Genomic DNA, 72,089 nt, shown 5'->3' with positions numbered 1-72,089 from the left:
AAAGTCTTCACACGTCGGCTGTCTTTCTTGAGTTTTAATAAGCATTCATGAATGGAGACACTCAAACATACAACCGCATGAACAGTCAGTTAGTAAGAGCACTTAGCAAGTCCTCTTGCCCTACTATCTTTATAGTTCCCATAACACATGCACATCAACAGTCAAAATATATGGCGCCTTGACATTCCTAAAACACAACATCTCTCGAGACTAACAAGGACACTTGTTGTCCTCCCTGGCTCATAATCTTGGTGTCTGAGCCTACCTGGCTCTTGACCTTGGTGCTGTCACAGTAGGGATTAAATGAGCAACACATATCATTAGGCTAGAAGTTCAGTTTCATCAAAACAAGTAACCTTATACAACACATTATAGGTTAAATATGTTTAAATACCCAAATTTTCCATCACAGGCCAGAAAAAGTGACCCAGATTGGAGTGACCTGCTGCATGCTTCACAACATCGCCAAGTAACACATGCTGGAGCATTATGCCATGCCGGAGGAGAATGCTGACATTTTGCGCTTTCTCTCCAAACTCGCCATGATGCAAACCATGAAACACGCAAAACTCTTTTTTAAATAGGGTGTCTCCAACACGTTTGCACCTGTTGTCATTTATGCAGTCACTCTTAGTACACGCATCTTAGTAGATCCGGCCCTTACTGTAAGTACTAATGAGCACAATGCACTACATTTATTTTGACTTGACTTGATTTACTTCTAACCTTGTATTTTACACAACCTTTAATACAACAATATACTGTGAAACTTTTAACTGTTAATATTGCTGCTAATACATTTTTTCCCTTTTACTTGAGCTGGAATATTTTTGCATTTTTGTTAAGCACTGCCAGGTGTCTGTTGTTTACTGATTTAGTTGACCACGACACACTGTGTTGTTCTGCCATGGCACACTGTCTTGGGGTGACTGAAAGAAGGCCATCAGGTCATTCTGTATAGCATTATACAACAGTTAGTTCCGACCGAGTAATTTGATTGGATGAGAGGCATTAGTTAGGCATTAGGATGAGTGCTGATATAAAGTATAACATCACTGGGACATGTAACAGTAAAATCACTCCGCTCACAGGTGTTATAAATATAAATACAGCCGTTAATTAACCAACTGTCACACTTGCTACATTGACGCAAATTGACTCTATAGCGTTACACCAAGAAGATTCATTCTCCCCATAATTACATTTGAATTAAATTATGAGTGGTCGTCAGGAGAGGACGAGGAAAAGGAAAGCCGGGACTCTTCTGTGCAGACCTCCAGGTGTGTTTGTGTAACATTAGCCGACCTCGACAAACTGGAGAGGAGCAAAAATGAAGCGAAAATGGTCAGGAATTATCAATGATCATCTGATGAGGTACTGATGAGGATGAGGGAGAGTGGAAGCTGAATCTGGCCGTGCCAACATCCAGGTTTGCCAACGTTTCATTAGCCGAACTGGACGAAGTTACACAGTTGCAGATCAATGTAAATACAAAGCAGCTTGTGAGCTCCTGGCGTGTGTGCTGCATTGGCTGGCAACAGACTGGTGGAACTGTTTTTTTTTCGCAGGCTACATAACATACTTAAATCATTTATTTCATCACCTTTTGTTAACATTTCCCTACTCAGCATTGCTGTTTAAGCTGTTGTTGAACTGTTGTATAAAAGCAATATAACACTCGAGGTCGTGACGTTGCACTGTATATCGTCACAGCTGTAGTTATCTTCGGCCTACGACCGAATCACAGCCGTGACGATATACAGTACAACATCACTCCCTCTCGTGTGATATTGCTTAAATGACAGCTCCGGTGGAAGGGCACCTTGACAGGTACAGAGGATCTAGAGGTTTCAACACATTTGTGTCCACTACCACTACTCTGCACCACTCGCCTAGCAGAGGTACCCCTGTAGTGTCAGAGTCAGCAAAATTAGCAGGGATGTATCTGTTCACAGTTGTGTTGACCTCATCTGTGTAGGCCAGGAAGTTGTGTAGAGCAATGCAAGCTTTCACAATGTTCACTGCTTTGTCAGGCTGAAATTCCAGTGGTCGACCGTGAATCCTCCACCGTGCCACCAAAATGCCAAAAATGTTCTCAATCACCCGTCTAGATCTGGAGTGACGATAGTTGTAGATCTGCTTCTCCATGGGCATATTCCTCCCTATTTATGAACAAATAAAGAATACAAGGTACTAATCAATAGGAAATCATTATGTGGTATTATTAGTACATACATGGACAATATATACAGTACAGGCCAAAAGTTTGGACACACCTTCTCGTTCAATGCGTTTTTGTCCTGTTGAAAAATAAATGATCGTCCAACTAAACACAAACCGGATGGGATGGCATGTCGCTGCAGGATGCTGTGGTAGCCATGCTGGTTCAGTGTGCCTTCAATTTTGAATAAATCCCCAACAGTGTCACCAGCAAAACACCCCCACACCATCACACCTCCTCCTCCATGCTTCACAGTGGGAACCAGGCATGTGGAATCCACACACCTCCAGGCTGTGTAAGGGCTATTTGACCAAGAAGGAGAGTAATGGAGTGCTGCGGCAGATGACCTGGCCTCCACAGTCACCGGACCTGAACCCAATCGAGATGGTTTGGGGTGAGCTGGACCGCAGAGTGAAGGCAAAGGGGCCAACAAGTGCTAAACACCTCTGGGAACTCCTTCAAGACTGTTGGAAAACCATTTCAGGTGACTACCTCTTGAAGCTCATGGAGAGAATGCCAAGAGTGTGCAAAGCAGTAATCAGAGCAAAGGGTGGCTATTTTGAAGAAACTAGAATATAAAACATGTTTTCAGTTATTTCACCTTTTTTTGTTAAGTACATAACTCCACATGTGTTCATTCATAGTTTTGATGCCTTCAGTGAGAATCTACAATGTAAATAGTCATGAAAATAAAGAAAAAGCATTGAATGAGAAGGTGTGTCCAAACTTTTGGCCTGTACTGTACACGCAAGCAGAATTATACATACATACATACATATACAGTATATATATATATGTATATATATATACATACATATGTACACATACATATGTATATCTTACTCTATAATGTCTGTCCGTGTGTCTGTTCCACATTTTTCTCCTCACTGACTTGATCAATCCATGTGAAATTTGGCACAGTGGTAGAGGGTCATGGGAGGATGCGAATGAAGCAATATTACATCAATTGGCCAAATGGGGGCGCTATAGCAACCGACTGAAATTGCAAACTTTGAATGGGCATATTTCATGCCCCATATGTCGTAGAGACATGAAACTTTGCACAGAGATGCCTCTCCTCATGAGGAACAAATTTGCCTCAGATAGCACACATACATCTGGCCGACGTCGGCTTGAGGACGACACATCAGCCCTGAATTTGTAACATCTGACAAGCATCGGCCGCATGGGCGGATATCTTTAAATTTAATACTCTTTTGTCCCAGCTCATCAAATGTCTCTGTTACATTGGCTTTGGGTCGGCCCAGTGCCGTAGAATATACCTGCCCACATACGGAAGTCACCACAGAAGGCGGAATTTCATCTCTGCGGTCTTTGTTTGGAACTGAGTTCGCAGGACACGCATCTCATCACAGGTGGTTTCAGGTAAGCTCTTTGGAATAAACTGGCAGAAAATAGCTATGCTGTTTATTCTGTGACTGTTAAAAGAGGTTCCTGGTGAGTGGCGAGGCACGACTGGGTGTATATAGCACATGTCCCCACCAGTTAACGTTATCTTTCGTTAGCTGATAGCTAGTTTAGCTCATGTTAGCTAACAGACTACAACTGTGGTGTTTTCATTTTATTTTCCCTAGTTGACGTTATCTGCTCATCTGGTTATCGTGAGCACCCGTTTTGGGTTAAGTGGACGTGCCCGAAGCTGCCACCCGTAGTAGTCTAGTAGGAAGGGGGGGGTCCTCATGGTCACGGTGGATTTCTAAATGAAACCTATATTTTTGGAATCGTGAAGGTCTGTAGATAATGAATTTTGATGTTCCCATCGCGAAAAAGGGTAGTCCTCGGAATTCTGGCAGAATTTCGAATTCCGTCAATCGGAATATATGGAAAAAATTAAAAATCAAATGTATCCACAACTTTTGAACCATATATTGTACAGAGACAAATAAACCATCTTTTTTGCATAAATTAAGCCTGAGAAATCAATTAAAATGGTTATTTTAATGATTTAAAATGTATGTCTATGCGTAATTGGCTTTTCTTTGCAAAATTTAGCAAAAAACCATATGAAAAAAGCTATAACCTATAGGAAATCTTCCCAATTTGTCGGTATTTGGTGAGAAACATCAGCTTTTTAATAGCTATAGAAAACTGCCCAGCACTCTAAGCTTTCATTTGATTGGTTACATGTTGCTGTAACTAAAAAAATGAAGTCTGGGAGACTGTTAGAGCTATGTATACTCCCAAATTTGTGACAGACAGGTCAAAATGAGGGATAACCATAACTCTTGAATCATACATCATACATATATAAATGAACCAACTTTTTTAACGTAATTTTTTATTTTACAAATTGATTATGGTGTTCTCTTGATGACTGAAGTAGTTTTTATGTATTTAGTCCAAATAGTAGGGTGAATATGGGTAAATTGGGATACTTTCTGAAAATTTACCTTCAACATAATTTCTAGTTATGAACCAAATGTCTTAGCCCATCATATCATACCATTCTAAATAGCTTGTGATCTCTACTATACTATGTGGAAGAAAAAAACAAAGAAACATTAAACACAGGATGGATGACCCTTCACCAAAAACACACTGACCCACAACCAAAATTTCCAGGCGCTATTGGTAAAGTGGGACACCATATATTGGTGAACTGGGACTCTTGCAACATCATTAATATCATCACTGGTACTCTAAGTGCGCAACATAATAATGTAAAAGACATAAGTCTTAGCTTTCACCCACACAAAAATGAATGTTCTAGCTACTATAGTTTTTGTTTTAGATCAATTTAAACAGGAGTATGCAAAACGTTTGGGGTGGCAGGGCAAGAGCTAGCTAGCTAGCATAAGCATCACGATTATTATTGTCATTACAAGCTACCTTAATTTGTGCAATTTAAGTAAATTTGTTGATATATCTAGCTAGCTAGATAACTACATTTATGAGGGATGAATAAAAAGGAAACTTATTTCCACCTTTATATTGACTTGAATGGTTGTCCCAGTTTGCCAATAACACAGTGGGACAGCAACAAAATGGCATTTAAAAAAAAAATAAGATTCACATGGATGTGATTTTTGAAAATTATGAATCACCATTACACCCCTTAACAAAATATATCACAATTACAAACTATCCACCAGTTTTCTTATTTCTAGAACACTAACATCTTTCACCTCAAAACGCTATGTCATTTTATTTCACTGCAGAGGGAGTTGAATATGGTGAGCCATGCCCCCAGATAAATTTTCAGAAAGTGTCCCAGTGTACCCATATTCACCCTTCTATTTGGACTAAATACATAAAAACTACTTCAGTCATCAAGAGAACACTATAATCAATTTGTAAAATAAAAAATTACATTAAAAAAGTTGGTTCATTTATATATGTATGATGTATGATTCAAGAGTTATGGTTATCCCTCATTTTGACCTGTCTGTCACAAATTTGGGAGTATACATAGCTCTAACAGTCTCCCAGACTTCATTTTTTAGTTACAGCAACATGTAACCAATCAAATGAAAGCTTAGAGTGCTGGGCAGTTTTCTATAGCTATTAAAAAGCTGATGTTTCTCACCAAATACCGACAAATTGGGAAGATTTCCTATAGGTCATAGCTTTTTTCATATTGTTTTTTGCTAAATTTTGCAAAGAAAAGCCAATTACGCATAGACATACATTTTAAATCATTAAAATAACCATTTTAATTGATTTCTCAGGCTTAATTTATGCAAAAAAGATGGTTTATTTGTCTCTGTACAATATATGGTTCAAAAGTTGTGGATACATTTGATTTTTAATTTTTTCCATATATTCCGATTGATGGAATTCGAAATTCTGCCGGAATTCCGAGGACTACCCTTTTTCGCGATGGGAACATCAAAATTCATTATCTACAGACCTTCACGATTCCAAAAATATAGGTTTCATTTAGAAATCCACCGTGACCATGAGGACCCCCCCCCTTCCTATAGTCCCGAGCAGGGCTCGAGACTTGGGATACACTGACCTATGGTCCCGCCCGGCCTGACCTCCGCGGCCCCCTGGCCTGACCTCCACGGCCTTGGACGGATGCTCAAGTGTGGGTGAGAGGAGCGGAGAGGAGCACGGAGGTCAGGCCGGGAGGGCCTACACTGTGTATCCCAGAATGGGTGCTCAAGTATGGGTGAGAGGAGCAGAGAGGAGCGCAGAGGTCAAATTGTGAAGTTTAAGGATGCCTTCGGCATGTTGTTTATGTGATTTTATGGGCAATTCATCAGTCGAGGTCTCCTCCTTTGTAAAGCAAACTGACCCGGTGGCTTCAGGTAATAGCACAGTTTTGAAACCACTGTTTTTCCGAGATGAAGGACTGATTGTTGAGCTGATGTTAACAGTTAACGGAGTTAGTGATGGACCCAAAGCCTTCAATCTGGCTAAAAGACAGCTGAAATGCTAAACAAAAAAAAATACAGTGGTGAAGTTTGGATTTGTTTCTTGAAGTTATGCGCTTATCGTCTTTTCTGTCTCTTGCAGGCTGCCAGGAGAAGCGGACTGGCCATCAGATATTGTTTGTGGAAATTTGAAAATAAAGTTTCTCAAATTGACTTTTGTCTCTTCATTGTGCACACTTACACATGAAATATGGTAACAGTCAGCTATTTTTGAATGTTAGCATTGACTTCTCACATTGAATGGTGAAAAAGTATTTGTAGTTTGAAAGGTCCGACCTTAATGAATAAAGGTTGTAATTAACGAAGCATATGAATATTAATGAAGGAGCGCCCACTGAGTGCAGCTTCTTTTAATGATCATTTGAATGTCGCATGGTGGTCATTTTTGATTAAAGGCCGACGTCTCAGTGACGTATTGGCAATGAGCAAACGCTCTCCCTGCTATGTCTTAACGATCTAAACTTGATACATTGGACCGATGTCAGCCAGATGTATGTGTGCTATCTGGGAAGAACCCATAACTTCCAGTTATATATATATATATAGATTTTCCGCTATTTTGAATTTTTTGAAAAACACTTAAAATCGATCTCTTCCTAGGAAGTTTGACCGATCTGCATGAAACTCGGTGAACATAATCTAGGGACCAATATCTAAAGTTCCCTTTTGGCAAAAGTTGGAAAACTTACTAAAACAGAGCTTCTATAAGGCAATGAATATTGCGGAGGGCATGGCTCATCGCATAAAGGTGTATAACATCTCGAAGGTTTCACCAATCACCACGCAACTTTGTAGGCATATGACCACACATAATCTGAGGGGACCCCTCCATTATTGACCCAATCAAACAAATGGGGGCACTAGAGAGCTAATTTCTTATTTGGCCTAACCGCCATATCGATTTTTACTAAACTTGGTAGATATGTAGAACAGAACGCCTCAAGGTGACTGGACAAATTTAACTCTAACTGGCAACTGGGTGGCGCTACAACAACAGAAAAATGCTTAAAAATGGCTAAAATGCGACTGATCACTGTGGCTCCCCCTGTGGCCAAATGTTTGTTTTGTTTTTTTTTTCTAATTTTTGGTATGACTAAGTCATGGTATGGTATGCTGTATAAAATAACGGAAACTGTCAGTGTGTCATTCTGTCAGTCAGTCATTCTATCTGTCCCACGTTTTTCTACTCACTGACATGGTCAATCTATGTGAAACTGCACATAGGCATTGAGGATTGGCATAGGTAGATGGTGACAAAACTACCAATGTATATATATATATATATATATATATATACATAAACAAAGCACAATTACACAAAATTATTTTTTTATTTAATTTAATGTCTGTGACATACCTGGAAAGGGACGCATGAGATTGTTGTGTAGGGGGGAAAGCAGCATCACCAACAATTACATGCAGGATTTGAATTCCTGTTCCAAAAAGATTGGCTGGTAGGGTCAGGTTAAGCTTTTGTTCAAGCAACATAGAACCAAATCTGCTCTCCCTGAAGATGCCACCATCACTTTCCCATCCATATCCACCAACATCCACCGTGATAAATCAATATCTGGCATGGCAGGTAGCCATCATGACAATGGAGTGTGCGCCCTTGTAGTTAAAGTAGTCACTCCCATCATGCGGCGGTGTCTTGATGTTCACATGTTTGCCATCTATGTAGCCAGCACAGTTTGGAAAGTTCCACAGTCGCCAAAAATCAGCTGTAATAGCTTCCCATTCGGCAACTGAAGGGCAGGGAAGGAACTCTGGCTGCAATGCTTTCCACAAAGCTTTACAGACCTCTGAAATTATGGACAAAACTGTGCTCAATGCCAGTTTGTGGCTAGCTGCTACAGCCACTTGGCTTCCACCTGAAGCTAAAACATGAAGGGTGACTGCCAGTCTCTGTCTAATATCTATAGGCATGTTGTGCGTTGATTCATGGGAGATAAGTGGTTGCAATCGATGAACCAAATCATCAAATCTGCCTACCAACATCCTGAAGTGCGTGAAATGCATTTCCTCATCCATGTCTCTCAGTGGCCGGACAAGCCCAGAAAATTATATTTATCTTCTGCGAGGGTCCAAGAAAGAGGGAAGTCATATGCTGTAAAGCCCTCTGCGGCAATTTATGATTTGTGATACTGGGATTTTATAAATAAAATTGAATTGAAATGAATTTAATTTAATTGAATTGTTCTAATTTTGCATATCAAAGGATTCTAGTCTCTTTGTCCTCACAGAGTGCCAGCTTGGCACTAACTCAGCTTTGTTCTCCTTTAATTGGAAAATAAACTTGTAAACTTTGTGTCTGATGAAGGTGCCAACCTATCTGGTCTCTCCTAACATTTAGCAGAGTTCAGTGTGGTTGTTTGTGAAGGCCTCATTCAGAGCAGAGAGTCTTTTCTACTGTGAGCATGCAGTAAGGTGAGAAAAAGCAGGGGAGGGTGTAACAGCTTGAGCTCCTGAGCTGGGGGGCTCAGGAGAAAAAGAGAGAAGAGCAGCAGATCCTTCTTTTTTTCTTAGTTTAAGGCTAGTTCACTCGTCGTAGCAGAATATCTGCCGACTCACTCCTGACCCAAGGTCCTTTCAAGATCCTCTGCGACGTCCAAATCGCAGTGAAAATCGTGTAATGTGAACTAGGCTTAAGTGACATTGCAGGGGGTCATCACACTGAGGTTCACACCGTTCACTCGTGTGTGCTTCTTCCCTGCCTGCCTGTGGACCTGCCTGCCCGTTGCCTGCTCTCCTGTGTTTCCCCTCAGTGTGAGTACGCTCGAGAGACGGACCCAACTGCGCCGTGCCGCAGCACCGCCATTACCACGTAGCAGACGCCACATAGAGACACTCTCACTCTCCCCCTCACTGGTGACTTCACAAGCCACGCCTGGATCCCGGGACTACGCACCACCCCTCCCCCTTGCACTTGTTATTCACTGTTAAATCTGTTGTTTGAGTCGTGCATTTGGGTCCAGGCTCTGTACAAACCGTAACAATTCCAGTGTTGCAGCTGTCAAGAAGAGAAAGAGTCAGATTAAAGCCTCAGTTATACCTTCGCCTAGCTCCATTCGTGTATTGCGCACGCACCTCAACAGTTCGCGAAGGCATTTATACTTAGCACATTCTCCGTTGAAGTAATCGCCACAAAGACAGGGGGCGGTAGAGAACAAAGTACTATCAGAAGTAGTAGAAGCAGGCAAAAACAATAGAAGTAGAAGCAGGCAAAAAACAGTAGAAGCAGAAGCAAGTGGAAAACAATGTAAACAGCAATGATGGTGATATGAAAAGTATGGATTGCAGAAGAGGAGGAATTGTTATGTTTATGGCTTTTGACCAGACAAAAGCGCTGCAAAAGAAGATGATCTGTCCACCTGTTACATGTAGCGACATATCTGACTGGGGAACACAACCAGCTTGTGAAGCCAATGCGGGTTGTAGATGAAGATATCCACTTCAGCTAGTCTTCCCTCAAATTCATCCATTTTGAACTGAGCGATACTAGCGCGGCTTGCGAAAAGTTTGAGAATCCTGGACGTGCGCAACCTCGTGAAGTGCCAGCGCGTGTGGCTGTCGCCAGGTGTGCAATTACGTCATTTATGGTGCGTGAATCTCGCGCACTCGCGACTGTGTTTATGGTTTTGTATTACCTCTTGCACACTCAGATTTCCGTATACAATTCTTTTCCTGTCAAATGAAGCATCATTAAATGGGATCCTCACCCAACAGTAGAAGACCGCCTGGACATTCATTCATTCTTTTATTCAAGCGAATTAAAAACAGGTCTTCACCCACACCCAGTCGAGTGGCTAATTGTTGATCAGGATAGTCGCTATACAAGTAAAAACCTTGATCTCACCTGGATAATCAGATTGTGGAACACACCCCTTGGTCACAGCACTGCATATGCCATCTGTTTGTCATCTGGATAAAGAAAATCTCCGCTCGCCGGCGCTGGCTCATGCATGCCAGGAGGTCCTGGCCAGTGTATCATGTTTTCAGGGGCGAAAATCCCATTTCAAAGTTGGGGGGGACAATAAACAGTAAAATTTTAGAGAATAATTCCAGGGGGGGACAAGGAAAAAAAGTTGTAACCTGTCTTTTATACAGCATCTTTTACCACAATTTGACGCTTTAATCTTCTCTCTATCTCTCCAACAGGCAGGCATAAGACCTTTCTTAGCACTGGCTGAGTCCACCTGCACATGTCCAGATTTAAAACAAAATGACTGAAAGCAAATTAACATGTACACATCGACAACAGTCAGGTGCGCAGTGTTGTCCAAGGTGCTGAGTGTGTCTGGAGCAGAGCAGGTCTCTGTCTCCCCGGGCGCAGCAGTGTGAATATTTATGCTATTAAGTAAACAGAGAAAACATGTCTCTGATTGTTTAATAGCAGCAAAACAATAAGGCTCATTCATCAAAGACAGAAACTCGATCTCTCTCCTTCTCTCCCTCTTTTTTCTCTGGCTCAGGGGTGTGAAATGGATCCTTCGTCTCTGGCTGGCTGCAGGAGCAAACCGTTTTTTTTCCCCATTCTTTTTACCGGCAGTGAAATCATAACTTTAAAAAATGTTTGAAAGAGAAGTAACCAAAGAAAATGTGTAATACTGAATGTTTCGTTTGTTTACAAGGTATTTTGAATTTTGAAACCTGTTTTATTGACCTGTTCGTAATAAATTACTTTTTTTGGACTTTAAACATTTATCTCAGCATCGCAAGTTAAGACTCAAGCCAGCAACAGCCACATGTAGAAAAGTGGACATACAGTGAATGTCTATACTTATGAGAAATGGCTTAACAACTAAACATTTCCTGCAATTAAACTGGTAAACTGGTTTATAAACAGTGTGCTGTGAGATCTGCCGCTGCGCACCTCACAACCGTGCAAAATAGTCATGCGTAAAAACCGCTCCTCGTTGGTTAAACTGCATGTCTTTCATGTTGAAAGGCTCTCCACCTGTCTCACTGACAGGTGGAGAGCCTACAGACAGGTACCCATTAGCTATGAGCCGCTCCGCCACTGACTGCTCTTGTCCTGTCCTCTCCCTCTTCTTTCTCTCCTGTCCTCTCTGACTATCACTAAACTCTGGCTTTTGAACAATGCAGGAGAAATGTTGCAGACAGTTTATATTATCAGCCTGCGCGATGTGGGCAGCCGGGTCCAGCCTAGCCCTGCCCGTTGGAAAGAGTGTGGGATATACCACTACTAGGAATGGGAGGGGGGGGGACTAAATATTTTAAGATTTAAATAGCACATTATTGCGCGATTATAATGAGCACCGCTTACATTGTACTTTTAATAAATACTACTGCATTGTTCAAAAATTATTAATTGTGTCTCAAATTATTCTAGGGGGGGTACAGCTTTACTTGAGAGGGGGTCATGTCCCCCCTGTCCCCCCCGGGATTTCCGCCCCTGCATGTTTGGATTGTTTGATTGAAATGGCATTGCTCTGTGCGGCAGTGGGCTGCTTTAAGGATTGTGGTGTGTCGGATTCAAGTCCTTGATGATACTGACTGTCTGTGGATTAATGCAAAATGAAATGAAGACATTATTTCACAATGATCATTATGTGACTGAGTTGTATATGGATGCACCGAAAGGGTGTATGCTGTTTGCAGGCCCGCAACACAGCACAGCACAGCATTTGGGTTTAAGCAACAGTAGACATAGCTGAAAATTAATGAAATGCAAAATCTTGTAGGAACTGTGTCCACCGGTGCGCAAAGTGATGTCACTGGAAAAAGCAGAGTAAAACCTACATTTAAAGGAATCACCATATTAATTGAACGGCATCAAAGGGAATTGAGTGGCATTTTCAAAAAGACAAATAAATTAAAGGAAAAAAATCACTGCTCTCTTAACTTCCAAGAAAAACATCATAGTGGTCAATCAAGATCTAAAAGGGTTTAAAGGTCTGTGTCAAAATGCATTTGAAGTCCATAACTTATTACTCACTGAGTTTCCTCTTCTTGAGGAGGAGAAGAGAGAGCATGAAGCATGGTTTCATTCAAAAAAAGCTGACAATGATACTTTTTTGAGGAAACAGCTACATGGCTGAGGGTAAATGGAGTTTCATATGAAGAAAATATAAATGATGACAAGGAATGCATATGTAAAGGAATGACTCTGGTCCTGGAGACAGTGTGTCTAATGTGTCTAGCAAAAGGTCAAGCAGACGAAGTCATGCTAAATCAAATGTTTCTACAGTTTCATCTGCATGCATAAAGGCAAAGGCTGAGAGAGCAGCTCTAATGGAGCAAGCTGCTGCTCTGCAAAGGAGACATGAACTAGAGACACAAGAGGAGAAACTCAGACAAGAAACAGAAAAACTGAGGAAACTAAAGGAGCAACTGGAGCTCGACGCACAAATAGCTGCCGCTGCTGCAAGACTTTCTGTGCTGGAAGGCAGTGATGTCACAGGAAAGGCACATTCAGATGGGATGAACTCCTATGTGAGCCAAGGACTTAAAGGAGCAAGGACTGGAATTCAGTCCACTTGCAAAAGAGTTTGTGCCGAAACTGAACACCTTGACTTCAGCTCAAACCTCAAAAGCGCCACCTGATGTGCGACCAAAGACAATTATACAAACACATACAGGACTAAGTACAGCATCATGGAACCCCACAGGCTAAGGGTAACACTCTCAGGCTGCAAACACAACCAAATATTGAGTCTAATCCAACTATTGTAAGGAAGCAGGCTCAAAATGTTTTCACATCTTCAACAGCTGCATCTTTCGGGTCAGTGGCTGCTCAGGAACAACAACTACACAGGCCTAAATCTGCACAGAGTACAGTTTAACAGGATGCGATTTGTGGAATCACGCAAAAGCAGAATGAAATCACTACAATGCTTGTGCAACAACAAATGTCAGCTGCTTTACCACAAAGAGACATAACTGTGTTTGATGGTGACCCATTGCAATGTATTTCCTTCCTGAGGGCTTTTGAACATTGTGTTGAAGAGAGAACCAGCAGCTATCTAGACTGTTTGTATTTTCTGGAGCAGTACACCAGGGGGCAGCCTCAAGAGCTGGTGCGAAGCTGCCTGCATATGATGCAACAACAAGGATACCTAAGAGCAAAGGGTCTTTTGAAAGAACACTTTGGCAATGAACACAGGATAGCAATAGCCTATATGGACAAAGCATTTGGATGGCATGTTGTTAAGTCAGAGGATGTTCAGGCGTCTCTCTGCAGGCAGGTGGTTGTACTGGGGCTGGGGACCAAGACTGCACCTTTTCCATTGTACCTGTACAGTTGAAATCTAGGAAAGGAGGTAAGGTGCTAAAGACCTATGCTTTCTTGGATCCTGGGAGTACTGCAACCTTCTGTACCAACTGTTTCATGAAGAAGCTGAATCTACAGGGCACAAAGACCAACATTTTGTTGCGCACTATGGGCCAGGAAAGGGTTGCTGAAAGTCAAATCCTGACAGGGCTGGAGGTGTCCAAGCTGGATGATAACCAATTTGTGGAGCTCCCAGAGATTTTTACACAGGAAACAATCCCTGTTTCAAAGAGCAACATCCCTACTCAGCAAGATATTGAAAAATGGGAATATCTGAAGGATATCAAGATCCCAGAATTGGACACTGAGGTTGAAGTTTTGATTGGGACTAATGCACCAAAGCTCATGGAACCCTGGGAAATAATCAATAGCCAAGGTGATGGACCTTATGCTGTGAGGACCCTATTGGGGTGGGTCATCAACAGTCCTTTGAGGGGCAATAGCAGTGGTCAGAGAAGCTGTTCAACCATATATGCCAATAGGATATCCATCGTTAGATTGGAGGAGCTGTTGGTCTCTCAATATAATCAGGAGTTCAATGAGAAGTCACTGGAAGAAAAGCAGGAGATGTCAAGGGAGGACCTGAGATTTATGGAGATCTTGGAGAAGTCTACATGCATGCAGGATGGACATTACTGCATGGACTTACCCTTTAAAGTGGATGACATCACAATGCCAAACAACCGGTGCATAGTTGAACAGCGCATTCAGAGTCTCAAAAGGAAGTTTGAAAGGAATAAGGCCTATCAGAAGGAGTATACAGCTTTTCTTACTGGAATGATTGATAGTGGATACGCGGAAGTCATGCCTCAGGACAAGTTGGACTGCAAAGATGGTGATGTGTGGTATCTTCCTCATCATGGAGTGTACCACCCTAAGAAGAAAACCCTGAGAGTGGTCTTTGATTGTGGAGCAGGGTTTAAAGGAACCTCCTTGAACTGTAAACTTTTGCAAGGTCCTGACCTCACAAACTCTCTCTTTGGTGTCTTAACCAGATTCAGGCAGGAGAATGTTGCTGTGATGACCAATGTCCAGGCAATGTTCCATCAAGTAAAGGTGTCCAAAAGGCATGTGGATTTCCTGCGCTTTTTATGGTGGCCTATGGGAGACACATCACAGAGTCCAGTGGAACACAGAATGACAGTGCACATCTTTGGAGCAGTGTCATCACCGAGCTGTGCTAACTACGCTTTGAGGAGGACTGCAGTGGACAATAAGGATGACTTCAAGGTGGAAGTGACTGATACCATCTACAACAACTTTTACGTGGATGATTGTCTGAAATCTTTGCCCACTGAGGAAGAAGCAATGCAGATGGTCGTGGACCTTACTGACATATGCTCAAAGGAGGGATTTCAGCTGTTAAAGTGAACAAACAACAGCCGAGCTGTATTGTCATCTATTCCTGAGGCAAAGCAGTCCAAAACGACTAGGCAGCTGCACTTGGAGCATGACAATCTGCCGATGGAGATGGCGCTTGGATTGAATTGGTGTGCTGAAAGTGACACTTTCACCTTCAAGCCTGCAGTGGAAAGCCGACCATACCCCAGGCAAGGGATTCTTTCAATCATCAGTTCCATCTATGACCCATTAGGATTCTTGTCACCTTTCACCTTGCTGCCAAAATTGCTGTTGCAAGAAATGTGTTGCAAAAACATGGCCTGGGATGATCCTATACCCCAGACATTGTCACAACAATAGACAGGATGGCTGCTGGGCCTAGGGAAAGTGGCAGAACTTAAGGTGGGTCGCTGCATCAAACCGAAGGACTTCAGAGGATCCATACATGCACAGCTGCATCACTTTGCAGATGCTAGCAATCATGGGTATGGCACAGTATCCTATCTGAGGTTGGAGAGCCAGGACAAGAAGGTGCATCTTGCATTTATGTTGGGCAAAGCCAGAGTCGCGCCATTAAAGCAGACAACAATTCCTCGCCTCGAACTTACTGTGGCTGTGCTGGCTGTTAAAGTCGATAAAATGCTGAGGAAGGAACTATCACTTCAGTTGGAGGAGTCGTGCTTCTGTACTGACAGTCAGACCGTGCTGAAGTACATCAATAATGAGACCAAAAGATTCCACACCTTTGTGGCAAATAGGGTGGCTTCTATAAGGGAGGCAACAAATGTTGTTCAGTGGAGGGACATCAGCTCAAAGAACAATCCCGCGGATGAAACCTCCAGAGGTCTGACCACAGATAACTTCCAAGCATGTAGGAGGTGGATTTCAGGCCCAGACTTTCTTCAAAGGCCAGAAGTGGATTGGCCAGGATCCTTTGATCCACAGCCCATTTCCTCAGAAGATCCAGAGGTCAAAAGGGACCTAGTGGTGAATGTCATTAACACAGATTCTGAAAGTGCAACTACCAAACTCCTGACCTACTTTTCTGAGTGGACTAAGCTCAGGATTTCAGTTGCCTGGTTCCTTATGTGGCAAGAGGAGGGTGGGGATGAGTGTGTTGCCAAACAACGCCACCTGGGGAATTTCGCCCCAAGAAGTAGTTACTATTTTTAGGGAGGCTAAAGGTCACACAGGTTTGGATCACCACTGGGCAGGAGACGGTGTTCAAGGTATAAAAATATTCTTTATTACACAGATTATTATTAAAAAGTGTCAGGATTACCAGTCTGTACCATAACAAAATACTGGGCCAAAAGGGGAACGGACAGGGCTGGGGCTTACCGCAGCGGCCCAAAACCAACGAGGGAGGAGAAAAATAAACTAAACTATCACCCATGACACTGCACACACGCACGCTGAGGAGAAGTGAAGAACCCGCCACCAGGGATTGGGGCGCTACTCTGGACCCACAGCACCTGTCTGTAGGGAGAGAGGGAAAATTAAAATGGCCTCACAGTATGACTGGTCTTACAACACACGCGTGCACGCGCGCGCGCACACGCATGCACGCACACACACACATACACCAAAAACAGTAAAGTAATATGGAAAATAACAAACAAAAAGGAATTAAATCTTCAATTAACAAAAACCATAGTCCATGGCCCGGGTAACTTTTGTACTCTGACATAGAGGGCTGCATTGGGACCTGGCGGGACCCAACGCAAATAGTAATAGTCATTTTGATCCACACTCCACCAGTTGGTGGCGGTAATGGGCCAATTTGCTGTTTGCCAACCGCCATTAAACAGTAGAAGAAGAAGAAGAAAAATAATAAGAAGAAGATGTAGCCTAGCGACGGGATGTCAACACAGGAACTTGGTGCTCCATATTTATTCATAAATGGACGAATATTCCCTGAACCAGCTTTCATACCAATTTGCCGCTTGCTCCACCTGTCTGTCTGTCTGTCTGTCAGCTCCATCTGTCATGAGACAAACATGAAAGAAGACGTGCAGTTTATTGTGTTTCACCGGCGACGAGCTCTCATTACGAGCGACTATTACGCACGTCTGCGCGCTCTTTATAACTCACTGTGTGAACCTGTGTTGCATAATAAAGATTTGCCCCCTCGTAATTTTTAACCGCTTCCTCAGTAACTTCATCCTGGCGCCGGGCTTAGCTTAACCTCAATCACTGCGTGATTATATAAAGGTAGAAAAATAGCCTAAATAAATACAGAGGAGGAGAATAGAATATGAAACAGCCTTTATTTCATTAAAAACTAAATGAAAACAATGAAATAGGAGCGCTATTCTTGACCAGTGCGTCAAAAGACATGCAGGCCAGGGGAACGAAACAAACAACCCCATGAATCTCTTTATTAATAGCCTATAATATGACGTGTTTTCTCCTGCGGGATGGGAGAAGACACAAAATCAATACATCTCTATTATTGTGCAGGCATAAATTCTCAGAGTTTTGCGGGAGCGGGCGGGAGTGGACATACACATTGCAGGAGTGGGCGGGAGTGTAACACACACGTTGCGGTTGCGGGCGGTAATGGTCAGAAATTCAGCGGAGCGTGCAGGTGCATGATGAAGAAAACAGTCCCGCGCAGGGCTCTACTCTGACAAACTATTTTATATGAATAAAAACCTAAGTTGTAGCCTATCTGTGTTTTTACGAGCCAAGTCACCACACACCTTCATTCACTCTCACCAACTGCTGCCGATAAAAAAAAAAACTCCCACTGACTGCTGCATATTGATTTGATATTAGTGTGCCTATCAAGTGCATTGTTTACCAATATGTCATGCATGAGCGTCGCGAGCTAACGGCGGGCACCTGCGCTGGCTGCATCTGGGAAAATGAAGAGACAGTCGATAACTGATTTTCTTCAAGTAAACAGAAAAAACAAAATGATCAAATTACTCCAGCTTCCACTGTGGCCTCATCTGTGCGTTTATGTATAAATAGGCTTGGCCTGTTGTGTGTGAATGTTAGAGTGGGATCAGAGGGGTTAATCTGAGCAAGCATGTGTTCGTGTTCATGCGTGTACTGTAGATGTGACTGTGTGGCATCGGAATAAAAAAAGTGCTCCGCAACGTCAGTAATGTTGTCTGTTTCAATGCATATGCCCCCCCAACCCCTCCGCGTGACTTGAAATTATGGCCCCCCCCTTGTTCAGATGCGTTCCGCGGTCCATGACAAAAACAACAAGAGAAATACAAAAGAAATCTAACTGAAATTAATCAATGTTCAAATTAATTAATCAGACATATTAATCATGAATCAACAAAATCAACAGCAGAACCCCAGAAACCCAGGAGACCGGTTTGGCCTCCGCCAGCAGCTTAGTGATGAGCAAGCGTCTGTCAGTGTTACGTGCTGAGGGTTCTGGCCCCCACTTAACCCAGAAAAACCAAAACAACAAAATAATCAAACGTTATTGACACTAAAATAGCAGAACCAAAAAACAATGCCAAAACAATGCCAAACCAATAAAACCAAAACAGCAGTGTCATCCAGGGAGCCATGGCAATGAATTAATATTTAAATGGACCTCACCAGTGCACTGTCACAGCAGGCCAGGCAGCGGAGTTATTTCCACAGCTTCTGCCTGATCCAAACTGTGGCACAGAATATTAACAATTAGCCAGGAGTAGAGCAACGGGTGAGAAGGAAAAGAGAGCAGACAGTGCCAACTTACCACGAGGAGGCACAACCACACCAGGAGGGCTTCCAGCAGGGCAACCTGGCCCCACGGCAACAGTAGTTTGCCACACTGCAGTAAAGAAAAGGACCGTGTCACCAATGCGCATATGGCACACTAAGTGGGAGAAAGAACAGCAGTGCGCATACCTGTTATGCTGTGAGAGGAGATGTGTGCCACGATGGCAAAACACGCCAGACAGTGCTCCGATGCGCTCACGGCCACGCCACAATGGCTCCACCACACCTGCACAGGCTCTGCCACACGGTTACGCTGCGAGAGGAGACGTGCGCCACGATGGCAAAACACGCCAGACAACACTCCAATGCACTCACAGCCATGCCACAATGGCTCCACCACACCTGCACGGCCTCTGCCACGCCACGCCAGGCCACAGCCACCACGGGGGACGAGTGGAACCGGAAGAGAATTTAGGGATGGCAGGTGTGACCGGACCAGTATATAAAAGGTGCGTGGCGCTGCCCAGCAATCAGTGGAACACCAATGAAGCCAGAACCCTGCACTGGGAGGGGTAACGAACAGTGCACCGGCTATACTTAGGCTCAGAACTATTCTTCTGGAGCTAAGAAGAAAGAGAAAGGAAGTGGTTGCTTCTTTAGCTGTTTCCGGTTCCTCCCCACAGCCAGAGAAGGTGGAAAAGGAAATGATGAAGGTTCGAGAAGCAGTTGGTTGTCAATCACTATCTGTAAGTGACCTCTTCAGAGCAGAATCTGCCATTGTCCACCTCAGACAGCAGGCAATATTCAAGGAAGAAATCTCTGCGTTGGAAGGTGGAGCATCTGGTGTAAGGAAAACCAGCGATATCTATAGACTGGATCCTGTGTTGAAGGACGGTTTGTTGAGAGTGGGTGGAAGACTCAGTCGGGCGGCTTTACCTGAGGAGCTGAAACATCCCGTAATACTGTCAAAGGGTCAACATGTATCCAATCTCATTCTGCAACACATTCACCAACAGCTTGGACATGCTGGGAGAAATCATATGCTCTCAAATCTGCCTGTCGAAAGATAATATCTGACTGTGTGGTCTGTCAACGGTATCGAGGACGGCCAAGTGAACAGAAAATGGCTGACATGCTGAAGGAGAGAATCAGTCCAGACTTGCCTCCGTTCACGAATGTAGGAGTGGACTACTATGGGCCCATTGAGGTCAAGAGAGGGTGTGCTATGGCCAAAAGCTATGGAGTAATTTTTACCTGCATGGCTAGCAGAGCTGTACATTTGGAGGTGGCCTATTCTGCAGACTCATATATTAATGCCTTAAGGAGGTTCGTGTGTTGCAGAGGCCAAGTGCGTTGTTTGAGGTCAGATAATGGCACGAACTTTGTTGGAGCAGAGCGAGAGTTAGGAGAGGCCTTAGCTGCCATAGATCACAGCAAGATTCAAAGTGCTCTCCTGCATAAATGCAATGATTGGACTTTCAACCCCCCTGCTGCATCCCATCATGGCGATGTATGGGAGTGACTCATAAGAATGGTCAGGAAGATCCTGTTTTCTGTTTTACAGCAACAAACATTGGGTGATGAAAGCCTTCATACTGTTCTGTGTGAAGTAGAGGCCATTCTCAATGATCGTCCCATAACTAAGGTTTCTGATGATGTCAATGACTTGGAAGCTCTCACTCCAGATCACATTCTGCTGTTCAAGGGGAAACCTCTTCTTGCTCCTGGACTCTTTCAAGAAAATGATCTTTACATCAGGAGATGATGGAGACAGGTTCAGTACCTGTCAGATCTGTTATGGAAGAGGTGGTCAAGGGAGTACTTGCCACTATTGCAGGAATGACAGAGGTGGACAAAGCCTTGGAGAAGCTTCATGACAGGGGACATTGTCGTTGTCATGGATCAAACTGCTCCTCATGGGAAGAATGACAAAGACTTACCCAAGTTCTTACTGCTTCAGGAAGTGGTATAAAGGTTATGACCCAGCGTTGAGTCGTATGCTGGAGCCCTTTATGGCTCCTTTTCTATAATGTAATTGTTCCTACCATCACAATTAGGGGCCGGTGTGTAGGAGCCACTGTTTATGGTTTTGTATTTGTTTATTGTTCGCGTCCCGGTTGCCACAGGTGACCGTGTGGCTGGATGCGTCAGCTGAAGTTTATATTAGGCACAGGTATAGCAGAGCAGGTTATGATGCATGGGTGACGAGGAGATCGCATGGTTTTTACCTGTTGCACACTTAGATTGCCGTATACAACTCTTTTCCTGTCAAATGAAGCATCATTAAATGGGAACCTCACCTCAACAGTGGAAGCCCGCCGGGACATTCATTCATTCTTTTATTCAAGTGAGTTAAAAACAGGTCTTCACCCGCACCCAGCCGAGTGGCTAATCGTTGATCAGGATAGTCGCTTTACACGGCTTAAGACTAAGACTAAACTAGGCATGCAAAAGATACAAAAAATACAAGAAACAGCAATAAATAACAAACACGCCCAGACGTGAACACATCACCCCTGTGCTGTCGTCACTCCACTGGCTTCCAGTTGGTTTTAGGATCGATTTAAAACTTCTGTTGTTTGTTTTTAATGCCATTAATGGCCTGGCTCCTCTCTATTTGTCAGAGATTTTAACTATCCGCGATAGTGGCAGGGCCCTGCGTTTGTCTGGTTAGCTTCTGTTAGAAGTCCCAAGGTCGAGATACAAACAATGGGGTGACCGTTCTTTCGCTGTTGCTGCTCCAAGATTGTGGAACAAGCTCCCCCCTGATATTCACGCCACTACTGATCTCGGCCTTTTTAAATCTAAGCTGAAGACCTACCTTTTTAGAATGGCTTTTAATTTCGACTAGGGCTATCCTTTTTTTTATGTTTATTTATTCTGTTTTAAATTTTGTATTTTATCTATGTTGAAAGGCTTTTAATACCCTGTAGCACTGTCACCGTTTCCATTGTTTTTCTTTTCTGTATTGTCTTATTGGGGTTTTTTTTTTTGTTTGCTTTTTTTGCTACTTCATGTACTTTCATTGTTATTTGACACTGTTGTTAAGCACTTTGGGTACCTCTGGGTTTTGTAAAGGGCTATAAAAATAAATGTTGATTGATTGAAATAATAATAAGCATAAGCAGTGGCCTAAAAGCGAGCATATTTAGGGCAATGACTGTATGTGCAAAAAGACAACAACAAGGGGGGGGGGCACTGGGGCAGTAATGCAGTGTAAAAAAATGTTAATGAATATTGCTGTGTAAAGTGTCCATAGTGTCCATAAATGTCCATGGTGCAGTTTATTGTGAGCAGTGCTGGTTGTGTAGTCTGACAGCAGCAGGGGGAAGGACCTGCGATAGCATTCCTTCACACACTCGAGGCTCTCTAGAGTTTTTGTCACCTCCTGCGGGGGGTGGGAGTCGTTAGTCCTCAGAGAACAAATGAAAACCCCAAATTCAGTATCTCAGAAAATTAGAATATTGTGAAAAAGTTCAATATTGAAGACTCATAGTGTCAGACTCTCATCAGCTAGTTAACTCAAAACACCTGCAAAAGTTTCCTGAGCCTTTATCTGGTCTCTCAGTCTGGTTCAGGAGGCTACACAATCATAGGGAGGACTGCTGACTGGACCGTTGTCCAGAAGATGATCACTGACACCCTGCACAAGGAGGGTAAGACACAAAAGGTTGCTAAAGAAGCTGGCTTTTCACAGAGTGCTATGAGTGAGGATCCAAGTACATTGATGGAAAGTTGAATGGAGGAAAAAATGTGGTAGAAAAAGGCGCACAAGCAACAGGGATAACCGCAGCCTTTAGAAGATTGTGAAACGAAGCCCATTCAAGAATTTGGGAGAGATTCACAAGGAGTGGACTGCAGCTGGAGTTGGTCCTTCAAGAGCTACCATGCACAGACTTATCCAGGACATGGGCTTCAACTGTCGCATTCCTTGTGTCAAGCCACTCTTGAACCAGACACAATGTCAGAGGCGTCTTACTTAAGGATTGGATTGCTCAGTGGTCCAAAGTCCTCCTCTCAGATGAAAGTATGAAATCAAGGTCCCAGAGTCTGGAGGAAGAGAGGAGAGGCACAGACTCTAAGTTGCCTGAGGTCCAGTGTAAAGTTTCCACAGTCAGTGGTTGTTTGGGGAGCCGTGTCATCTGCTGGTGTTGCTCCATTGTGTTTTCTCAGGTCCAGGGTCAGCGTCCAAAGGAGCATTATCGCCATCAAGTGGGATGGATTGTATAATGCTTCAGGGTCAAACGAACGATCAAGCGGAAGTTTACACATAGGTGTGAGGCAGCTGAGAAAATAGTTCCAAAATTGAGATGAATAGCGAAAACACAGATGGAGACCACAGTTTGCTACGATTTTTTTGTCAAAAGATCAATGAACACCATTGACCACTCGGGGAGTTTCACGGCTTTGAAAACAAACGTTTAGGGTGGTTTTAGGACAGATATACACATGGCCATAGGCAGCACTGTTAAGCCAGGCAAGGGAAAGCCAAATTCTCCGAAAATGAGCAATTATCACTATTTTGGTCTTAACCACTCTATTTCATCATATACAAAACAGAAATGGGGCTCAAAGTGCAAAATACCGGACTTCTCCTTTAAGTACAAGTACTGTCAACATTTAGTGAAGGTTCATATAAAAGTATTTATAGATCGAGGGAATTATATTGAGATGTGAATTTATAATGCTTTTACACACTGTTTGCTGGTGACAGGATGTAAGAGCTGGTGGGTGGCAGAGCCTGTTGCTGTATGGTTCCCATTAACCGGAAAAGCAAGGATGTGTAAGATTATTTTGGTGTTTTGATGGACCCCAGCAGTCCCTCTCTTCAGTGTCTGTAAGGCCACCATACTGTGTAAAGACTGTTCTGGTTTTTGGAAAAAGACACACTATTGGCCTCCCTGAGAGTTGGGCCTTGAAAAATTCCGTGTCTGTTGACAAAACATGTCCTCCTCAGCCCCCCTCTGCCAGCCAGACTGCTTAAGCATCCCTCTTCAGAAACACTTTTTCACGTTACACATTTAATTTGTTTTCCAGGCCTCTTAACCACACAAGCAGAGCTGTGACACAATCCCAAATAAACATTGCATCTGAGACAGAGGGATGTATCTAGGACAAAAAGTCATCCTGTCTGTGGGGAACAAATCAAAACAGATTCTTTGCTGTGCAGCTGCAGTTCGCATTCCTAGCATCACATTCCCTCTAACAGATCAGAGCAGAAGGCTACACACTGGGCACTCCCATCAGGTTCCTGCCACACACAGCAGGACTACAGTGTAGTAAAATGCTCATTAAAGATTAGAAGTGCCCTATTTGCCATTCGATTGTAATTATTCAAAAGCAGCCATGAGAGCCCAACTCATTCTCATTGCCAGGTTGTCACATACTGATACTTTGTCATGCATCTCAGCCTCTCATAGCTATGCACAGGGCACCCTTTAGTGTATCTGTGTTATGCACAGCTGTAACACATGGCTGATGTTGTGAAACAGCTGCAGCTAGGTTTGTGAAACAGTCACAGTTAGGTTTAGGAAACAGAATTACATGGTTAAGTTTTTTTTAAAAAAACATCTTGCTTTGGGTTTGAATAAGTACATTTGTAAACGACAATAAATTACGTAAATTATACACATTACAAAAAAAAACAGTGACTTTTTTGGTTCACACAGATTCATAAATTAAGTAATGTTACATTAAAGAACATTTTTGGTTTCACACAAGACACGAACTGTGGTTTCCTGGGTGAGAGAATATCATGAGGGGAGTGACAAAGTGTTGGTATTTGACCACCTGGGAATGAGAATGAGCTGGCGTGACAGCCAATCTTTAACTGTGCATTAATGTATGCATGGTGCCCACCCCATGTATCTTGGTTGGTTATATGCTGCTATTGAAACTCTCCACAGGTTGAATGGTGCACAGGTAAAGATCAGGTGAACAGGTAAGTATGGACTTGGTTCAGATGAGTATGCACAGTCTTAAGTTTTTGAGTTGTGTTGAGTTTGTGGGCAGGCTTAGGTGAGCTCACGTTCACAGGATACAGTTTGTTAATGGATGTGTGAGCAGGCAATGAGCCGGTGAGCAAATTTCACGATTAACAGTTCAGAGTTCAATGGGGTATCCAGGGAATGGGGAGCTGGCAAGAAAGTAAGTGTTTCAGGTAAGTTGTTAACACACTTACAGCTAAGGAATAGGCGGGGCTCGTGGACGATGCATAGGCAGTGTCGGTAACAGGCAGGCTGGCAGTGGAGCAGATAAACGCAGGGAAAACAGGCAGAAGAGTTGTCGTGGACAGGTGGAGGACTGATAAACCAACAGGACAGGAGGAGCCTAAGGCACTCGCACCGCAGAGATGTTTCACTCAGCAGGATGCTTGTCAGGTGGACAGGTGATCTCTCTTGAACAGGCTGGACATCCTAAAAGATTACCTCCATATGCGATAAGCACATGAATAGTTGGTGAAGTATGTCATGACAACAGATAAGCTCAGCAACAGATGCAGCAGAATATTCTGAGGGGAATTCAATTGAGATTTGTCACTGCTGCTCCTTTTTTCAGTGTGACTCCCTTGAGTGTTGTTATGGATAATCGTGTTTTTACTGTTGTCCCTGATCTGCCACCTAATAAATAATTGTTAATTTTCAAGGTACACACAAAGTATGCAAGCAGCTGTGTTTGTGGGTTAATATCTGTTGTTAAAAAGCCAGTATATGACCCTGTCGCGGACCAAGCAGTCAAAGCACAAAAACACAGATTCAGAGTTAAAAAAAGATGGATTTATTTTCCCAAAATAAATAGATTTTACAAAACAAATAACTGAAGGTAATGAAGTCAGAGTTATAGGGTCCTTAAAAGAGGTCAACAAAATATAACTCTATTGAAAAAATGGCAAAGAAAAAACAAAGACTAGACATGAACTCAACTAATAGACCTAACAGAATGAGACACTGGGGCAACATATATACTGGCTGATCAGACCAACTTTAACACATAGGGGGAAAACTATATAAACAACAACTAAAAGTAATACAAAGAAACCCTAATCCCCGCCACGATGTCAGAGCTCACGGTCTGGTCTGTGGGAGAACCTTCAGCATAAAGCCATGCTCCACCCTCAGCCCCATCTTTTGTCTGTCTCCAACTGGGAAATACCACAGCAGCCAGGTAACAAAGAAAAGAGAAATGAATTAATACAAACAAATAGCAAAATGACAAACAATGTAAACTAAATCTAGAAAACAGTGTGTTGTCAAAGTGCTGATAAACCAGTTTTAAACAAAACAAACTGTGTGTCGTATGTAATTTAAGTGACTGCAACTCAAAGTAACTGAACATGTGGTAATGGTGTTTGTGAGTGAGCTTTTGTGTGGGTGTGGGCACAGCCATCAGCCATCTGAGCTGCTTCCTTGTCTCAGGCAGTGTGCAGGACTCAATGGCTCGAATCTTATTCACTTGTGGCTTTATCACCCCATTTCCTATGACAAACCCCAGGTACTCCGTCTCGGCCTTGGCAAAGACACACTTTGATGGATTGATGGTCAGTCCAGCAGAGTGGAGGCGCTTTCCAGATGTACACGGTGTTCCTCCCAGGTGGTGCTGTAAATTACAACGTCATAAAGATAGGCTGCAGCAAATTTTGACAGATCGCACAGTACCTGATCCATCAGCCTCTGGAAGGTTGCTGGGGCACCATTCAGTCAGGACTGTGAATTGGAACAATCCCCATGGTGTCCGGAAGGCTGTTAGCTCTCTGGAGCGTTGAGTGAGTGGTACCCGCCAATAGCCTTTGCAGAAATCAAGGGTGGTTATGTACTTGGCCTTTACCAGGCGCTCAATCAGGTCATCATTCTGAAGTGTAGGATATGAATCAAATCATGAGATTGCATTGAGATAAGTGAAGTCGATGCAAAACCGTATGCTGCCATCCTTCTTTGGAACCAGGACAACTGGGTTGCACCACTCACTCTTTGATGGTTCAACAATCCCCAGAGAGAGCATTGGGTCGATCTCCTCCTTCAGCACGGTCAGCAGACGTTCGGGTATTCTGTAACTCAAGTGTCTCACAGAAGCACCTTCTTTTAACACAATGTCATGTTCAACCAGGTTTGTTCTTCCAGGATTTTCCTGGAATATTTCAGAGTTACATAAAGTTTTCACCTGGAGTTGCTTTTCTTCAGGGAGGCGGCTGAGATCCAGGTCCAGGGAAGCAGCTGCAGGTAAGTACTGCTCCTCCACCTCGTCATCCTCTGGAACCCTCTTGATCAGCAACATCTCTGCTTTCTTATCAGGTCTTATCTGTGAGGGTCCTAAGGACAGAGGGATGTCATATGCTGTAAAGCCCTGTGAGGCAAATTGTGATGTGTGATATTGGGCTTTATAAATAAAATTGAAAATTGAATTGAACTCCTTAAATGGATTCACATGCAGCACCCCACTTGAGTGAAACTGACCTGGGGTTGACACTCTGTAGGTGGTTGGTCCCATTCTCTGCTGGATCTCTACAGGCCAAAACACACCGGCGGTTTCATATGACGGCGGCGTCATTGACACGAGTCAAGTGCCGCCCCCAACACACACAAAAAGCGTCGCGCTGCGGGGCGTCAACCGGATTACTATTGCACACTCAAGTCTGCTAGGGTGGGAAGTACAAAATAGCGCTTTTTCAAGGGCGGCGACGCTGGAAAAATAGGATAATAGCGTAAAGTGCCGCGGCGCGGCACGTCGACATGCGTCGAGCCGTCGCCGGTGTGGGTTTGTAAATAGAAAATAATGGGGACGGCTGTTTTGACGCACATCATACGCCGCGGGTGTGTTTTGGCTTTAAGGGCCCTTGCCATTTTGCCAGCAGCTTACTTTCATCATTGGGGAGGGGTATGAGCACCTTTTGGGCAGGTTTGAAGGACCTCTGTCAGGCTGACCGATCATACCAGGCCTTTTGATGCTGCTGCTGGGCCTCCGCCATGTTGGATTGGGCAAGCTCACTCATCCTTTCCAGTTGGTCTTGCATCTGCACAACATAAACGATGACGTTAACGGCCTACCTCCCTGCCTGATCTCCGTCCCAAATCTCTCTCAGTAAAGAGAGAAGGCCCCTTACTTCATGACCAAAGAGCAATTCAAAGGGAGAGAAACCAGTGGAGGCTTGGGGTACTTCTCTATACGCAAAGAGGAGGTAGGGTAGCCACCCATCCCAGTCACGACCAGTGTCATTTACAAATTTCCGTAACATTTGTTTCAGAGTCTGGTTGAAGCGTTCAGTGAGGCCATCCTTTTGAGGATGGCATGGAGTTGTCCTCAAGCTTCTAATACCCCGCAGCTGGTGAACCTGTTTTGACAAAGTGGACATGAGGAAAGCCAACCCTTGAAAAAACTGCACAAGGCAAAAAGCCACTGATTTTGCCTTTATGGACTTCAAAGGGAAAACTTCAGGGTATTTTGTGGCACAGTCTGTTATTACAAGCATGTAATGGTTGCCAGCTTTACTCCTCTCAACAGGGCCAACAATTTCCATTCCCAATCGCTCAAATGGGGTATTGATAATTGGTAGGGGCTAGAGTGGAGCTCTGAATGGGGTTTATGGTGGAGGTCTTCTGGCACTGAGGGCAACTTTTGCAAAACTGGGCTACATCTTTATGCAAGCCTGACCAATGGAAGTGGTTTTTAATGCAAGCAAAATTTCTGTGCTTTCCAAGATGGCCAGCCGAAGGAACAGAGTACCCCAGAGTCAACACAGTTTCTCTAGCTGCACCAGGAACCACCAGTTGTAGGTCTGCTCTCTGCTGACGATAAAGAATACCACCTTTCAGTATGAAGGCCTTGCTGCTGCAGAAGACTGGGTCCACTACTTGTTCCTTATCCTTAGCTGTCTTCAGAAGAGGTGCCAGTGTAGGGTCACTTTGTTGCATTTCAATGACATTGTTTGGGATTTGGAAACCCAGGTGGCATTTAGGCTCAGGGCTAGGAGGTGGAGTCACAACAGTATGATGGAATTTCTCTGGCCATTTCTGTCAGCATGACTTACGAGAATTCCTGGGTGCTGTCTCCAGGTCCGCTTCAGAGAAAGGAAGGGCACTGAGTGTCTGGGAGGGCTCCTCCAATTTTGTAGCTTGAGCTCTAGTCACTGCCACGTTACATCTGTGGCTGGAATCCAATAGATTAAACAATACAGGCAGGTCTCAACCAAGCACAACAGGAAAAGGCAGATTATCAACAACACCAATGTTCAAGAGGTAAGTCTGCCTTCTACCTTGATGTACATATCTGCCATTGGATAAGGTTTTTCGTCTCCATGTACACAACAAACAGGGATAGTCTCATTAGGGCTGATAACATTTGGCGGTACAAAATGCTTGTGCACCAGTGTCTGGTCACTGCCTGAGTCAATGAGCGCTTGATGACGCCAATGTGATTTAATCTGGTCCCTTATTTAATGATCTGGACTCCAGGTACTTGTAGATTTTTTCCCCGTTAAAGGTTTTTTTTTGGGGAGTTTTTCCTTATCTGCTGTGAGGGTCCTAAGGACAGAGGGATGTCGTATGCAGTAAAGTCCTGTGAGGCAAATTGTGATTTGTGATATTGGGCTTTATAAATAAAATTGATTGATTGATTGATTGATTGAGATCAGCTGTCTTTGGGCTTTAGTATTCACAACCAAAATCTCCCCGTTCATCTGAAGTTTGTTGCAATCAATGTAAGTATATTTTTGTGTAACTCCCCCTTTTTGCAGGTAAGTATATTTACAATGGATCCAACTAGGTTGCAATACTCAAACAAGACCAGTACCAGAATACCTAGGATTTCGCTCTTGGAGTCCAGGGAATGAATACCAATATTGAGACACACACATACAATTTAATTTGCAAAAAAAAACATGTATTTGTATTTTATTTCCCCAAACCAGAAATATGGCTATAAGCCTTCAGTGCAAAACAATGTATAGAAAATAATAAAGGAAAAATAACAACTTGTGCGCACAAGAAAAAAAAAAAAAAGTATCTTCTGTTGTCTGTGTTCAATTTTTATTTATGAGCTCAGTATCAGTTCGTTGGGGCCCTTTAATGTGTGCAAGTGGCCGTGCATCCTACCACACCACAGGTAAGAAAAGGACGTTCCATTCTCTGTTTCTCTCAACCTGGCTCGCCATCTGATTAACTGGAGTTTCTTTTCCACAGGTGATCCTCATGAAGCAGCAATGTTGCTTGCTTCGAATCAGTCATCCAGTGATGTCGGCCTTGATCATGACGTTTTATCTTTTCATCAAATCCTCATCAGATCACCATCCGCTCAAAAAAACTGACCTGTTGAACAGGCCATATTCAAAATGTCAACAAACATTGCTTTGAACAGGCTATAACTTCTCACTTAGTGTAAAATTGTAACACACTTAAAGCCCATATAACTCTACCCATCTCTATTGTTCAGCCAAAAATAATAAACCTTAACGTCTCATCTGATTTAACAGAGTCCACTATACTAGTGGAACATTAATGAATTTTACTCTTAATAACTTCTTGTCTCAAAATAAACTTAAATTAGAAATCACGCCAAAATGACAAGTCAAAATCAAAATGGCCGACTACCTGTTTGGAGTAGACCATTGGTGCAAGAGACTTTTATGTGCGTCTGGACAACATACACATGTGTACCAATTTTCATGTTCCAACTCCAAAAAAAACCCTATGGGGAGGGGTTTTTGAAAATTTAAGGGGCGCTATAGAGACATTTTGTCCCCCCCCCATGGGCAGCGCCCCTATCAGATGCAAGAGCTTACCATTCTTGACCTGTGTATCAATTTTCATGAGAATATGAGATCGTTGAAGCCATCAAAAAGTCAAACGTATTTGCTGGCGAGGGATCGATAGCCACCATGCTGCCACATGGACACCATTAGAAGTAACTTCACAGCGTTCATAAGGTAGCTTCACCAACTTGTTCTGCATGCATTAGAAGTGGAATGAAGTTGATGCGGTCAAGTTTGTGGCATTAGTACATGTTAAAGTAAAAACTGGTCACTTCCTGTTACCACCGGGGGGAGCTATGAGTGAGGTGGGATATTAACATATCGGGGCATTCGGAGCGTCACGGAGAAAATCAATAGAGAAGAACGGGTGTGAATTTGGACGCACTATGCATCGTTCGGGCCCATAAGGTAGGGGGGATCAAAATAAAATCAAAAAATAAAATAAAAATCAACCAGCCACCCTCCTCCACTGACAAGTAAGGAACAGTCCCTAAAGTGCGGTGATGTTTGTGGGCCGTTACTGACACAAAGACAGAAATGTGAATGGCTCATTTCTCCTCTGACATGCCACATACCTGTGTTCCGCCACTGCTTGGTTGTCCTGGTACTACCGGGCAGTCATGACACCAACGAAAGAGGAAATTACTGGACCTGGAGACGGGCTTGTGTGTCACCAGTAAGCCGTTTTCTTGCGTTTGTCAGCTGCTCTCATGTTCCCTCCTTTTGTGGAGGGACCTCGCACTCGCGCCCGTTTCGGCCCCCAGCATATGTTGTCATAGTGAATTATTTAGAAATATCAAACATATTGCCACAAACATCAGAAAATCCTTACTGAGCTGAACGTTTTCATATTTGAATGCTTTCTGTAGCTGTAGGTATGTAGAAGTGATGTCACAGTATGCAAATTAAATGAGTTAATTTACTCCCATCTGATTCCTCTTCCTTTATTTTGAGGATGAGATGACAAAAACAACACAAAACAAAATAAATCTACTGTGTAAATATGTTCAAAATGTTGTTTTACTGAGATTTATGAAATCCAATATGGCTGCCAACTAGTGACGCCACAGTATGCAAATTAGATGAGTTAATTTACTCCCATCACAAACTTTGGGTCATGATGAATAGTTTTGCCATTTACAGTATGCCTTTATCTCTCACCACTTTCAAGCCACAGTCTTTTGAATGTTGAAATGAAAATGGAATATTTTACTCAATTAACTCTGGCACCTAAAGGGTTAAAATGGAGATTGTGCCCCTGTCATGTCTGAAAGTAAGATGTAGACACACACACACATCATGTTTCTGTGAGTTTGTGTGTGACAGTTCTTCCCATTCCCAAACCGCTGATAGAGTTATACAGAAGATCTGTTTCGCAGCAGTTGAGGTGGCATGTGTGTGTCTTTAAAGCCGATACAATGATACAATGGCACCTGAAGGTTTAAAATGGAGATGCTGCCCCTGTCATGTCTGCATGTAAGATTTAGACACACACACATCATGTTTCTGTGTGTTTGTGTGTGACAGCGGTTGCCATGGTGATGAAGTAGGTGCACCTGGCAGAAGAGCAGAGAGAGACAGACAGAACACAGAGAGACCTGTTTTAGTGGAGATTTAATTCCTCGAAGAAGTTCTTCCCATTCCCAAAATGTTGGTCCAATCAGGAAAATAATGTGATGATGAGAGAGATAAAGTTATACATAAGATCTGTTTAGTAGCATTTGAGCTGGCATGTGTGTCTTTAAAGCAGATAAAATAAACGGTGTAGGAGGAGATGTGTTTTTTTAAGAGCATGTCTGAGGTGAAATCTTAAATAGCTCACTTCCTGTTGGAATTAAGTCATGGGTGTCAGCGCGTGATTTGTAAGTCAAACACACCAGTTTTGGTTTGATCTTGATACGACATTCCTACAGGATGTAGTGGCCATTTTAGTGCACCTAGGTGGCGCTAGAGAGCCCCTTTTGGCACTTTAGGGGTTAATAATGTGTATTTGCTGTTTCAAATGAAGATTCTGCTGCTGTAATCTGTGCTTTAAAGATTGTGAAACAGACAGAGAGAGCCGTGTGGCTGTGTCTGTGTGTGCAGCTGTTGTCATGGCAATTAATGACTTGCCTGCACGTGAGGGGCACACAGAGAGCTCATGAGAGAGCAGATCAGCAAAGGCTGTTTAATATGGGTTTGAACTCCTCGAACAAGTTCTTCCCATACCCAAACCATTGGTCCAATCAAGAAAATAAAGTGATGGTGAGAGACAGCCACTTCTCGTGAACGCACGTGTCGTGTTTTATATTTCTACAGTCAAAAATGTGGTCACAGGAGCGAGTTTAAAATGTGTTGCACCTCAGCTCTTTCCAGAAATTTCTCCTCTGAGTTTACATGGGAGTGAATGAGAAAAAAATCGGCGCTCCCTTCGCTTTGGAGCCACTCAACAAAAATGTGTACGTGTGAGAGATTCCATGTCAACATATCTGTGAGCAGGACAAATTTTCCTACGTTTTTTGGTATAAATTGTGTATGTACAGTGAAAATTGTGGCCATGGCAGCGAGTTAAAGACAAAAGTTTTAGACGTTTTTTAGAGCCCTCTCCACTCTAGCTCATGGCATTCCATGCAATACACACCCATTATAAACTGACAATTTCTCCACATTTGCTCATGGTACTTTGAGAGGCACAGATTAAAAACGGTGAAACATATGGAAAAGATGAAAACATGAGTGAATAGATGAGACCTGTGGCAACATTTGAGAGTTGGAATGGAGTCTGTAGCACAAAGTATGGAGATGCTGTAAATGCTAGAAAAAGCCCTAAGATTGGTCACTTTCTCCACCTGCTGCCATTCATTTCCTATGGGACAGCTTTGGAAGATCGTCAGGACTTTTTTCTGACATCTCACCTTATGGAGGCCATAAAATCCAAACCGTACGAGTAATGAAAAAGTTATAAATAAGATCTGATTAGAAGGAGTTGATCTGTCGCGTGATTTTTAGGTCTTCATGAGACAAACACGGCAGTTTTGGTTTCATGTTTCTACGACGTTCCTACAGGCCGTAGCGGCCATTTTTGTGTGCCTATGTGGCGCTAGAGAGCCCATTTTGGCACTTTAGGGGTTAATTTCATGATTTTCTAAAATTTTTCACTGTTTCTGATGTGCGTGCCAATTTTGGTGAGTTTTTGAGCATGTTTAGGGGGTCAAATTCCAGTTCAAAGAGGTGGCGGGAGAAAGAAAGAATAAACACACCAAAAACAATAGGGTTCTCGCCTTTGGCCAGGACTGCTCTGTGAGCAGTCCTCTGCCTCTATGCTCGGTCCCTAATAACCATTAATATCCAAGTAAAGTAGATACAAAGAAAAGTAAGGTAATATCCAGTGACTATAATACAATGACTAATAACTGGGGACCGAGCCCAAAGGCAGAGGACTGCTCACAGAGCAGTCCTCGCTGAAGGCGAAGACCCTATTGTTTTTGGTGCGTTTATTCTTTCTTTCTCCCGCCGCCTCTTTGAACTGGAATTTGACCCCCTAAACATGCTCAAAAACTCACCAAAATTGGCACGCACATCAGAACCGGTGAAAAATTTTAGAAAATCATCAATATAACCCCTAAAGTGCCAAAATGGGCTCTCTAGCGCCACCTAGGCACACAAAAAAGGCCACTACAGCCTGTAGGAACGTCGTAGAAACATGAAACCAAAACTGCCGTGTTTGTCTTATCAAGACCTAAAAATCAAGCGCTGACACCCCTGACCAAATCCAACAGGAAGTGAGCTATTTGTCCTTTCAAAATAAGATTTTGCCTTAAAACTGCCTTTCCTAAAAAATCTTCTTGTGATACACCGTTTATCCTATCGGCTTCAAACTTGCACAGATGACAGATCAACTCCTTCTAATCAGATCTTATTTATAACTTTTTCATTACTCGATTAGTTTGGATTTTGTGGCCTCCATAAGGTGAGATGTCAGAAAAACATCCTGACGATCTTCCAAAGCTGTCCCATAGGAAATGAATGGCAGCAGGGGGGAGAAAGAGACCAATCTTTGGGCTTTTTCTGGCCTTTACAGCGTCTCCATACTTTGAGCTACAGACTCCATTCCAACTCTCAAATGTTGCCACAGGTCTCATCTATTCACTCATGTTTTCATCTTTTTCATATCTTTTACCGTTTTTAATCTGTGCCTCTCAATGTACCATGAGCAAAAGTGGAGAAATTCTCAGTTTACAATGGGTGTGTATTGCATGGAATGCTGTGAGCTAGAGTGGAGAGGCTCTAAAAATCGTCTAAAACTTTTGTCTTTAACTCGCTGCCATGGCCACAATTTTCACTGTACATACACAATTTATACCACAAAACGTAGGAAAATTTGTCCTGCTCACAGATATGTTGACATGGAATCTCTCACACATACACATTTTTGCTGAGTGGCTCCAAAGTGAAGGGAGCGGCGATTTTTTTCTCATTCACTCCCATGTAAACTCAGAGGAGAAATTTCTGGAAACAGCTGGGGTGCAACACATTTTAAACTCGCTCCAGTGACCACATTTTTGACTGTAGAAATATAAAACATGACATGTGCGTTCACGAGAAGTGGCTGTCTCTCACCATCACTTTATTTTCTTGATTGGACCAACGGTTTGGGTATGGGAAGGACTTGTTCGAGGAGTTCAAACCCATATTAAACAGCCTTTGCTGATCTGCTCTCATGAGCTCTGTGTGCCCCTCACGTGCAGGCAAGTCATTAATCGCCATGACAACGGCTGCACACACACACACACACACACACACACACAGCCACAGGGCTCTCTCTGTCTGTGTGTCTCACAATCTTTAAAGGACAGATTACAGCAGCAGAAACTTCATTTGAAACAGCAAATACACATTATTAACCCCTAAAGTGCCAAAAGGGGCTCTCTAGTGCCACCTAGGTGCACTAAAATGGCCACTACAGCCCGTAGGAATGTCGTATCAAGATCAAACCAAAACTGGTGTGTTTGACTTACAAATCACGCGCTGACACCCATGACCTAATTCCAACAGGAAGTGAGCTATTTGACCTTTCAGAGTAAGATTTCACCTCAAACATGCTCTTAAAAAAAACACATCTCCTCCTACACCGTTTATTTTATCGGCTTTAAAGACGCACACGTGCCACCTCAACTGCTACTAAACAGATCTTCTGTATAACTTTATCTCTCTCATCATCACATTATTTTCATGATTGGACTAACAGTCTGGGAATGGGAAGAACTTCTTCGAGGAGTTAAATCTCCACTAAAAGAGCTCTCTTCTCTGTGTTCTGTCTGTCTCTCTCTGCTCTTCTGCCAGGTGCACCTACTTCATCACCATGGCAACCGCTGTCACACACAAACTCACAGAAACATGGTGTGTGTGTGTGTCTTACATGCAGACATGACAGGGGCACAATCTCCATTTTAACCCTTTAGGTGCCAGAGTTTATTGAGGAAAATATTCCATTTTCATTTCAACATTTCAAAAGGCTGTGGCTTGAAAGTGGTGACAGATAAAGGCATACTGTAAATGAGAAAACTATTCATCGTGACCCAAAGTTTGTGATAGGAGTAAATTAACTCATCTAATTTGCATACTGTGGCGTCACTAGGCGGTGGCCATATTGGATTTCATACATCTCAGTAAAACAGTATTTTGAACATATTTACACAGTAGATTTATTTTGTTTTGTGCTGTTTTTGTCATCTCTTCCTCAAAATGAAGGAAGAGGAATCTGATGGGAAGAAATTCGCTCATCTAATTTGCATATTGTGACATCACTTCTACATACCTACAGCTACAGCAAACATTCAAACATCAAAACGTTCAGCTCTGTAAGGATTTTCTGATGTTTGTGGCAATATGTTTGATATTTCTAAATAATTCACAGTGACAACATAAGCTGGGGGCCGAAACGGGCGCGAGTGCGAGGTCCCGCCCAACGTTGCTTGCAGCTTTAATTTCCAGTAATTACTTCATAATTAATGGTATGTAATTTAAAGGATTACCAAAAAACATCTGATGAATCAGAAACAATTGATTTTAAATACTCTTTTTGTTATAATGCAGGTGAATGAGGCAAGTGGACCCAGTTCAGAGGATGACTCCTGTCCTGCAGAGTGTGAGGGGAGCCCCACACTGCTGTCGGAAACATCTGACATATGAACACACAGTACATACAGTACACACACATGCACGCACGCATGCACGTTTTTGTACTTTCGTTTTTTTGTCTTGTATTGTGTTATTCAAAGTGGTTTATTGTTACATATAGTAGAGGACCTTTTTTGTTTTGTTCTTGTATGGCTTTATTTTTAAATTGTTCTAAAAGGTCAAAAAGTTTTTGAATTAAAAGGTTGTTAAACATTTACATGGGTTCGCTGTCAAATTCCATTATGAAGTAAATTGTCAGTGATTCTAGGACCAGTGGTCGGTCAGGAAAGTTTAATCTTGAAATTGAATGGTGATGCCATAATATTTCAATGTTTAAATATTTCAATTTAAAATTATAACACAACGTTTGCAGATTTTTTTTTATTCAAAGCATGTTATACAGCCCTCAAGCAATATCATTCTGGAAACATTAAAAACTGTCAGCTGGAAACCTTTTAAAGAACATTAAGGCATAATGTTATAACAATGTTTTCATTTGTAACATTTTAAGAAGGTTATCACAAAATATTTTTACAGTGTTTTTAGAGAACATTCTGTCAGAACATTTTGGGAACTTAAAGAAAACTTCCCACTAAAAACATTACAAGAACATTCTAGGTAACATGGTCAGAATGTTTTCAGAACAAGAAATTGCTAGCTGGGAAGTCTTTAAAAACTCTCCAGCTAATTCAGAATGCAGCAGCACGTGTACTAACAGGAACTAAGAAACGAGATCATATTTCTCCTGTTTTAGCTTCTCTGCACTGGCTCCCTGTAAAATCCAGAATTGAATTTTAAATCCTACTGTTAACTTATAAAACTCTAAATGGTCAAGCTCCGTCATATCTTAGAGAGCTCATAGTGCCATATTATCCCACCAGAACACTGCGCTCTGAGAATGCAGGGTTGCTCGTGGTCCCTAAAGTCTCCAAAAGTAGATCAGGAGCCAGAGCCTTCAGCTTTGTTTATTTTGTTTTGTTTGTTTGCTCATTTAGTTTGTTTCACTGTTGATCCAGTAGTTCTATATTTGAATTATTACCAGTATTATTTTGCCTTTTATGATATTAGGTGGTTTCTGTTAATTTCTTTTGTCCTGTGTTATGTTAGTCCTCCGGGGCCTTGATTGATTTCCTCCAAGAGACTTTTAATAGATTCTTGCAGCAGTCTTATGTGTTTTTAACACATTTCTTGTTTGTCTTGCTTGTTCTGAGTGCTGCAGGACTGGTGATAGCGTGGCCGCCCGGATGGTGGAGGGACTGGTGTTCAGAGTTCCTCACCCCAGCTTCACACCCCCTTAAATGTGTGTGTGTGTAGTGGTAATTTTGCACGTCCTTCACACTTTATAGTTTTCCCTTGTAGTTTGGTTATTTTGCTGTGTGTGTGTGTGTGTGTGTGTGTGCGCATGTGTTGGGCAGGGAGCGTGGTGAGTACTCTGTCCCCATTTAACTTTCCCCTCCCCGACTACGGCTACGCCCGCTGTCCTGTGCTCCTGGCTGTACTTTAAACCGTTTAGATTAATTAAAGTTTGGTTTATTTTAAATGTGCTGCTTAGTGCAATAAAGACTGTAATCTTGGGGGAAGCCCTTTGTCTCTGACCATTATTTGACTGTCATCTGTATCATTTTGGGGGGATCTGTGGCCTTTTAGATCGTTTAAGCGAGCCTTATAATTGAAGTAACTTCAAAGTAACTAACCAAACCTAATTCTGAGCCCTGATACGGCTCTGGCCACATTTGTTAATACCTTGGTGACAGCTGGGGCAGTGATCTTATGCAAAGGGATGGCCTCAGGAAAACAAGTGGACACACACATTACAGTTAACAAAAACTGATTGCCGGACTTTGTTCTCAACTCAACTTTATTTATAGAGCACTTTAAAAACAACCACAACTGGAACAAAGTGCTGTACAAAAATAAAAACATAAGACAAACAATAAAAACAATAAAACAGTAAAACAACAGCAGAGTCTCACGCTGGGTTAAAAGCCAAGGAGTAAAACGGACAGTGAGGGGGCCAGTCTAATGTGGAGAGGTAAATCATTCCACAATCTGAGAGCCGCTACAGAAAAGGCTCTATCCCCTCTGAGCTTCCGCTTAGACCTCGGTACATTAAGGAGCAGCTGATCAGCTGACCTGAGGCACTGAGCAGGAGCTTGCACTAACTCTAGCACATGCTGACGGCATCCTGCAGGCACCACTATCTGGTAAATATTACCCCAGTCCTCCTCTGCATCACCTGACTGTGACACCCACCTACGCATCAACACATCATCATCCACAAAAAATGACTGCTTGTCAGTACACTTACTAACATTAGTAGCAGCAGCAAAACACTTTGCTAAGGACTGGTCAACTTTTTGGGCGCTGATTAGTGACTCACGGGTTAACGACAATGACACTGCAGGAGCAGCACCAGACTCTGGCACAGCCTCAGGCTCCTTCACAGCGCAGCTCACTGAACCACCACCAGGGGGCAACCTGTCATCAGCCAACACAGAGGAGAACAAAGAGTCAGACAAAGTGACATCCTCTGCCTGCTTACGGGCCTGAGTTCGGGTCAGTACACAAGCAGTAAACACGTTTGGATGAGATTTGGCAAGGTTAGCATGGTCAGGCTCTGAAACTGGGACATCTACAACCTCAGCAACAGGATACATCTTACCACCAGCGATGTCATTACCCATGATGAAGTCGACACCGTCGATGGGAAAACATGCACGAACAGCTACTGGGAAGAAACCAGTTACCAGCTTTGATTGCACATGATCACTGTGAAGAGGTGCAGGCACGAAACCCATTTCAGTACCTCTCACCACTGTGCTCGCCTGGCAGGCAGACTCCTTATTCAATACCAGGACACTGGAGAGGATGAGAGATTGAGAGCACGCTGTATCTCGCAACACAGTGACCGGACGTTGATCCTCAGCTTTCCCTGAGAGAGACACAAAGCCGTTAAAAATGAAAGGTTTGAAACATTCATCTGGCTCTCTTGGAGCTGGGAACAGACTGCTGGGAGCAACAGTCTTAATCAAACCCACACCCTTAGGCTGTTTAAGACCCGCCCCCTGTTGCTTTTTCTTCAAGGCTATACATTTGGCAACAAGATGACCAGGCTTACAACAGAAAAAAACACAGCTTTTTCATTCTTACCAGGAGATGGCACAAGAGGAGCACTTGTGACAGGCATTTCATCAGTTTTTAAACTGCGAGCAGGGAAATCACACCTCAACGTGGCCTTATGGGTGAGCGCAAACTCATCTGCTAAAGCAGCGGCCTGTTGCAGATTGCTTACCTTCTGTTCATTTAAATAAACAACAATGTGCTCAGACAAGCAGTTTTTAAACTCCTCCAACAACATCAACTCACGTAGCGAGGACCAATCTTCAGCCCTGCATGCTGCACACCATCTGTCAAATAAAACGCTTTTCTCTCTGGCAAAATCAGCATATGTCTGATCTGACATTTTTCTGAGGCCATGGAAACGCTGCCGATATGCCTTGGGGACCAGCTCATACACACGCAAAATGGCACCTTTAACCTTGTCATAATTTAAGCTGTCCTCCACCGACACAGAAGCACAAGCCTCCTGAGCCTTACCTGCCAACTTGCATTGCAAAAGAATTGCCCACACATCTCTTGGCAAATGCAAAGCCACGGCAATACATTCAAATGCACTAAAATACGACTCAACCTCTGCCTCGTGGAACACAGGGACCAAAGAAATGTTTTTACTCACATCAAACGCAGATGATCCTGACGGTGACTGTGTGCCAGTTGCAGCACAAACTGAGCTGGCCTGGATCTCCAGTTGGCGCATTCTGATGGCTGTCTCTGCCTCCAGCTTTTTGAGCTCCAACTCCCTCCGAAGTTGGAATTCACGCTCACGTTTGTCTTTCTCCATCTGAAGACGAGCTAGGCGGACCTTTCACCGGGCATCTACCCTGGAGCAAGGAGATGACTCTGCAGAGTAAGACATGAACTGCAGCAGTGTGAGCGGCTTTTCCTCCACCATCCCGCACAGCAGGTGTGGTACCGACAGGCTGATGCTCGGCTTCCTCCATCACCGGAGATTCAGAGCGATCAACCGCTGCCCCCCCGAACCCCTTTATCAATTAAGCCATTTAAGACCACCGCTTTAAGCTCTGCCTTCAACAGGGAACTCACAACAGATACACCATAATGTTCAGCGATCTCACATAGATCACTCTTCCTACACATGTCGAGCTGACCAAGTGTAGGGTTTACAATAAACTCATCAATGTTGAAGGCTGCCATACTCACCACGATAAACAGCACAACAACACAATCCGACACCGCTGTTACCACGAAGCTAAGCTGTTATATAGCTACACTTAATGCTACGGCTAACCACTAGCCTAGCTGCACACTAATGTTACTTACCTAACGTTTAAGCACTCGCTCACCTCTACCAGGAACACAGTAAGCCCAATGCCGGATGCCACACAGTTAAAGTACAGAGCCAAACATTTAAACAACAAACTTCCGCAGTACCTACTTAGCAAAAACTTTACCTACCTATCTTCTGGAGCGTACCGGGCTCGAGGCAACTTTAAAGGCTGAACTTCAGCGACCAAAGCCCTGAAATGCCTACCCCCGACAGAGAAGTTTATCTCCGCCCAGAATTACTCCGAAAATAAAAAAGGCAAAATAATAAATGAGTGTCCGAAAGGTTGGACAACCCAGCTGAACACTCACCTAACTAGCTGGAGAAGCCGCCATACACTTTATAAAGGCTGGACACTGGGCAACACTCTGACACCACACTTACCACGACAACTACAGAGACAATACACAACACTACGGCCCAAACAACAACCATTTCCCGGTTACCTTCTTCCAAAAAACAATCCCGGACAAGCCCCCAAATATGTTATGTCTCCGTTTGAGCCCAGGGGATGGGGGGAGTAGCACATAAAATGTTTCCCAGGTGTTTTTGGAAGAAGGAGAGAGGAGAGCAGGTTAACTTTAACTGGACAATTATTTATTTACAAAAAAATAGAATATAATGCAAACCTAAAGCGAGCTGCTCCAAATGAGCAGCCGGACCACCTATAAAACACGCGCAAAAGAAACGTAAATCTGGGCCAACAAAGCAGCAACTACAAAACAACACCCTCCCTTCCACACCAAGGGAGTACTCACTGCTCGTTTAACGCGAAAATGCTTCTAGGCTACCTGACAACACACGCTACACACAGCTCTGCTGCCACGGTCCACTGAACAACCACGTCGCAGCCAGTTCTTTCACTTTTTATGGTTCCCCCATTACAAGTGGCTTCACGTGTGCTGATCCACCAGTAATGAGGGAGAGGCGGGACCTGGAGAAAAAAAAGGAAGGGGACACAAAGAAAAACATCACACAGGCCAGCAGCCGTAACAACATTACTGGACTGCTTGATGAAGTTTTCTGAAACTGTCAAGGCTATTGCTCGTCTCAAGTGTTATGCTACGCAAATCAAGGGTCTCAAACCTAAAAATAAGTGAAGCCACAAGTGTTGAAGAAAGACAGGAAGCAGAGCTAATCAAGTTGGCCCAAACGGAAGCATTCCACAGTGAAATCAATGATACAAAGGAATACAATGAAGTAAAACCGAAAGACAAGGCAAACAAGCTACACAAATTAAGTCTATTTGTAGATGAGTATGGTGTGCTCACAGTTGGAGGACGTTTGACAAGATCTGGCCTTCACCCAACATCAAGCACCCTGCCATTCTACCAAAGACAAGTCATTTGTCTTCTTTACTTAAGCTCTACCAGGAGAAGGCGTATCACCAAGGAAGAGGAATAACTGTAAATGAGTTACAATCCAATGGAACACGGGTCATAGGATGCAGCAGCACAGTTAGCTCACACATTTACAAGTGCACAACATGACAGACACCTCCATTCACCTATTGTGGCATAGATTGCTTCAGACCGTTTTGTGTGAAGGAAGCACAAAAAGAATTGAAGACGTATGATCTTCTTTTCATCTGTTTGTGTTCTAGAGCCATACATATCAAAATGCGTGATAATCTTACCACAGATGTCTTCATCAGTGCACTGCGTGCCTCCTCCTGGCCAGTTTGTGTGCCAGGATCTGTACCTATGCCCAGTGCAATTATTAGCAAGTGAATTTTGAACAATGTGGAATAAGGAGTATCTCTTTAATCGTCAACGGAGACAAATTTGGCAAAATTACAAAGGTTAATGACATTGTCATCCTTCAAGAGGACAATACTCCACGAAATCAGTGGAGATTGGCAAGAGTAACAGAGGTGTACCCCAGCACTGACGGAAGAATCAGAAAAGTAAAAGTAAGTAAAATTAATTCTAGATTCAACCTTTGACAACAAAGGAAAACGCAGCACTAAGCCAGTCTATCTTGATAGGTCTGTGCAAAAAACTTGCAATGAAAATGTGACATAAAAGGGGAAATTGTGAAGTGAAATCACAATTATTGTTTAACTGCCATAAATATTATTTGTCATTATTTAATATGTTTTGTTTACATACGTATTTTTTACATTATTTATTTTCATGAATATTGTTAGGTACTATGTTGCACAGGGGACACTTTAAGTTGCTGCAACCCTCCTCCAAGAAGACACGTGCAGCAGAAAGTATTATGCTCTCCTTAAAAGTTTAAAAAGGTATGTTACATTGTGTAAGTTACATAGGCAAATTAAGCAAGGCCTCTGCCTCCCCCTCGTGCAGTGTGTGTGTGAGTGTTTACAGCTTCAATGACAGGATGAAACAGACCTATCCTTTTGGTTACGAAAGGTGAAAAAACACCATGAGAGAGACTTGGAGGAACAGCAGTCAGGTAAACTGGGTTCTTTCATCTCCAACTTTGATGTCAGCAAATTACAGTAATGTTAAGCTGATGTGTTTAAGCTTGCAGTGCATCTCTCTTTCTGCTGTGCCAACAGCGCAATGACTTTCTCAGTTTGTCTGTGTATCTTTCTTGTTTGCCTCTCACTTTCAGGGCTGTGTTCTGTGACTTTGTGCCTGTCTGCCTGACAAAAATGAGAGGAAAATACAACTACTTACTACATCTGATAAACACCAACGGGCAACAGTGTTTATAAACTGCAGCTTGGTTCATACGACTGCATTGTGTGTGAACATGCGTTTATATGTGCATACACACTCACACCCACTAAAGTTAACAACCTCTGCGAAACTAATATGAGGGTGATGACACTCCTCGCAGGCACAATTAATTTCAAAACAAGTCAATGATTATCTAGACTCTTAGTCAAGGTTTACTTAAAACTCTGGAATAATGCAGTATGGAAAGCAAAGGATTGTATCAGAGTGGACACTTTTTACCTGTCATACATGCCATTCCCTCAGTTAACCCAGTAAATTTCCACTGACCCTTCCTCTCCACCACACCCACCTGCCAGCCTATCACTTGTCCACACATCTCCCACTCCTGCCAGTCCACCACACCCACCTCATCAAGCCAGCTGCTCTCACCTGTGGATCATTACCTCCTGCCAGTATAAAGACTCCTGCTTCACAGACTCTCCTTGCCAGATTTTTCTTTGTCATTCCATGCAAGACTTTCCAGCATTTCTTCCTGGACTGCTTCCCTGTTGCCGACCTCACCTGTCTCTGACTTTTCTGCTTTGCTTGCTCCCTGGTAAACCATTCAGTAGTGATGGTGAGATGAAGCTTCATGAAACATTGAAGCTTTCCAGCAAATTGGTTCAGAAAAGGGTTCATTGTTGGGAATGACTATAAATAATAATAATATATAATAATAATAATATATAATAAAATATGATTAAAAAATGTATACCATATAACTTCTTTTTATCAATATAGTGTATTTTCTAGTGCGCATATTATGACTATACTGTATCACTTACATGTATAATAAACTGTGATTGTTTTGTGAATGCATCCTGTGTGTGTAAACCAATCATTTGGGCAAAAATTGTATTGTGGGGTAGTCTCATATAATATAATAATGGCAGGAGGGGTAATATTCGTGTTCTGTCTCACGTCTGTGCAAACCTCGCGCCAAGATCTGAACCACTTCCCAAACTAGTCACGTGGTAGAGCCAGGCAGCGAGGCTTCGGATGTCATCAATGATGAAACAATACAAGCCTCGATATGCGCATCGTGGAAACACTTCCTGGATTACTTGACACACGCTTTAAAGCATTGGCACAGCACATAACATCACTACCACTCAGCCTTCTGTCCCCTACAAAGAGCTCTGCTTCTACGTTCCTTGTTTCTGTTTGCCTGTTCCCCATGGCTGTGTAGAGGGACTGCCAGTCAGCTTTCCATTGATCCACTAAATATATTTTGAATTGATGAACTATTCTCTATCTGATCAACTAAACTAAGTGACGTATTACGTCTGTGTGTCCCTCTATCTGTCTATCCCTTCGTTTCAGTGCCGCATCTACACAGAACAACCAGCACTGTCCATGGTTCAAAAACAACAGCGAAGATAGTCCCATGTATCTGGCTGGTAATTTTGTTATTTTTGCTATTTTTCTACAGATAATGCATAAAAAGAGAGGGAGAAAGCACCAGCCATGCTGAGGGGGCTGTTCAAGATTGACCAACTGGATCTGGATGAGCCATTTGAATTTGATGACCGCCCGTATTTATTTGAACACGGAGTACACGGATGTACATGGATGCAGAGCTCATTGAAATAGAAGAGTGGACGAGGAGAGAGAGGGAGCAGTGTTACTTAGGTAGCACATATACTAAAATTGCAACAGGCAGAGGAACATGTCCGAATCCACTGTCAGTAAACACAGATGTTCATTTCTCCTTTCCGTTATGTTGTCGGATAATTATACTAACAATCCGAGCCTATCTGTGTGGAAAAAAATGCACTTTTCGTGGACGTATTTTGACGTTGTTTGACGCTGTCTGAGTGCGCTATTATTTAATACAGTGCACGCTCACGGGCTGCATGCAGGTCAGCCCAAGCTTCATACTGGAGCAATGTCAAATATTGAACATCCTATCACTCATTTAGACAAAGGTAGATCAGAAAATAGGGCCCAGGTTGAAAAAAAACATTAATCCCCTTTAAGACTTTACTTTTTGATAAAGCTTACAGTTAGGGCTGTCTCAGGCTTGTCTTGGAACAGCCCCTAGTTAGGCTGACATAGGCCTAGTCTGCCGGAGGACCTCCTACAATACACCGAGTCCCTTCCCTCCTTCACTATCTCTCCTCAGTTTCTATAAAGTTGGTTCTTCTTCATTTGCTAACATTCCCATCCTATTCCTGCATACCGCTAACTCGGCTTTACTGCATGTCACTAACTTGACTTCTTCTCTGGAGCCTTTGTGCTCCACTGTCTCGCAGGTTCCCTCGTATCGCAGCTATGCCTGGATCGTGTGTCGTGATTATACTGCTGCCATGGTCCTGCCTGATGCCTCCTACTATTGCTGTTATTATTAGGGACCTCGGCCGAAGGACGAAGTCCCTCTTGTTTCTGGCGCATTTATTAGGGCCCGAGCGACGACGAACTCGTCCGTGAGGACCCTATTGTAATTGCGCTGTTTATTATTATTTATTATTAGGGCCCGAGCGATGACGAAGTCATCCGTGAGTACCCTATTGTAATCATGCTGTTTATTATTAGGGCCAGAGCGACGACGAAGTCGTTCGTGAGGACCCTATTGTAATCACGCTGTTTATTGTTATTTATTATTAGGTCCTGAGCGATGACGAAGTCATCCGTGAGTACCCTATTGTAATCATGCTGTTTATTATTATTATTAGGGCCCGAGCGACGACGAAGTCGTCCGAGGACCCTATTGAAATTGTTTTGTTTATTATTAGGGCCTGAGCGATGACGAAGTCATCCGCGGAGGACCCTATTGAAATCGTGCTGTTTATTATTATTATTTATTATTATTAGGGCCCGAGCACCGACCGAAGGCCCGGAAGGCCCTGTTGAAACTGAAGGAATTATTATTAGGGCCCGAGCACCTAGCAGTGCGAGGACCCTATTGAAATGCAAGGATTTTTTATTATTATTAGGGCCCGAGCACCGACCGAAGGCCGGGCGAAGGACCTATTGAAACTGAAGGAATTATTAGGGCCCGAGCGACGACAAAGTCGTCTGTGAGGACCCTATTGTAATTGTGCTGTTTATTATTAGGGCCCGAGCACCTAGCGGTGCGAGGACCCTATTGAAATGCAAGGATTTATTAGGGCCGGAGCGACGACGAAGTCGTCCGAGGACCCTATTGAAATCGTGCTGTTTATTATTAGGGCCCAAGCGAAGACGAAGTCGTCCGTAGGACCCTATTGTAATCGCGCTGTTTATTATTATTATTATTATTATTGTTATTCCGACATTTTGTGTCCCAATTTCGCCCCTTTCCCAAATTTCAAAATGCTTCTAACTTTCCACATTCTTCCAGCCGGATCCGAAATTCGATATTTTTGGGCAGTTGCACATGGTCGACACGAAATGCCGAAATAGCGCTCCCTACAAATTTTCAAAATACCCTCCCCATTGGGGCTGGTTTGTCGTAGGCAAACGAATTTGGTACACATGTATCATACCGAGACGCACAAAAAACGTCTCTTAACGTCATGGTGAAATCCCAACAGGAAGTCAGCCATTTTGTTTTGAATTTTTTCGTTATGGTGATTTCCACAACTTACATTTGAACAAACTCCTCCTAGGGATTTTGTCCAATCGACTTCAAAGTTGGTACAGATCATCCTGAGAACATGCTGATCAAAAGTTATTAAAAGCTTTTATCTATGTCAAGGGGCGTGGCCGCTAGGATGTGACAAATTTTGGCGACTTTTCATTTTCTTGCCATCGAATTTTGAATGGCTCTTCCGCCCACATACTTGATCTCAGCAGCTTCAAACTTGCTGGACATGATGATGGCTCCGCCCTGAATGCCCCGATATGTTAATATCCCACCTTACTCATAGCGCCCCCCAGTGGTAACAGGAAGTGACCAGTTTTTACTTTAACATGTACTGATGCCACAAACTTGACTGCATCAACTTCATTCCACTTCTAATGCATGCAGAACAAGTTGGTGAAGCTACCTTATGAACGCTGTGAAGCTACGTCTAATGGTGTCCATGTGGCGGCATGGCAACTATCGATCCCTCGCCACTAAATACATTTGGCAATTTGATGGCTTCAACGACCTCATCTCCTCATGAAAATTGATACACAGGTCAAGAATAGCGAGTTCTTACATCTGACAGGGGCGTCGCCCATGGGGGGGGGGGACAAAATGCCTCTATAGCGCCCCCTTGAAATTTTCAAAAACCCCTCCCCATTGAGGTTTTTTTTGGAGTTGGAACATGAAAATTGGTACACATGTGTATGTTGTCCAGATGCACATAAAAGTCTCTGGCACCGCCATTCCCAAACTTCAGAACACCAAGGCCCACTTTGAAATGTGAAAAATCTCCGGGGCCCACCCAAACCTTTAATCACAACTGTGATCAACATACAATAATAATAATAATAATAATAATACAAGACTAGAATCAATCACCAAACCTTTAATCACAGCTGTGATCAACATACAATGATAATAATAATAATAATAATAATAATACAAGACTAGAATTAATTACCAAACCTTTAATCACAACTGTGATCAGCATACAGGACTAGAATCAATCAGCAAACCTTTAATCACAGCTGTGATCAGCATACAGGACTAGAATTAATTACCAAACCTTTAATCACAACTGTGATCAGCATACAGGACTAGAATCAATCACCAAACCTTTAATCACAACTGTGATCAGCATACAGGACTAGAATCAATCACCAAACCTTTAATCACAGCTGTGATCAGTATACAGGACTGTAATTAATTACCAAACCTCTAATAACAACTGTGATCAGCATACAGGACTAGAATCAATCACCAAACCTTTTATCACAACTGTGATCAACATACAGGACTCAATCACCAGTCAGGTACAGCTCAACTAGTGGGAGGGGTGATGTTGCTGCATAGCAGCTGTCAGTTTGTGGATGTCTGGCTGAATGGACGTCAGCTTCAGACAGAGATCGGGCTGAACATCCAACTTATTCCTGTACTTAGTCTTTATAGCCACAAGTGCTGAAAATCCAGTTTCACACAGATATGTTGTAGCAAAGGGCATAAGAAACATCAATGCCTTCTTAGACAGAGCAGTATATTCTGAGTACACATGCATCCAGAACTGTCCCAGGTGCTTCTGTGTGAAAATCAGCTTCAAAGCAGTATCACAAGACAACTCCACAAGGCTGTCGTGCTCCTTGGAACTCAGACCTGCAACAGCGTCCTCATTATGGGTGACAAAGGGGTTCTGGATCCAGCTGTGCTCCTCGCTCAGCACAGGGAAGTAGGCCTGGAGCTGCGTTCTCAGGATTTGCAGGTGCGCTCTGATGACACCTGCCACGGTGCTCGGGATCTCCCTCTTCTCTGTGTTGAGAAACTCACACAGGTTGTCAAAGGACTCGTAGTTGTTCTGAGCCACTCTTTTGTCCCACAGCACGAGCTTCTTTATGGTGGCCTCTATTTTGCCGTGGACATAAAACATGGTCACCGTTGGAGCGATAGATTCAATCCATTTAAGTAGCTGAAAATGTCGGCCAAATACGCTAACTTACACAGCCACTCAAAGTCACAGAATCGGTCTGACAGTTCAAACTGGGAGTCCACAAAAAACATCCGGCCTTCATCACGCAGTTCATAAAGTCGAGTGAGCACTTTGCCGCGTGAAAGCCACCGCACCTCAGTGTGCAGGAGAAGCTGTCGGTGGTTGCTCCCCATCTCCGCGCATAATATGGCAAACAAGTGTGACTGTAGTGGGCAACTTTTGATGAAATTTACTGTCCTCACTGCATCATCCAAAACTGTCTTTAAATCTGCCGGCATCGTTTTGGTGGCCAGTGCCTCTCTGTGGATGCAGCAGTGGACAGCTGTAACCAGCGGTGCCACGTCTTTTACCCGTTTCACGACTCCAGAGAGTTTTCCCACCATGGCCTGAGCTCCGTCGGTGCTGAGTCCTACACACTTTGTCCAGTCTATTTCATTTGAAACCATAAATTCATTCAAAGTTTCAAATATTTTCTCCGCTGTGCACTGTGAAGGTAAAGGTTTGCGAAACAGAAAATCTTCATGTATGTCTCCTTCATATTGATATCTCACATAAGCAAGCAAATTTGACAAGCTTGCGATGTTGGTGGACTCGTCAATCTGGAGAGTATAACAGCTGCTTTCACGTATTCTGCTCACTAGCTGCTTCAACACAACTTCGGCCATGTCATCAATACGCCGTTTCACTGTGTTGTCTGACAAAGAAACTGCACTCAGTTGTTTAGCTGCTTTCTCACCGATCACCACACCAACCATCTCTTTGGCAGCAGGCAAAATTAAATCTTCCCCAATGATGTGTGGCTTCCCATTTTTTGCTATCAGTTTTGCAACTCGGTATGATGCCTCCACTGCTTTTATGTTTTCACTCCCAGTGACACAGGTTGATTCAACTGATTTCCTTCAGCTCAGATACTCTCTCAATTTGATCTCAAAAAATTCTCGAGGCCTGGATGAATATTGTCCATGTTTAGTTTCCAGATGGTGGCGCAGCTTACACGGTTTCAGGGCCTCATTTGATAGCACCTCGGAGCATAACACACAGACAGGTTGAGGGTTGTGAATCCAAACGATAGGTACTCACTTGAATACTTTCTACGACACCTTATTTTTGTTTTGACAGATTCGTTTGATTATCGGCGTGGGTTTCACTTGCCGCTTCATTTTCTGTTTTCCTTTTGACACCTGTGAGCCACCGCTCCATCTTGCCCTCCACAACACAAGATGAAGTGTTCCACCAATTATGATCCCCGATTGATGACAAGAGATAAGCTACGTTCCGATATTAATGTGAGGGGTGAACAAAAAGGTTACACCTGTCATATGACAGTAGAATAACACTCAACTGGTTTGTTTTATTACTTCTAAATATTTTTTTTAAAATCATGTCATAAATATTGTACAGTCATTAAAAACATATTTACAAAATCAAGGATTTAACATATTTATTTGTTTATTTTGAATGACCTCTCACAGCCCACTTGCAGTAACACCACGGCCCACCAGGGGGCCGCGGCCCACACTTTGGGAATCACTGGTCTACTCCAAACAGGAAGTCGGCCATTTTGATTTTAATTTTTCATTTTGGCGTGATTTCCAAATGTTGTATTTTAACGAACTAGTCCTAGGGATTTCATCCAATCGACTTCAAATTTTTTACACATCATCCAGAGACCATGCTGATCAAAAGTTGTGCTCTGCATATCTGTAGGTCAAAGGGCGTGGCTGCTATGGTGCTGCCATTTTTGATGCATCGCCATGCATATTCAAGCAGTTCTCTCTCCCACATAATTCATCCAAACTGCTTCAAAATTTCTGTACATGATAAGAGCCCCGCCCTCAACGCCTCCATATGCTCGAAGGCAATCTTGCTCATGGCGCCCCCTTGTAGAAAGAGGAAATGCCATCTTTTACACTGACAAACACCAACCTCAAGCTCCTGACCTGATCAACTCCATTTTGTGGCCACATGACGATCAAGTTGATGAATCTCCACAGTGACACACGTGTCCTGTCATGTTGCAGGCAACTTTTCATCCTTCGCCATGGAACATCAACTTGGTATAAATCCTTCATGCATTGTCCGATTTGCTCGAAATTTCACGTGTGATAAGGGTCCACCCCTGAACGCACCTGGCCACATCTGGTTATACTCGTAGCGTTTTTTCACTCCTGCCAGGTTTTTTCTCCCATCTCGCTTCGCGCCATAGCCCCCACGTGCCTTAGGCCCCCACGGTTGCATGGGGGAGCGAGGGCCAGATCACAGCTTATTATATCCGAGCACCTAGCAGTGCGAGGACCCTATTGAAATGCAAGGATTTTTTATTATTAGGGCCCGAGCACCTAGCGGTGCGAGGACCCTATTGAAATGCAAGGATTTTTTAGGTCCCGAGCACCTAGCATACACCGTTTATCCTATCGACTTCAAACTTGCACAGATGACAGATCAACTCCTTCTAATCAGATCTTATTTATAACTTTTTCATTACTCGATTAGTTTGGATTTTATGGCCTCCTAAAGGTGAGATGTCAGAAAAACATCCTGACAATCTTCGAAAGCTGTCCCATAGGAAATGAATGGCAGCAGAGGGGAGAAAGAGACCAATCTTTGGGCTTGTTCTAGCCTTTACAGCATCTCCATACTTTGTGCTACAGACTCCATTCCAACTCTCAAATGTTGCCACAGGTCTCATCTATTCAGACCTGTTTTCATCTTTTTCATATCTTTTACCGTTTTTAATCTGTGCCTCTAAAAGTACCATGAGCAAAAGTGGAGAAATTGTCAGTTTATAATGGGTGTGTATTGCCGGAATGCTGCGAACTAAAGTGGAGATGTACATGTACATGTACACATCAAGTCTCTGGCATTATCATATCTGGCATCATCTACGTAGATTGTGGCTTGCTCTCTCTCTGACACACACACCATCAAGAAAATTACTGCATCAGTACAGTGGATGTGCACTCTTTAAAAGAAAGGATAAGAGGATAACTGGTTATTTCAGTCCCAGCTCCTAACACACAAACCTCAATCTCACTTCAATTCCAATCATCAGGACATCAAAGCCAGACTGGCACGTAAACAAGAGGCTGGAGATCAACACACAGAGAGGGTGTGTGACGTCATGCTATACTACAAATGAAACCACACCCATAGTTCTTCACATAGCGATTTCTTAAAGGATAACTTCGGTATTTTTCAATCTGGGCTCTATTTCCCCATGTGTATGTGTGCGTATGATTCATGGGTACCACTCGTTCTAAAATTGGTTCAGTATTGAGGGAGGCGGATGCAGCCAGGAGCCGCGAAACGAGCTAAAACAGTAACGGAGGCAAATGCGTCCCATATAAGTTTGTACATTAAAAGTGCTTTTTTTCCGCCACTGACCGGTTCAGATCGCCAGTGCTATCTCTGTAGATAGCATATCGTAGCGGCCCTGGGGCAGTGGTGAGTGTGGTATGAGTGGAGTCAGCTGTCAGTCAGTGTTGGAGCAGAGAGGGGGAGGGCTGCCCCGCTGGGTATTGTAAGTGAGTATGTGTGTATGAAGTGTGTGTGTTATGCTAGAAGAGTCAGAGTCAGAGGACGGAGTCTTTTACGTGCTACCCCCTGGAATGTTACTGGAGTTTTTGGAGTGCTCAAATAAATGGGCCTTTTTCCCGAACACAAGAACAGGATGTCATGCAACACCCCGTACAGCTTTCATAGGCTGCCTTTGTCGGACAGTGAGATGCTGAAGTTGTGGCTAGTTGTGCTACAAATGGATGCTAACACTCCTCTCCAGACACTGCGCCTTGCAGACCATCGGGTCTGCAGTGCTCACTTCTCCCAAGATGACTACTGCCAGCCGAAGAAGAGAAGACACCCAATCCCGAAACACCTCTTCCTCAAGAAAACGGCTGTCCCACGAGTAGAGAGAGCTACAGACACAGTGGAGCAAAGCTTGTGACATCACACAGCCCGGAGGTAAGGGAAAGGCTAGTATGTTATTTACAGAGATAGCACTGGTGATCTGAACCGGTCAGTGGTGAAAAAAAAAAACAGTTTTAATGCGCAAACTTATACGGGACGCATTTGCCCCCATTATCATTTTAGCTCGTTTCGCAGCTCCCAGCTGCATCCGCCTCCCTCAATACTGAACCAATTTTAGAACAAGTGGTACCCATGAATCATACGCACACATACACACGGGGCAATAGAGCCCAGGTTGAAAAATACCGAAGTTGTCCTTTAATGCCTTCAATTTAAAAATGATGAATGATGAATTCCGCTTATTGTCCCTTTAAGAAGTCTTTGCTGGGTCTCAAACAGTTAGTAGAAACCTTACAAAAACAAACTTACGGACAATGACGGGGTATATTCGCAGGTCCGTGAATTATACAGATGAAAAATTGAGCTTTATTTAGAATCAGAGTTCAGGCTACATGTCACTTTTCATGATAAAAAGCCATTTAAATTCACAGTCATTAATTCATTTTTAATGTTGATGAATTACTGTTTCATTTACACTATATGGATAAGAATTCCAACTATTACTTTAAGATACGTTTTCACTTACCCCGGTTGGTGTCCTCAAGAAAGACTGTGTCGTCCACAGTCATGCCATCTGCAATCTCCTTTTGCCGCCATGCAAAGGTTTGCTGCATACGGTCTCGTATGATCTTGGTGTCTGGTTGCATCTTCTGGTACTGGCTGTGCAGAACCTTCGCATGAGCCTCAATGGAGGATGGATCCCCACCAAGAACGCCTGATGCCTTATGAGAATTTTGAGAGAGAGAGAGAGAGAGAGAGAGAGAGAGAAAGAGAAATGCTCACAAATGCACATCTGACTCAAAACAGGAATCATTATGTCAAAATTACAGCTACAACCATGTTAACTGTGTCCTTGCCTTCATGTCTGAGCCACAACCTAGGAGGCTCATACAGTCTACTGAGCAAAGTAAATGAGGCAGGAGTTTTGATTCAGTAGCTTTCTTTTTCACCAAGATATGCACCACTGACCTTGGAAATGTTTCTCTGACTGTTTCTTGCAGTTTCCACAGGTTGCTTTAATGTCTGGTGGCCAAACTTCTCCTTACTACGTCTCACTTCATCATTGTCAACGAGCGGTGCACGATCTAATTTGAATTTACGTCTCAGAGACATGTGCCATGCATGCTAGTTGAGACAGAAACATCAATTAGCAATATCTTGAAAGTGACATACTGATCATGTGTTATGCCTATCTGGACAGGACACAAATAACACTGATTAGCATGTTATTTATTATGGATGTTTAGAATGCACATAATACTGGACACTTGCAATATCTCTAATGTTTAAGATACTATGCATGATTATTTGCACTTTCACTTACATAACCATTTCCCTCAAGATCCTTCAGGAAAGGATATTTTACAATCAGTGTCTTTACAACTTGTACATATTCCCTATTCGTGGGATACCTATAACAAGAAAAGAAATGTAAATCAGTTGGTGGTCATCAGCCCTAAAAGACTCGAGCACCAGGACAAATGCTGCAACTTATTTTTCAATATGAAATTTGTGTCCTAGGGGCATATATGGTTTTCAAAGACTTAAACATATGGTATAGCATTTTAAGACCTCTAAAAATACATTTTTTCCTAGGGAATTTAACAGTTTTCTGTGGTTTGCTAGTCAGATGAACTCATACGGTAGATGCAGTTCGAATGGATGGAAAGGTTAGCTTGGCCTTCCACAAGTAGATAAACTTAACTTTTTATAAACTATTTTTTAGATAGATGGCTGATACATCAGTGATATTTAATTTAATTAGGGATTTAAGTTTTGGTTAATTATGCTTTTGATAAGTTGATACCCTTAACCATAATGACAGCAACATGCCAGTAACAACTCAAACTGAGCTGAAATGAAATAATTACCTTCAACACACTTACATTGTGTATTGTGCCACAGCTTCGTAGAGAACTCTGATTATTGTGTGCCTATCCTTTGAGTTTTTCTGACATGGTTCTTTGTTGTCTAGTTTTGTTTGTAGATGTCTGGGGAATGATGGGATGTCAAAACTAGCAGGCAGTCTCCCACTAGCTCCACTGCTGTAATAAAGCAGATTTTTCTTTTAATTATATGAGCAAATCATCAGCAAAAAATCATACACACACTCACCTTGATGTGGCTGAACTAGTGGATTGCTGCCATTCCTCTGGAGGCACATGCTCTAAAGTCAGAGTTATCACTGGATCCTTTAGCGTGTTCACAAATTGATTGAATTTGACCTGCTTCTTGAAAGATCCTTGAAACAAGTGGGCAACCATAGTCTCTGTGAGGCCACAATACACTGTGTCACCATTCACATCATTATCTGAAAAAAGTAAACAGAGGGAGATGAAATGGCTGCACACTTCAAGTGAAAGCAGTCAAGACAAAACAATACAAACTAAGCTAATTTGGCTAAGGAGATAATATTAGCTTTCTGCCAAAAACACAAAGCATGCCTTACCCATGCTAAATTAATTACAGTAGCATTCAGTGTTTCCTCCATCATATATCTATATCAAAAGTTTAAGAAAACACAACCCATATACGTATAAACAGCTAAATTACCACCACTATGACCCCTTAAAGTTATTTAACTTTCCATGCAAAGCAAACAGTAATTTTATCGCATTTTACATTAGCTGTAGCTGGGTGTAAAATTAACTTTTATGTCAATCAGTCAGTTGTAAATGACCATTTGACCAGCCAATCAATACCATTGTTGCTTCAATCACCACCAAATCTACCAACCACTTGCATCTTAGAATTGGGCTGGTAAATGGTGCTACTTTTGAGCCCTGGATAACAGGGAAAGATTTTTTTTACATGTAGTTTTTACAAACTACACTACCATTTCACAGTGGTTATTCGCGCTATTTATTTATTTTTATTTACTAATTTTAGTTGGCTCATAAGTGGGAAAGAAATTCATGTTAGCAAGGTTAGCTAGCAAGCCGAACTCACTGAGCTCTATGTGCAATTTTACATTAGATTGTACATTTAAAAATAAAGGGTAAGCCATCGAGCTTCAGGCGCCATTTTACAATAGCTTTATCCAACCTTGGTGAGCAGTAACGTTATCTGTGATTTTTCATGAGCTAGGAAAGGAAAACCGTTAGCTGTCAAGCTAAAGCCATTTTACATTAGCTGACTGTGGCAAGATATAGGCGCGATTTGAAATACGTGAGATGAGGAAAAACTCTGGCAGGAAAACTACCGGTGCCTTTTATGTTAGTCAACCTTGGAGAAATAAGTCTTATTAATGTTAGCTAACGTTACCTTAGCAAGCGAGCTACGAGACCCTTTTGCACTACCAAGCACCCTAATGCTAACGTTAATTAATGCTAACGTTTTGTCAACTGACATGTCACTCCGTTTAAATTTAAATGTAGTTAGCCTAAGTTACCTCTGAATCTCTGGGCTTCAACTTCGGTCACCTCTTGCTTCACTTATCTTTTTCAAAAGATCCTCAGTTGAAAGGCCAGCAAGTGCCATGACACGAGCTTCGTCCCCTCCCGCTGCAGGCCAAAAGAGAAAAATGTCCGGGAGACAGTTGGTTTTGTCAATGTTAAGTCCAACAACCAGTCACGGTTGGCGCTACATGTTTGACGCACCAATTAAAAGTAGAGCTGGCTAAAGCATCTCTACAGACAGAGAACAGCTAACATTAGCTAGCTGACACGCAAGTTTGCGAAATCTAAGACTGATGCCCCCCAAACTAATTTTATTGCAAAACGCAAACTCACATTTGAGGCACACACGGTTGTGAACAAACTTACTTTAAGTTAATTCATTCATCCACAAAATGTTGCTCATGAAAAGCAGACTTACCTGAAAATCAAGGTGAGGAACAATACTCAGGAGAAGCAAGCTGCAAGACACTTCCAAAGAGAGAGAGAATGGTGAAAAAATGAAGTTGAGCTGTTGTGTGTCTAAAAGGTCCAGACAACGTAACGTTACAACCAGAGGGAGGCTAGTGATGAACTGAAGCTAAATCTACAACAGATTTAGCTGCCGTTACCTGGAGGTTTTGACCTGCGCTATGTCTGTCAGGTTATAGAAGGCTAATGTTGCTTGAATATTTTACCTGCGCTTTGTCTGCCAGGCTGTAGATAACTGATTTTACTGTGTATGTTTGACCGTGTGTGTGTGTGTGTGTGTGTGTGTGCGCGCGTGCATGTGTGTTGTCTTTAATTTTCTTATAGTCAATGTAGGAGCCAAATGTGTTAAGTGTCATAACATTTGTGTGCTATTCACTGTTTTGAACACGGGGTGGCGCTGTAGTACCAGCCTATGCTCTCACCTACAAAGGTAGGAGGAAATCTGGTGACGTCAGGTGTTGAACCCGGAAGGGCAAATGGTTTTTGACCGCTGTGGCGCGGAGGGATGCGGGTGAAGCTGTGTGTTTGGTCTTCCATAGAGTCAGAGAAGGTTAATGTTCATGTTAGGTGCAAAGGAAAGCAATAAAAGTATTGTCATGCTGCAACAAGAGCTGCCTGTGGATTCTTGAAGAAGAGACACTGTCACGGTATCTCAAAGCGAAGCGCGTCGACCAGGTCACGCCGGGCTAAGGCACCTCAGGAGCTAGCATTAGGTTAGCCCATTCATTCTGTCAAAAACCTGCACCAGTTGGAACCAGTGAGGAAGCCTCAGCACGTTTTGGGCGAGCCAGGAGGCGATCCGGGAGGACGAGGAGAGCTGCTGGGAGCTGTTGGTTTGCTGCCGCGGTTTGGAGCCAGGTTTGCTGCCGTACGGGAGAGACGCGGAGGAGCTAGGTTGCTAATGCTAATGCCGGTTGTGGAGCATCGGACCAACGCACGGCGCCCAACGCAATGCAAGGAGGTATGTGTAGCGCTACACTCTTTGATGGCCATTTAAATTGTGTGCACACATAGATAAAAAACCAATGCATTGGTAACTGGCACGCGTGGATAATAAATTTTGCAATTGACTCTCGTTTCGTTGCGGCGGACTGCTAATTGACTGACTGTTCATTCAATATGGAAATGTGCGATGCGGCGTCGGACATAACCACCAGGACTGATGCACAAACTGCTAGTAGACCCGGTAGTGGGACTAGCGGTGTTGAAACTCAGACTCAAAAACGGGTGGTTAAACTGACGGCTAAAGCGCTTGCCGAGAAATTGGACAGGTTGCAAAATGGCAGAAAGGCCAAACTAAATAAAGCAACTACTCTGAGAAATGTAATTCAAAATTTAATGTCAAAGGGTGAAAGCACTAAGGTTCAAAATGCTCTTGATGATCTGATTGAAATGTGTGAAGAAGCAAAATGCATGCATGATTCTCTGTTGGTTTTGCTGCCATGTGATGAAAGAGAAAACCATGAAATATGGTTCAAAGCCAAAATGCTTTCAAATGATGAGTGTATTGCTAATGTGAAAATGTGTGTTTCTTCCGATGAGGGTAATGCACATGAAAATGATGCTGATGATGATATAAATCCAGATGACAGTGTTTCAAATGTTGGTAGCAAACATTCAAGCCAAAGGAGTGGTAATAGTGGAAAATCAAGTACCACGTCCTCTGCTAGGATTAAAGCTGAGGCAGAGAGAGCTTCACTCATTGCCCGCATTGCAGCTTTAAAAGCGAAACATGCTCTGGAAGAGGAGGAACAGCAGCTGAGAAGAAGGAAAGAGCAGCTGAAGTTGGAAACTGAGCTAGCTGCCTCTGCTGCTAAGTTGGCGGTACTACAGGCCTCTAACTTGAAAAGCTCATCTCAAGCATCTTCAAATGGCATGAATTCTTATGTGGAAAGGGAACAAAGGAAAGGGGATGTCAGTGTCTTAAACCCAAAGGCAAAGGAATTCAAGCCTGAAACCTGTAAATCAACACAACAAAATGACATGACAAAAGTGTTATTACTGCATAACACAATGGATGTGCGTTCAAAGGAAACTGTTCAATTGTTAAAAAACACTTCAAATCCTCAACATATTCCCAATCAACAGCAACAGGAAAACAATCTCTTGGGAATGTCACAGCCTTTTCAGGATCAACTTGCAACTGCTCACATTAAGGATGAGGAAGTAAAATCTGCATATCCCCAACCAATCAATCAAAACCCATCTGGAGACCTTCTTGCTATCATGCAGAGGCAAAATGAAATCACAGCAGCTCTGGTACAACAGCAGCGGTCACTGTCTCTACCACCAAGAGATATCCCCATATTTGATGGTGATCCTCTCCAATACAGAGCCTTCATTAAAGCCTTTGAGCAAGGAGTGGAGGGAAAAACAGGACAAGCAGATTGCCTGTACTACTTGGAGCAGTTCACTAGAGGACAACCACGGGAACTGGTGCGTAGCTGTCAGCATATGGCTTCTGAGCGTGGCTATGCAGTGGCTAAGGGTCTGCTACAGGAACATTTTGGAAACCAATACAAGACTGCAACTGCGTATGTGGAAAGGGCATTGGCCTGGCAATCAATAAAATCAGAGGACGTGAAAACGCTCCAGGCCTATTCCTTATTCTTACGCGGCTGCTGCAATGTAATGGAGGAACTGGAGTACATGCAGGAGCTTGACATGCCTGTAAACATGAGAGCCATCATTTCGAAGTTACCATACAAAATGAGAGAACAATGGAGAACCAAAGCTCACGACATCATGGAAACAACAGGCCACAGAGCTAGCTTCAGTGATTTAGTCACATTTATTGAGCGTCGTGTCAGCATTCTTTCTGACCCTCTGTTTGGTGACATACAAGATCAATCAATTAGTGCCGCTGGGAACAAAGCTCTCACCAGATTCAAGTCACAGCCCAGAAACAAGGTTAAAGGAAGTGTTGTTGCCACCACAGTAACATCTACCACCACCATGGAACCACCTGAAGAAGTTAAAGAGCCAACATTTCATCCAGGGAAGGCCGAAAGTGTAGGATGCCTCTGCTGCTCTCGGAATCACTCATTGGAGGAGTGTAAGCAGTTTAAGATAAAGAAGCACAAGGAAAAACTTCTCTTTCTGAGGGAAAAGGGGGTTTGCTTTGCTTGCTTATGCGTTGGTCACATGAGCCGGGATTGTGAGAAGCGCTTGACATGTCAAGTTTGTAGTCAAACTCATCCCACCGTGCTTCACATCAAAAGGCAAATTGCAGCTCTGGAACAGGAAAGAGAACCATCTAAACATTCTGGTTCACTCACAACATGTGGACATACAGGGGCCGGTAAGGACCGGTGTGTGTTATCCATCCTTCCTGTAAAGGTCAAAGCATCAAGGGAAATCACATCATAAGTACTTACGCCTTCTTGGATCCTGGCAGCTCAGGCACGTTCTGCTCCGAACATTTAATGCAGGAGTTGAATGTTACAGGAAAACGAACCAACTTCCTGCTGAGTACAATGGGACAAACAAAGGTGACTCCAGCACACTCGTTATTTGGTATAGAAGTATCTGGTCTTGACAGCAATGACTTCTATCTTCTTCCAGAGATTATCAAACAGCAGAAGATGCCAGTCACTACCGATGACATGATCACATCTGAGGACCTGTGTAAGTGGCCATACTTATCCAAGGTGCACATCCCCAGCATAAAGGCAAATGTTGACCTGTTGATTGGAACCAACGCACCCAAACTTTTGGAACCGTGGGAGGTCATCAATAGCCAAGGGAATGGCCCATATGGTGTTAAAACCGTGCTGGGATGGGTGGTTAATGGCCCGCTGGATGGAGGCAGTGATATGGACCAGGAGCTTCACTCAGCTACAGTGAACAGAGTGTCTGTGTGTAAACTGGAAGAAATGCTGGCAAACCAGTACAATCAAGAGTTCAACGAAAGAAATTTCGAGGAAAGGCAAATGTCCAGAGAAGACCTCAAGTTTCTCAAAATCATGGAAAATTCAGCAGTTCTTAAGGAGGGAAAGTACTGTTTGAGATTGCCCTTTAGGAAAGGAGAGGTTTCTCTGCCCAACAACTTTGCAGTGGCCAATCAGAGGATCCAAGGATTGAAGAAGAGGTTCCGTCACGACAATCGCTTCCATCAGGAGTATGCAAGGTATATGCACGAGCTAATTAGCGAGGGCTATGCAGAGCGAGTACCTCAGCAACAACTGTGTCATGACAGTGGGAAGGTGTGGTACATTCCTCACCATGGTGTCCACCATCCAAGGAAAGGATCTCTGCGTGTGGTGTTCGACTGTGGAGCCACATTCCAAGGTGCTTCTTTGAATGATGAACTCCTGCAGGGTCCTAACCTTACCAGCTCGCTGCTTGGGGTTCTTACTCGCTTCAGACAAGAGCCAGTAGCTTTCATGGGAGATATTCGAGCCATGTTTCACCAGGTGAAGGTTCTAGAAGAGGACCGAGATTTTCTTCGTTTTCTCTGGTGGCCAGGTGGAGATATCACGAAGAATCTTGTGGAGTATAGAATGACTGTGCACCTGTTTGGTGCTGTGTCTTCTCCTAGTTGCGCAAGCTATGCATTAAGGAAAGCTGCAGAGGATAACCAGTCCGTATTTTCAGCCGAAGTGTTTCAGGCAGTGAAGCAAAACTTCTACGTGGACGACTGTCTGAAGAGCGCAGCCACAGAAGCAGAAGCAATCCAAACAATAAAAGATCTCATTGCTCTGTGTCGAAAGGGAGGCTTCATCCTGGAAAAATGGATCAGCAACAGTCGAATTGTTTTGCAAGCCATCACTAAGGATCAAAGAGCCAAGGACCTGAAGGACTTGGATTTGGATCAAGACAAACTTCTGATGGAGAGAGCTCTGGGCCTACAGTGGTGTGTGGAGACTGACTCTTTCAGATTCGAGATGGAGATTAAACATCAGCCCCTCACTAGACGTGGCATGTTGTCAGTCAACAGCTCCATTTATGATCCTCTGGGTTTCCTGGCACCAGTCACTTTGCATGCAAAAATGATGCAGCAAGAACTCTGTAGGAGAGGTTGTGGATGGGATGATGCCTTGCCACAGGATATCTTAAACCAATGGCGAAGGTGGATTGAGGACCTGGATCTGCTGACTGCATTCAATGTGGACAGGTGCATCAAGCCAGTAGACTTTGGACTGGTCACGCCCAACTGCACCACTTTGCAGATGCCAGTGAAGCTGGATATGGAATGGCAACCTACATCCGGATGCTGAATCAGAAAAATCGCATCCAAGTCACCTTTCTGCTTGGTAAGGCCAGAGTAACACCACTGAAGGCTGTAACCATTCCCCGACTTGAGTTGACAGCAGCCGTCCTCACCGTCAGAGTGGACGCAATGGTGAAGGCAGAATTGAACATCCAGTTAGAAGATTCAGTATTTTGGACTGACAGCACTTCAGTGTTGAAGTATCTGAACAATGAGGACAGGCGCTTTCACACATTCGTGGCCAACAGAATCTCGACCATTAGGGAATTATCTGAACCATCACAGTGGAGACACGTCAGTACTAAAAACAATCCAGCTGACGATGCGTCGAGAGGAATGAAGGTCTCTGATTTCTTGAAGGGCAACAGGTGGCTGAAGGGTCCAGCATTCCTTTGGAAGGAAGAAGAGGATTGGCCTAAGACTGTGTTGGATGTCACACTGGATGCCACAGACAAAGAAGTCAGAAAGGAGGCAACAGCCAATGCCATCAGGTTGTGTGATGCTTCTAGTCCTACAGACCAGCTCATTACCTACTTTTCTGACTGGCGGAGGCTCAAAACAGCAGTCGCCTGGATCCTTAGGTTAAAGGCTCTGTTGTTGGAACAAAGTCTCCTAAGGAAGCAGTCAGAAGCTTCTGTGGTGGATTCTTCTAAGACCTCTAGTCAGGACGGTTCTGCAAAGGGAGAGAGACAGCGGATCACATCTCAGCCTAGGAGCAACATTTTGACACTGGATGAGCTATTGAATGCAGAAGTTGCTATGATTCGTTTTTGCCAGCAACAGAGGTTCAGCGAAGAGGTTTCTGCTCTGTCATCGAAAAGAGCAACAGTGAATCGACAGAGTCCCATATACAGGTTGGACCCAGTTCTGGAGGATGGACTGTTGAGAGTCGGAGGAAGATTGAGCAGGGGATCAATGCCAGAGGAAGCTAAACATCCACTCATTCTCTCTAAAGAGCAGCATGTTTCTATGCTCATTCTTAAACATGTACATCAAAGTCTGGGCCATGGAGGGCGAAGTCACACTCTGTCTACTGTGAGGAGGAGATTTTGGATTACCAATGCCAATTCAGCAGTTAGGAAGATCGTTGCTGAGTGCAGCTTTTGTAGACGCTACAATGGAAGAGCAGTTGAACAAAAGATGGCAGATCTTCCTGAGGTAAGAATCCTTCCTGATCTACCACCATTTACCAACACAGGAGAAGATTACTTCGGACCAGTCGAAGTGAAGAAAGGAAGATCAACCTGCAAACGCTACGGTGTTATATTTATCTGTATGGCGAGCAGGGCTGTTCATCTAGAGGTGGCACCTTCTCTGGAAACGGATGCGTGCATAAATGCTTTGCGTCGGTTTATCAGTAGAAGAGGACAAGTGGAACATCTGAGATCAGACAATGGTACCGACTTCATTGGGGCAGAAAGAGAGCTGAAGGAGGCGCTTGCTAATCTGAACCAGGACAGGATACAAGGAGCTCTGTTGCAGACTGGAATCCGCTGGAGTTTTAACCCACCAGCAGGCTCGCACCATGGTGGTGCATGGGAACGGATGATCCGCTTGGTGAGAAGAGTTCTCAGCTCGGTGCTGCGTCAGCAAAGGCTGGATGACGATGGGCTGCACACGTTGTTTTGTGAAGTGGAGGCCATTTTGAATGATCGACCAATTACCAAACTCTCAGAGAATCCTAATGACCTGGAACCACTCACACCTAACCATCTTCTTCTCCTGAAGGGCAAACCATCCTTTCCACCTGGAGTATTTGAACCCGATGATCAGTATGCAAGGAGGCAATGGCGGCAAGTGCAGTACCTCTCAGATCTTTTCTGGAAGAGATGGGTACGGGAGTACCTACCCTTGCTTCAAGAAAGACAAAAATGGAACCAGAAGAGGAGAAGCTTGAGTGCTGGAGACATTGTTGCGATCATGGATCCTTCAGCTCCTCGTGGTTCCTGGCCACTTGGCAGAGTTCTTGAGGTATTTCCAGATAAGCATGGTCTTGTGCGTTCTGTGAGATTACAGACAAAATCAAGTGTCATTGAACGACCAGTGACAAAACTTTGTTTGGTGTATGGAGTGTAAAAATGTTGTTATGTACTTACTGTGAAATTTGACTCCTTTGGTATGATTTGAATGAATTGTTATGTCTTGTTGCCATTACAATTAGGGGCCGGTGTGTAGGAGCCAAATGTGTTAAGTGTCATAACATTTGTGTGCTATTCACTGTTTTGAACACGGGGTGGCGCTGTAGTACCAGCCTATGCTCTCACCTACAAAGGTAGGAGGAAATCTGGTGACGTCAGGTGTTGAACCCGGAAGGGCAAATGGTTTTTGACCGCTGTGGCGCGGAGGGATGCGGGTGAAGCTGTGTGTTTGGTCTTCCATAGAGTCAGAGAAGGTTAATGTTCATGTTAGGTGCAAAGGAAAGCAATAAAAGTATTGTCATGCTGCAACAAGAGCTGCCTGTGGATTCTTGAAGAAGCGACACTGTCACGGTATCTCAAAGCGAAGCGCGTCAACCAGGTCACGCCGGGCTAAGGCACCTCAGGAGCTAGCATTAGGTTAGCCCCTTCAGTCAATATTATGTCATAATTACAATGTTGACTGGATAATTGTATCAGCATTTTCATATCTGAAAATCTACTATAAAAGAACTCCTTTTATTTCAAGGTTATTCAACTATAGCTTAAAAGTTAAAATCTAACTTGAATAAATAAGGAAACCGTACAAACCATGACATTTAAGAGTAACATTAATATTAAAGAAAGAACAATATTAATATTATATTAATATATATGTACTCTTCACTGCTTGGGAACATATATGTACCTTTTGTACCCTCAAAAGGGTACATATAGTTACCTTGAGGTCCAATAATTAGTTCTAGGGGGTACATTAGTGTAGATTGTACCTTGGGGGACAGAAAAGGACCCATACTGTACCCTTATTTCTGAGAGTGTAGTCACATGTATCTCGGCCAATAATTGTATTTTTCTATAAATGCATAAAGCTTAAACAGAGAGAGGGAAACATAACTGCCCCTCAGTGGCACTGGGCCCGCGTCAGAGGGACGAAGGGAAGGAAAGAAGCCTGGATACATCAGTGCAAACCAGGAAAATGTTTATGTGTTGCTTGGCAACAGTCTCGTCTCCCAGTCCAGCCGCTAAGCGTGTTGTAGACAAATGTTCTACATTTGTTAACATATCACGTCACATAAATATTGTTGAAAAGAACACTGTGTAATCTGAGGTATCAATAATGTCCTCAAAACATTTTTCAAATATTTATTTAAAAATGTTCTTCATATGATATCATTTAACATTGTGGGAACATTTTATAGAATAACATACTGTAATCTGTTACCAAACATTGGGCCTCATTCACAATTTGCGTACACACAAATCTGTGCTTAAACTGTGCGTACGATCGTTTGACGCACAAATCCGGGATTCATCAATATTTTCTTACCCAAATTTGCTCTTACTCTGCGAACAAATTTAGAACTGCCTCAGACCATGCGTACGCACAAATGAGGAAGGCTGACTTAGAAAATGCAAATGTGACAAGTGATATGGCAGACATGACTAGTCGCTCATTTGGGCATTGTTCATTTATATTGATCCATGCCTTATAATTGTTTGCACGTCATTCTGACAGTATTTAGTTTTAGTTTCATGTTTGATTGTGAATGTGTTAATATTGATTACTAATAATATTGTGTTTCAAAGAGGAGTACAGACAGGCGATGTAGAGCCACATCTGTGTGGGTTAATAGTTCGCTGCTCTATTAGTAATGTCTCGGGGATCCAGTAGGGGGAGCGCACATCTCTTCCTCACTCATTACAGACGAGTGAAGGCGAGAGCTGCATGTGTGTCACACTCATTCATCTCCCATCACTATTCCCCTTGTTTAAGGTAAATATCGTACACAAAGCACTGTAAACTTGCTAATGTGACGATAAGAGTTTCCTCTGTGTGACTGTGGTTTCAGTATGCAAGTAGAAATAGTTTCATTAAGTGTTTTAGAAGTTGTTGTGTATGGCTAATGCAAACGATGTTTAAGCTAAGCGGCTAGGTACCTCGTGGCTACGTCAGAAAGTTAGACTGTTTATAATTTCATGAACTCATGTTTGTACTGTGTAGTTTATGTGCTTACTCTTTCACTTGTCCAAGTTGGATTTATGTTAGCAGCAAGATAAGTTAAGAGGTTAAAAACATGTATCATAATCTCATGGCAATGTAATAGTTTGTGTTAAAAATATAATTTAGATCATTTAGAATATGATAAAAATGTACGCTAGACATGGTTACTGTGGTCCTGAAGCTGGGTGTGATTATGCCTAATATGTGTACATTGTATTTGCCATGTTGAAATTTAAAACTCATTACAGACGAGTGAAGGCGAGAGCTGCATGTGTGTCACACTCATTCATCTCCTATCACTATTCCCCTTGTTTAAGGGCACAACATTTGGAGGCACCGCTGGGATGTTTGGCTTGAGGACCATCCCTGAGTTGTAAGAGGAATCCTCTTGTTGATCATCCCCTGAAACAACCCAGGCATCAGAGAAAGGAGTACAGCAGGGCAGTCGAGGGGGTCTTCAGACAAACGTTGGCAACTTGTATCCTGAAGTGAGCAAAAGTGACCACTAGGGATCAGCGAAATCAAGTCAAGTCAAATAAACCCTTGTTTTACTGCTTATGTACCTTTTTTTTCTGATAAAATGGAGTCTGAATCAGAAAAGCTACAACTGGAGATTAAAGGAGCATTGTACAAACTGACTGTAGAGCAACTGGTAAGAGTATGCAACAAGCTCCAGATTTCAGGACCAGGAAAAGAACATATGACTGTTAAAACTCGAAGTCAATTAATTTCTCATGTCATAAAGTACCTTGAACAGAGAGAATTAGCCGACCTAGAGGATGAGGGCATGTCAGACCTGCTTAATGTTCAGGACATCATAGACAAAACTCAAGTGACAAAAGATCTGAATGAATACGAAATCCTAAATACAAATGATGAACAGGAAAATCTCCAGAAAGAGGTGGAGGCACTGAGGCTGTCATTACAAGAAAAAGAGAGTGCAATGCATAGACTAATCAATACAAGCATGAACCTCCCAGCAAAGAACACGTCCCCTGCACCCTCTAATGGCTCCATGTGGCACAAGGACCTGAAGATATCAGGCCTGATAGGCGAGCCAGGGCAAAAAGATAGGCTAACCTTTTCTAGTTTGGCTAGACAAATTGAAAGTGGACTTAGCAAAGGCTATCCAGAGTCCGAGATCATTGATGCTGTAATCCGTGCCATCACACCTGGTCTACAGTTACGGAGTTACCTTGAGGGCAAAGACAAATTAACACTACCAGCTCTTCGCAGGATTCTCAGGTGTCATTACCAGGAGAGAGGCACCACAGAGTTATATAAACAACTCACTGCTGAGGTCCAGAGCAGTAAAGAGAACCCCCAGAATTTCCTGATAAGAGCAATGGATCTCAGGCAAAAAATTCTGTTTGCCTCTCAGGAAGATGACTCAACGTTAAAATATGACCCAGCACTAGTCCAGAGTCTATTCATGCATACTGTGTTAACTGGCCTGCAGAATGACAATATTAAAAGTGATCTGCAACCTTACCTCCTCCAGACGAACACTTCGGATGAGTTGCTGCTGGAGAAATTTAACATTGCATGCACCAATGAAAAGGAGAGATAAGAAAAAAAGAAACACGCTGCTCCATCACGAGTGACTAGTGTGAATACAGTCCAGTCAGGTGAAGTTCCGGTGGAAAAGAAAAATGCCACTTAGCAAAACACAGCCACCCTGCCCCAAGGTCTGCTGTCTGAAATCAAAGAGATGCGTAGCAGTGGTAGCAGTGAGCACTTCAGGGCAGGTTGTAGAGCACAGAGACCAGTAGGACCTCCCAGACAGAGCCCTTTAAACTGAGCGAGGTTGCTCCCACGGGACATGGGGCAACCAGCAATATTGATAAGTCCCAATTTTGTGCAGCTTGTAAAGAAGAGAGAGGAAGTGAATTGCTAAAATGTTGTTCAGTTTGTAAAACAACACTATACTGCTCACAAGAATGTCAGGGAACCCATTGGCCTGTACACAAAAGACATTGTAAACCATACACGTGTTCAGGCATTAAGAATAAGACAACACAGCCATGTGAGGAAAATTAAATGTAAAGAAAATAGTGCTCCAGAGAAAATACCTAGTGTAAGGGAGTTGGTGGGGAAGAAGTGTCTCATCAGATGTTTCCTGCACAAACAGAAGGTTCAGGCACTCTGGGATACAGGTTCACAGGTTTGTGCTATAGATGAGGTATGGAAAAAAAGCCACTTGTCTGATGTGCCACTAAGAGACATAGCAGAACTTATCGACCCACTTGACCCTTTACAAATCGAAGCAGCTAATGGGACAGAAATGCCATACATTGGTTGGCTAGAAGTATCCTTTAGGCTTACTGCTAGTGATGATGAGCTGCTAATACCCATGCTAGTGCTTAAAAGTAACCAACAACAATGTCCTATTATTGGCTTTAATGTTATTGAGCGCCTTGTGCTTGATAGTTTGCAAGAGCAGACAAAACATGGGGACAAAGAGAAACTTGTGAAGGCAGTAAAAATGGCTTTTCCTCATCTTAGGAAGAACAAAGCAAAAACCTTCATTAGTGCAGTGAGTGTAGGGCAGGTGTGTGACTATAATGTGAGGACAGCTAATGAGAGGATCAGTGTTCCCAAACGTAGCTCCATCCAAGTTGAGTGTTGAGTACAGACCACACCTTTTAGAGAGGACAAGACTCTGATTTTTGAGCCTCATGAGAACCCACAGTGGCCTGAAGGACTGGAGTTTTGTGATACGCTTGTGTTAGTGAAGGCAGGCATTGCCCCAAGAAGTCAGGGTCATTCTCCAGATCTGATGATGACATAGGCTGTGTGGAAAATCTGCAAATGAACATTTCACTAAAAGATACTGAGCCGGTGTCAAAAACGTACCTCTCTGTTCCAAAACCTTTATACAAGGAAATGAAAGACTACTTACAAGACTTGATAGTGCAAGGGTGGGTTGAGAAATCTACCTCTTCCTACTCCTCCCCAGTCGTCTGCGTGAGAAAAAAAGATGGGACTCTGCACTTATGCATTAACTACAGGGAGTTAAACAAGAAAACTCATCCCAATCGCCACCCCATAACCAGGGTACAGGACATTATGGACAATTTGGGCAGGAACACCCTCTTTTCACTGCTGGACCAGGGAAAGGCATACCACCAGGGGTTCATGGCCAAAGACAGTAGGCATTTAACAGCTTTTGTGACTCCCTGGGGCCTGTATGAGTGGGTCCGAATTCCGTTTGGACTCATGAATGCACCAGCAGCATTCCAGCGCTGCATGGAGGAGTGCTTGGAAGGATTAAGGGATGAAATATGTGTGCCATATCTTGATGATGTACTTGTGTTTAGCAGGACATTTGAGGATCATGTTGATGATATGAGGAGAGTGCTGCAACGGCTGAGGGAGCATGGGATAAAACTGAAACCCAGAAAGTGAGACCTGTTCAAAGCAGAAGTAAGGTATCTTGGGAGGATTGTGTCTGCTGATGGAAGTAGAATGGACCCTGCCGATACTGCTGCAGTAAGAGCCCTGAAAAATAAATACCCAGGTACTGTTGGTGAGGTAAGAGCAATCTTGGGACTGTTGAGTTATTATCGGCAGTATATCAAAGATTTTTCACGTATTGCCAGCCCCTTATATGACCTGCTCAAAGCACCTGTAGAAAGTGAGACCCTGCAAAACAAGAAGAGAAAGTGGCAAACAAAACGAAACAGCAGAGGGATTCCATCAAACACACCTATTGACTGGACTGACACACATCAGTTAATCTTAGAACAGTTGATAGACTGTCTCATTCAGCCTCCTGTACTAGGTTTCCCAGAGTTTTCACAGCCATATGTCCTCCACACGGATGCTTCTAATCAAGGACTAGGCGCAGTATTGTACCAAAGGCAGAATGGAAAGCTCTGCGTGATTGCTTACGGCTCCCGTACTTTAACTGCTGCAGAGAAAAACTATCATTTGCATTCAGGCAAATTAGAGTTTCTAGCCCTGAAATGGGCGATCACAGAGAAATTTCGTGACTACCTATATTATGCACCATTCTTCACCGTCTACAGTGACAATAATCCTCTCACCTATGTACTCTCCACGGCCAAGCTGAATGCAACAGGGTGCCGGTGGGTGGCAGAACTGGCAGATTTCCATTTCACAATCAAATACCGCCCTGGCAAGGAAAATGTTGATGCAGATAGTCTGTCCAGAATGCCTTTGGATGTGGAAACATTTATGAGAGAGTGTTTGGAGGAAATGTCAAATGATATGATTGGAGCAGCTATACAAGCAGTGGAAAATCAAAATGAGTCCAGTGTTTCTTGGTCTATGGGTGTCTCAGTGAAATGTGCAGCGCTAGCTACAGACGCATCCATCATCCCACTAACAACAGGACAAATCAAACATGACCAGAGAAATGATCCCACTGTTGGACCAGTGATTCAGTACAAACTAGCAGACAAAAAACCATCAGGTCCAGAACTCAAACAACACAGCTCACAGGTCACATGTCTCCTTAGAGAGTGGGATAAGCTGGAGATAAATGAGAGTGGGGTGTTGTACAGAAAAACTGCAAACCGAAAACAGCTTGTGCTCCCAGAAGAACACAAAAGTACAGTGTTAAAAGAACTCCATGATGAGATGGGTCATCAAGGTGCAGACAGGACTACATCACTGATACGGGACCGGTTTTACTGGCCGTATATGCAGCGAGAGATAGAGGACTATGTCACGAGAAAATGTGTGTGCCTCAAACACAAGAAGCCAAGTCACGAGTCAAGAGCCCCATTAACAAACATTGTCACCACTCAGCCTTTTGAGCTCGTCTCAGTTGATTTCTTGCACCTTGACAAATACAAGGGTGGTTATGAGTATATTCTTGTGATCATCGACCACTTTACACGCTTTGCTCAGGCATATGCCACGACTTCTAAATCAGGCAAAACAGCTGCAGACAAAATCTTTAACGACTATGCACTGAGATTCGGCTTTCCAACAAGAATACACCACGATCAGGGTGGTGAATTTGAAAACCAACTGTTCACACAACTGAAATAGTACTGTGGAGTTGCTGGATCGAGAACTACTCCCTACCACCCCCAAGGGAATGGACAGGTAGAGCGCTTTAACCGAACACTACTCCAGATGTTAAAGACCCTCACAGAGAGACAAAAGACTACCTGGAAAGACTCACTAAACAAACTGATTTACGCATACAACTGTACCCGCTGTGAAGTGACGGGTTTCTCGCCCTTCTTCTTGTTGTATGGACGTTCACCACGGTTGCCAGTTGATATGTTGTTTAACTTGACCTCAGAACAAGGAGACTGTCATCATCAGAAGTACATGGAAAAGTGGAAGCAAGGCATGGAAGAAGCGTATGAGATCACGAGAGAAAATGCTCATAAAGCTGCCATGAGAAGTA

General features: G+C 43.3%; 1 protein-coding gene across 1 annotated transcript; it reads right to left on the bottom strand.

Moving 5' to 3' along the window:
• Positions 1-27,267: 27,267 nt before the first annotated feature.
• On the bottom strand, positions 27,268-55,410 carry LOC125892873 (uncharacterized). The gene is made up of 6 exons (XM_049583202.1): positions 55,372-55,410; positions 54,810-54,897; positions 54,455-54,610; positions 54,012-54,207; positions 39,211-39,762; positions 27,268-27,938 (listed from the first exon to the last, which is right to left on the bottom strand). Coding segments are annotated over exons 1-6 (1,023 nt in total). The 5' UTR covers positions 55,374-55,410; the 3' UTR covers positions 27,268-27,909.
• Positions 55,411-72,089: the final 16,679 nt, after the last annotated feature.

This window comes from Epinephelus fuscoguttatus, linkage group LG8 (assembly GCF_011397635.1).
Source record: "Epinephelus fuscoguttatus linkage group LG8, E.fuscoguttatus.final_Chr_v1".
Lineage (NCBI taxonomy): Eukaryota > Metazoa > Chordata > Actinopteri > Perciformes > Serranidae > Epinephelus > Epinephelus fuscoguttatus.
Note: the sequence above shows the minus strand (reverse complement) of the source record. Positions and strands in the feature narration are given on the sequence as shown.

Bases quoted from the DNA above. Each gene is read 5' to 3' on its own strand.
- LOC125892873 (XM_049583202.1), bottom strand. The intron at 54,611-54,809 runs GTAAGTGAAAGT...TGTCTCAACTAG, and splicing joins ATCTTGAGGGAAATGGTTAT to CATGCATGGCACATGTCTCT. The intron at 54,208-54,454 runs GTCAGTGGTGCA...AATTCTCATAAG, and splicing joins GTCAGAGAAACATTTCCAAG to GCATCAGGCGTTCTTGGTGG.